The 72,089-nt window shown below is 46.4% G+C and overlaps 1 protein-coding gene across 1 annotated transcript; it reads left to right on the forward strand.

The window, feature by feature from the left end:
- The first annotated feature begins 8,203 nt into the window (after positions 1-8,203).
- On the forward strand, positions 8,204-55,921 carry ADRA1D (adrenoceptor alpha 1D). The gene is made up of 2 exons (XM_075709564.1): positions 8,204-9,170; positions 55,353-55,921. The coding sequence occupies exons 1-2, from the start codon at positions 8,204-8,206 to the stop codon at positions 55,919-55,921; spliced, it is 1,536 nt and encodes a 511-aa protein (XP_075565679.1).
- Positions 55,922-72,089: the final 16,168 nt, after the last annotated feature.

Genomic DNA, 72,089 nt, shown 5'->3' on the forward strand with positions numbered 1-72,089 from the left:
ACCTTTGAGCACTCCCAGGTAGCACACGAGTTCCTGAAACAGCCACGTTTGGAGCACAAGAACTGGGTAAGCAAGCAAAGCTTGGGCTGGCTGGTATTGCATGTCACCAGAACTGGCAAGACAAACCTCCTCCAGGAAGGATTTTGTTTGAGCTGGATGAAGAAGAAAGCCAGCTGGACAGCATCTTGGTATATTGGGCCAAATTTCTCAGATGTAAAATGGGAGGATGCATTATTTCTGTGGGGGAAAATGTGTCAGAATTTGTTCCCAGAGGGCTGGTAAATGCCCTTATTTGTACTGAGAGACTACAGGAACAAGCCTCCATTAGACATTGCCACTCGCTACTGGCATTAAAAGCAAGAAAAATGATGATGCATTGGGGCTTTTTTTTCCCCACAGCCCCTTTGCTTTTTCATGAAGACAAGACACTTATGTGCCTTTATGCAAGTACAAGCTCAACTCCCACTGTTTAAAATTTGGTTTCTCTAATATGCAAGGCACTAAATTGAAAAGGAAACAGAAAAAAACACCACCAGCAAATATGAGACAAATGAAGCTGGAGAAAATATCAGTGCAGGAGAGATTTTCTTCCAGGTGAGGTTTTCACAGTGAACCACCCTCAGGTCATGGCTGTACCTGTGCCGTATGTCCTGGCCCAGAGGTAGCCGGCTTCAAGCGCACATTTTATTAACTCTTACCTCAAGGTGGACATGTAGTGAGGAAGCCAGTCAGGGGTGAACTTGCTTAATGCCACAGAAATAAATGAGCCCAACATTTACTCCTCATCCTTTAATATTTTAGGTGGCTTATAAAAAAAACCCCAAAACCTCACACACATTGAACCCAGATCTTTTTAATCTGTCATGAGGTAGCTGCTAAAGTAACTCCAGTTATTTCTAACTGAAGGCAAAGTTGAGGGACAGCACCCAGTTTGCAGAGTTTAATTTTAGTCTGAGCTCTATGCCACTCATTTTCATGCCATGTATTTATATTTGTTTGTATTTACTTTTCCTAAATTAGAGGGTGGAAGCTTGGTCCCTGTGTTCACTTAAGAAAGCAAACAAGCTACTGGGAGAAATGGCAGTGTAACTTGAACTTATAGAACTAGTATGTATTTATTTATATTTATGCATCATGCAAAACTGAATTACCAAAAGGTTCTAGGCTGTTGGGCTTTACTGGACTCAAGATCATTAATTTGCTTCCAAAGCATGCTCCTGGCCTGCACTAACACACAGAAGTCAACTCACCCTTTTGCCCCAGCTCTGCCAAGAGAGCAACCCCATGGCCACCCAGTGTCACCCTCTCCCTGTGTGCTTCTCTCCTTGTGGCCACACCACTTGCCCTCTCCTCCTTCCCTGTCATCCTCTTTGCCCACATCCATACCCTTGTGTCCAGGATGATATATGGACAGGTCTATAGCAGTACCAAGCTCAGAGGTGCCTTCACATGCATGCACCATGATGGGCACAAGTGGTGTCCAAGCCCGAAGTGTCCCCTGCTCCTGATTGCCAAAGGGAAGTCCTCAAGCCAAACACCCAGGACCCTCTTTGCTAACCCTCCCCTCCTCCTAGTACTCCTGACATCTCCATTTCTCTATCCAATTCCTATATTCTCTGTTTATTTACACAGCAGCTTGGGACAACAACTTTCTCGAGTTTTATGGCTATCTTATGGTTGCTGGGATGGAACAACGTCATGACAACTTCTCTTTGTGGGCCAGAGCCAGGCTTGGTATCCTTTTCCAAAAGCTGCTTCTGAAGGATTTTTATTTATGAGCAAAAGAGTCAACCATGAGAGGCAGACTTTCACAAATCGGAGGGGCTTTGGTTCATGGCTCTAACGGTACCTGCCATTTGAGGCAGCTGATGATTTGAATTTCTAACTCATAGGAAAAAATACAGTAATGGCAAATAAATGCTGACATTTGAGGGAAGTGAAATTTCTCAAAGAAACAAAACTGCCAACAAAAATATTTTTCTGTGATAATGGAGAAACCCTTCATTGCAATTTTGACCTTTTGTAGCATTTTTATTTATATATTTAGTTCTGCTGTGATTTATCTTTTATGCTATTATTTATTTTATTCTATACGTCAGTGACTGCTCTTTTTGCATTATCATTAGCAATTGTTCTGCTAATTGCTAATTCTGTTAGTAATTTCTGAAGTAATTGGCCTTATGTTTTGCTCATGCCCCCCCCAAAAAAAAAGTGTTTTGAAATACGAATGTAAAATGTTCTGCTTGGTATTAAAGTATTTTATTGTAGGCTCCTAACAGAGCAAAAGACAAAAAAAAGAACATCTCTGAGGAATGCTTCATTTTGAACACATCAACATTCCCACTGAAATAACAAACATGTCCAACCGGCCCTTATAAACCACACTTATCTGCTTGTTCTATCTACCCATCCCACCTGCCTTGGCTGCCCAGATATCAGCATGGCACTCAGAGCTGTTGTCTTTGCACACAAAAAATCTGGCCTCTTTCCTTGGCTCCTGTCCACTGCATCAGGCTCCGTCTGACATTTGGGGTAGAGGCTTGCTCCTAGTGAAATGCCTGTAGCCCATTAATGTCAATAGGCACTGATTGCCGATGGCCTGAAAGATGCTTTGCCACCTTGCTTTATTCCACCCTTTGTTTTGAGCTTGGAGTGGCTCCTGTTAGCTTCTGCCTCTCTCCCCCACTTGCTGCGTTAGCTCTTGCACCCAGAAAGCCAAAATAATTTCTGCTCCTGAGAGTCTTCACTGTTAATCACAGCCAGGCTCTGTAAAAGCACCTTCATTGCAGTAAGACAGTCAGAAAGGAGTTAACGTACATGGTAACCCTTTTTCTTTCCTTTCTTTTTTTTCTTTTTCCCTTTATTTTGCCTTTTTTTATTCAGTTGCCCCAAAATTCAATTAAAACCTGTAAGAGGAAGGTAATACATTAATCTCTCCATCAGCTGGCAAGAAGCCATGAAATAACAGCAAAGAAAGTTTAGGCTAGACCAGAGAAGACTTTCTAACTAGGAGGACAGGAAGGCATTGGAGTCCACTGCAGGAGGAGAAAGCCACCATGAAGGGTGTGTTTGGAAGAGGCAACTCCATCTTCAGTAAAGGGGCTTGGGCCAGATCACCACTGTCCTTCCCATACGTAGTCTGGGAAGCATTGATAGCCACCAGAACTGCAGTAAGGTAGCAAACAGTTAAAAACCAAACCAAACCCAAAGCACATTCACACACGAAGGAGAAAACTGGCAAACGCAGTAAATGTAGTAAAGGTCTTGATATGATAGTGGCTGGGATGGTTCCGGGGACCAGGAAGGCAAGAAGAAAGGGAAGGTATAGTACACGTCTGGGTAATTTTAGGTAGGTGTGACAACAGAATTGTCTGATTTTCTTTTCCCCCATATTTATCAGTCAGCTAATACAAGCGATTTCCTCTCCTTATCTTCTCGCCTCATTAATTAAGACATAAACACTCAAATTGTAGCCTGATTTTTCCAAGACTTCAAATAAAGTTGCAACAATACAACAATATCATTAAAACATGCATTCATCACACGTCTTCACAAGCTTCACATGCATCGGCAAAAAAAGAATTCCTCACACCAACATCAAAATAACGTCATCACAACACCGACAAAGGTGGACAATTTACACACACTCCACCCTTCATCCCTTAATGACAATTAAAAAAAAAAATTCCCCACAATTGTAACGCTCTCTGGCGAGCTCCAGTCCATGTTTTCCCGTTACCTCTCCCAGTTACTGTCCTCATCCGGAATTTCTCACAAGCCCCATGTTGGGCACTGCAAAGGACAGGTTTGAATCATCCCTTGCCATCACTTCTAGCCCATTTTTAATATGTTTGAAGACCGGGGCTCAGCTGGACATAGGAGCCAGTGGACCTAACTGACCTCCAGCAGGATATGGCCTCAGAGGGACATGCAGCGAAGCCCGATCCCATCTTCCCAGACGACTGTTGAATCACCTGCCCATGGCAAGGCAAGCCCATCTTTACAATCACTTAAATATTATCATTTCAGCACTATTCTGCATTGAATGTGAGCAGGACCCATCTCTCCCGGCTCTGGACCTGGGAGATGCTGCAGGCAGCCGCACTGCAGCTTTGCAGAGCAAGGGTGCACCCAGGGCGCAACTCTCCTTGGCGTGCCTTGTATAAACCTGGAGTACAGGCAAATGTTGATCAAAATCCTTTACGCTGGTCTTTTGCACCGAAAAATTGCCTTCGCTTTTCAAGGCTCAGGCGTAACATGTAATTACAGTGTGACAAACACTGTTCCTCAAGTGTATGTGTCTTTTTATTTAAAAAGCCCCATTCACATCACTACATGGCTCCACCCGATTCCTAGGATAAACTCTGCCCCAAAAGGGTAAAAAAGGGTAAAAAAGAGGGAGGAAAGAGATGTAAATGTCAGGATGGTAAGGAGCTGTACCTCCTTCCAGCTCAAGCCCAACAGATTGGCAAGGTCCCAGGCGCTTACAGATCTCCGTGTGTGTTTACTTCAAGCCCTTCAGTTTCTCCATGCAGACCTACCCGAACGCTTTTATTTGGGCTTAAGTGCATTAGTATAAACCTGTTCCTCATTAATTTAAGTTAACCGTAATAGCCCTGGTTTAGACTGAAACAAGGAGACAGATGGAAAACAATGAGGTAACTGGATCTTAATGAGTTGATGTTCATTAGATGAGCTGCGGTGACGGCACGAGACGTGCTCTCTCCCTGCCCTGGTTGGGAGGGGAAAGGCATCAGTGCAACCCCAAAGGTTTTGTACGGGTTTGGAGCAGGTCCATCAGTCCTGAGCAGCACACGAGGTGGCAGCTCCAGCCTTACCCCGACCAAAAAGTGCCGCTTCAGCTCAGCTATCCCATCCCTGCCTCCCATTCAAACCCTGCGGTCCAAGTCAGCTCCAGCCTCTCAGCAACACGGGCAAGTTGCCTTTGGAGAGTCAGGAGAGGAGGAGCGCTCACCCAGGGAGGGCAAGATGCAGGGCAGATGCAATCTTCACCCTAACGACATTAGCTATCATGTCATTTGGGGGAAACCTTTCTTTTCTGTCCAAAAAGGTGGTTAAAATCCTGTCGTACATGAGAAGTTCAGTCCAGCCTTAACTTTGGAGAAAGGCACATGTTTTCTTTATCTCTGCATGTCACTGGATAGATTAGATGAGATATATTTATCTAGACAACAATCTGTGTAGCTGCAAAGATACAGCTACAAAATTCCATGGGCTGAGATCATCCCATGCTGAGTTTAGCATCCCAGTAAGAAACGATACTTCATTTTGGTGGTTGACATGTTTTCATCAAAACGTAAGGAAAATGAGTAATTTGACCTCATGTTCGGTGTCTGGGCTTTTTTTTTTTTTAATTCACATTAAAAAAAATGTAACAGTTTTGGTTTGTTTTTTTTTTTAAGCAAAACCATCCTTTTGAACAATTTCTTTGTACAGTATTTGTTCCTGTTTGCTTGTGTTTTCCAGTTGCTCTACTTTGCTTGTTCCCAGCGGGGTCAAAAACCTTAGGAAGGAGGGTGAAATCTTAAGGAAGGGAAAAGTGCATGAAAGAAATAAGGAAGATCAAAAACGTGTCATTTACTGCAATGATTGTCAAGAAAAAATAAGGGAATAAATATACCGCTATATTTTTGTGTCCACTCTCGTATCCAGTGAATCAGCAGATCTCCCGTGCTCTGACAGAGCAGCAGTTCAATCGCCTCGCTGTCCACTTGGACTGCCCCTTAAAGTAATTTTTTAAGAAAGAAAAGCTGAGCAATGATGGATAAATACACTCCAAGGAAATATTTCCTGTGTACAAAGGAGCTGAGGGAGAGCCCCTGTTCCACACTGGGGTCAGTCCCCATTGCAATGTATGGAGGCAGGAGAGTAGGGTCACTGGGAGGAAACCAGTGTAAACAGGATCTGCTTTTATCAGTGGGAAAAACAACACAACCCTCTTTAAATTAGCCAGAAATATGCGCCTATATGATTTAGTCACAAGCTGCTGGTTCCAAGTCTTGCAGCAGGGTCAAGTCACAGACGAGGAGCCGCCGATCACATGCTATCCCTGAATGCAAGATGCTGATTGCTCCTTCTGCTTTTGGAAGGAACCAGCGAGGGGCAGCCCATGCTTGCAGGATGCCTGGGCTGGAGTGGCAGGATGGGAGGACAGAAAGGAGACCTGCCAGCCTTGCAGGGCAACCGCCTCGTGGGCTGCTGGGGCTGGGGGGCACCTGCCAGCCTTGCAGAGTATCTGTCCTGGTGTGATGGTGGGGCTGGGGGGGACCTGCCAGCTTTGCAGAGCATCCCTTCTGGTGGGATCATGGGGCTGGGGATGGGGGACCCACCAGTCTTGACAGTATCCCTCCTGGTGGGCTGCTGGGGCTGGGGGGGACCTGCCAGCCTTGTAGAGAATCTCTCCTGGTGTGATGGTGGGGCTGGGGGGGACCTGCCTGACTTGTAGAGAATCTCTCCTGTTGTGATGGTGGGGCTGGGGGGGGACCTGCCTGCCTTGTAGAGCATCTCTTCTGGTGGGACCATGGGGCTGGGGGTGGGGGACCCACCAGTCTTGGAGAGCTTCCCTCCTGGTGGGCTGCTGGGACTGAGGGGGACCCACCAGCCTTGCAGAGCATCCCTCCTGGTGGGACGCAGGAGCTGGAGGAGACCTGCCAACCTTGCAGAGCATCCCTCCTGGTGGGGTCATGAAGGAAACCCGCCAGCCTTGCAGAGCATCCCTCCTGGTGGGTTCATGCAGATGGAAACTCAACAGCCTTGCAGAGTGTCCCTGCGGGTGGGGTCATGGGACTGGGGACCCACCAGCCTTGCAGGACACCCTCCCGGTGGGATGCAGGAGCTGGAGGAGACCTGCCAGCCTTGCAGAGCATCCCTCCTGGTGGGGTCATGGAGATGGAAACCCACCAGCCTTGCAGAGTGTCCCTCCTGGTGGGATGCAGGAGCTGGAGGAGACCTGCCAGCTTTGCAGAGCATCCCTCCTGGTGGGGTCATGGGGTTGGGGGTGGGGGGCCCACAAGCCTTGCAGAGTATCCCTGCGGGTGGGGTCGTGGGGCTGGGGGCTGGGGACCCACCAGCCTCGCAGGACATCCTCCCGGTGGGATGCAGGAGCTGGAGGAGCCCCGCCAGCCTCGCAGGACGTCCCCCTGGGGGGTGCTGGGCCCGGGGCCCACGGCCCGGGTGGTCTCCAGAGCGAAGGTGCAGCCCCCAGCAGCGCCAGGACCCCGCGGTTTTGGGGGGGGGCGCGAGGACGGGGCCACCCGCGCCGCCGGCCAAACCCTGCGCTCTGCTGCCCCCTGGCGGCGGCGGGCGGCGCGGCGGCTGCACCCCGGATACCTGCCCCCCCCGGGGTGTCTGCAACCCCTGCTGCGTGCTCCCCCCGCCACGAGTGGGTGCCTGCCCGTCCCTGGGGGTGCCTGCTCCCCCCGAGTGGGTGCCTGCACCCCCAAGTGCGTGCCTGCACCCTCCGTCGGTTCCTGGGCCCCGCAGTGGTGCCTGCCCCCCCCCCGAGTGGGTGCCTGCCCCCCCAAGTGCGTTCCTGCCCCCCCCCCCCAGTGGGTGCCTGCCCCCCCCATGGTCTCGGCCCCCCCCGCCGGGTCTGCAAGCGCCCGGCACTGCTGCCGGCTTCCCCCTGCCCCGGGCTCGCCTCGTCCCGCAAACAGGCGCTGCCGCCGCCGCCGCCTCCTCCTCCTCCTCACCCTCCTCTTCCTCCTCCTCCTCCGGCGGCACCTGACGCGCGGGGCTCCCGCCACCCCCGGCCCGGCCCCCCCCGCTCCCTCCCCCGGCCCCTCCCGGAGCTCTCCCGGGCGAGCGGGAAGGCGAGTGGAGCCGCCGAGCGCTGCCGGCCGCTGCCCCCCGCAGCCCCCCCCGGAGCATGCGAGGCCGGCGGGGGGGCCCCGAGCTCGCTGCCCCCCCGGGAGGGCCGGCGGCGGGGCTGAGCGGCGGCCGGAGCGGGCGGCGGGGAGGGGGGCAGCGCGGCCGGCTGGCGTGAAGCGGGGCTTTTGGGGGGGGGGGGGGGGCCGAGGGGCAGCGCCTGCCCGCCCTCCAGCCCGGCTGGGGGGGGGACCCAGCCTTGCCCCGGGGCGGGGAGCGAGGTGCGAGGCGAGGGGGCTGCGGGGATCATGCTGGGGGGGCTGCGCCTCGGCATCGCTTTCTCCTCGCCCTCCATGGAGCCCGGACTTTTTCTACAATGACTTTCCCTGAGCTGAGCAATGGCAGCTTGAGTGGGAACCGGACGGGACAGGGCAGCCAGAGCGGTGCCAACCGGTCCTGGGGGCTGCAAGGTGAGGAGACCCCCGAGGGCAACGGCACCACCCTGACTTTCGCCTTGGACGTGCAGGCGGTGGGCGTCGGGGTCTTCCTGGCCGTCTTCATCCTCTCAGCCATCGTGGGGAACATCCTCGTCATCCTCTCGGTGGCTTGCAACCGGCACCTGCAGACAGTCACCAACTACTTCATCGTCAACCTGGCCATCGCCGACCTGCTGCTCAGCACCACCGTGCTGCCCTTCTCGGCCACCTTGGAGGTGCTGGGCTTCTGGGTGTTCGGGCGCATCTTCTGCAACATCTGGGCAGCGGTGGACGTGTTGTGCTGCTCCGCCTCCATCATGAGCCTGTGCATCATCTCCGTGGACAGGTACATCGGTGTCAAGTACTCCCTCAAGTACCCCACAATCATGACCGAGAGGAAGGCGGGGGTCATCCTCGTGGTGGTCTGGCTCTCGTCCATGGTCATCTCCATTGGGCCACTGCTGGGATGGAAGGAGCCGCCACCGCCAGATGAGAGCATCTGTAGCATCACAGAGGAGCCGGGTTATGCCCTCTTCTCCTCCCTCTTCTCCTTCTACCTGCCCCTCATGGTCATCCTGGTGATGTACTTCAGGATCTACGTGGTGGCCAGGCGGACCACCCGGAGCTTGGAGGCAGGGGTCAAGAAGGAGAGGAATAAATCTATGGAAGTGGTACTGCGCATCCACTGCCGCAGCGTGCTGGAGGAGCCTCTCTCCAGTACCCGGAGCAAGGGGCACAACTTCAGGAGCTCCCTCTCCGTGCGGCTCCTCAAGTTCTCCCGTGAGAAAAAAGCAGCCAAGACTCTCGCCATCGTCGTGGGTGTTTTCATCCTCTGCTGGTTCCCCTTCTTCTTCGTCCTGCCTTTTGGTAAGTGACCCCGTCCCCCATCCCAGCCCCACCGCCTGTGGCTGAACCCCTGGGGACCTGCTCCTTGGGATAAACTTCCAGGACACAACTCACACAACTCTGAGAGATAGGTAACTGATAGGTGAATAAACCAGCAATGAATTAATTCAATTAATTAACACGTATTCAATATTTATTAATCAGAGTCATATAATCAATCAAAGTAAATAGCAAATTAAAAAAAATGCAGCATAATAATTGGTTTAATTAATTCACTCTGCATTCAGCACTTTAATTAATGAAGTTCAGGCAGAGGAGGAAGCTGCTCTGTTTCAAACAGGCTGTAATTATGGCACAGTGGTCTCCAAACAGTTTTGCCGTCCTTGCCCCCAACCTCCCTTCCTCCCAGTTTGGGGGAAGGCGCCTGGTTCTGTGTGCTCAGGGCTCCCACCCCTGCTGTGAACTGGTGATGACGCTGGAGATGAGTGAGGTTTGAGCCCTCCAAGGAACATGTCAGAGTCTGAAACGTAAGTCCCACTAACTTCCTGCGATGCCAGTGTTGTGCAGGGACCTGGAGGAGGACCAGGTCTTACCTAGAAGGGTGGTGGTCCCGGGTGATTTCCCAGGACTGATCCACCTCTCGCAGGAGTCGTGCCCTCAGCTCCTGGCCCTGCCATGGTGCCCGTGGCACTGCGTGCTCATTTGGGGTTGTCTGATGGGTTGTGCTCTAAAGTTTGGCAAGATGTTTGCCCGGGTGAAAAGGCTGCAGCCCCCTGCGTGCAGAGGAGGCTGAATGGGCACAGAGCCCACCGGGCAGGGGGCCATGGGATGTCCAAGGCAACGTTCCCTGCCAGCACCAGTGCTGCCCACGGCCCATAAAGTGCAGGAAAGCCGGAGCTCTCCATCTCCACCTCATCTAACAATAGGCACCCAGTTCAGGAGACCAGATTAACCCTCTGGAGCAGTGTAGATAAACCTAGGGGTGGGGGGGGGGGGGTGAAGATTAAAATAACTTCTGAATATTGATGATAGCCTTTGCACAGAGCTCAGCAAAGCAGAGGGGTCTGTCATTCCGTCTGCTGCCCCACAGCCCACTGGGGACGTGTGTCCAAGTAGCCTTGCAGCCAGGGAAACCCTATAGCTAGTTCTGCACTTTTTCTCAGGATGTTTCAAATCCTCTTGCTCGAGGCTGCCTCTCAAGTCAATGGAAACAGAGCATCGTGACCACAGGACTCATTTTGACCGGCGGAGGTTTTGATCTCCCTCCAGCATTGCAGCTCTCCCCGTGGGGACGGCTGGAGCCCAAGGCTGTTAGACACCTAACTGAGGCCGCTCAGTCCCCATCTGCCCTCCCGTGGGATTGTTCACCAGGACCAGCGGTGCCTTGGGAGCTGAGGTGTCCCGAGGGTGGTGGATCAGGGTGGTGGGTGTCTGGTCTCACCGTGCTGCTGTCTTGTAGCTCTTTGCTTCAGTTTCTCCCTCTGCGTGAGGGTGGTATTTGGTGAGTTTATCTCAGCTCTCCATAGGAGCAAAATTGCTGCTGTGAAGAGTTTTCACCTTATGTGAGCATGGGACTTCATGGTATAACTCAGGCAGGGAGCAGTAAGGGTGCAGTGAACTTCTCTCACTACAAGACCTGAGACTAATTATGCCGTCTGACCGTGCCTCAGTTTCCCTTTCATTTATCAGGAGCACTGGGGGATTTTTGTAGCCTGCAAATAAACAGTTTGGGAATTGTGGGGCTCAGGGAGATGCCAGTACCCGAAGGCTGAGCTCGCTGGGCAGCCCCCATCTCATACTCGCCTCCTTGGCCAATCAACAGGGCAGGAACCAGCTCCGAGCCCCGTTCACACCTTTACACCTTACAGCTAATGCAGCTGGTAATGGGGTTCCTGTTCCTCTGAGTTATTCCCAGTACTTGGAAATAGAGAACAAACATCAGGCAAATACTTTTCAGTAGAAAAAAATATTTTAGTTTAGTTTACCATATCTGTTCTCCCTTGAAACCCTTGAACCAGCTTCTCCACTGATGTAAATCACTACCCTTGCACTGAAGTCAAAGGAGGTACGCTGATTTACACCAGCTAAAAATCCAAACTTCATTCTTTAAGTACCTCCCGTGAACCCATTTGCTTCCTCCAAGCACACAACTTGCCAAGTTCTTTATAAACATGGCTTTGATCTTTACTTCCTGCTGTATTATACGTATAATATAAACATAGAAAAAGTTCATTTATTTTATGACTACAAAATATGCTGCCTTTGATTTCACCCCTGTTTTATTAATTCCAATTTCCTATTCAAATCTGAGAATCATTCACTGTTATCTAGAAGGAGAACAGAAACTTCTGCAAGGTCTAATCTCAGATTTTACAGCTCAGGAGACAGGTCTCAAACTCAAAGAAATCAGCAAAGTTCCCTGTAAATCCGCAAACTGAAACATGCTGAAACATGCTGAAACAATTCTCCTTGAAAAGAAGTTTGTAAATGGTTAAGTAGAATGGCTTTTTTATTTGCTTGTTAGACAAACTTACATGAAATAAGTTGGGGCCAACTGGAAATTATATTGATACACATTTTAATATGAAAATGAAACACTGGTGAGAAACAAAAATCACTTTCAATTGAAGTGAAACGTATTGTTTCAATTTCAGAAAAGACTGAATGGAAGTGTATTAAAAAATGAGTACTCAGATACATTTCGAAGTGAACCATCACATTAAAATGAAATGGGTATCTATTTTCTTCTGAAAATATGGAAATGTTTTGACTTTTTTTTCACGTGAATTTTCAAGAAGTTGTCATTGACTTACACTGTTGACTGTCTGTTGTCTGATTATACTTTTTAGGTATAAGTAAATTTGTCAACTGATAAAAGACTCCCAGCTCTACTTAGCATTGACTTAGCAATCAGAAACTTATGTACTGGCTCCGTCACCGGAGTCTGCACACATCTTTGCAACTCTCTGTAGAATAGTTTCCACGTTAGTTAGACAGGAATAGTATTTATCACATCAGTGTTGAGAAGCTGAAATAACCGATAATTTTAAATAACAGGACCTATGTGTGTGCCAAATGTTGTCAGCCATTTCTCCATGCTTGAATAGTCTACAAAGATTCTTCTTTAAATCAGCTCAAACTCCCCAATACCTACCTCTACAGTCTATTTATCAGCTGAGTAATTTAGCTCACTCTTGGATTTGTGATACATTTCCCCAAGCACAGGATGCCATCACCAGGAGTTTTAACACAATTAACAGTTTCTGTGGCTAATAAGACTCTTTAAGCAGCTGGTTGTTCAACAAGAGATGAAATCTTAATTACCCACATAACTCTTGTGTGGGTTGTATCTTTTGCTGGGTGTGCAGTAGAGCTCTACCAAGCTGCTTTGTCTGGGGTTCCTGGGAGGTGGTTGTGTGGTTTATGCTGGGGTGCCTCTTCCCTTAGCAAAGACCTGTCAAGAGAAAATAACTGGAGGCTTCTCAGAGATGTGGGCCAGGAGTTTAAGGGTGTTTTGTGGGATAGGATTCATCTCCCTTTGGTTGTCTCAGACATCTGTGCCTTCATCTCAGCTAGTCATACCATCATGGAGATGTTAGTTGGAAGGGACCTCCGAAGGTCCAACTTTCTCTAAGCAACACCATACCATACTCACCCAAAGCTCCCTTTATCTTTCCGAGGGGAGTGCCTCAAGGTGTGACTCGCCTGACCTATTTTGGACATCCTCCTTAGGATGAGACGAATTGTGGTGTCAATCTGCCTCTTCCTCTCCCTTGACTACAAAAGCAGCCAGGGGCAACTAACTAGCTGGTGGTGTCTGTGGTGCAGGTATTTGTAGAGAGGTGAGATGTATCATAGTCTGGATTTTTTTAAGTCTAATAGAAGCAAGATGCCCAGGTGAGAGAAAGATCAACCCTGTGACAGCTCAAGCCTTTATTAGAGGGAGAGAATAGACAGAGAAACTCTCTTTAAGTCACACAGCTATAGAGGCTTCACTGGCTCCTCTGCTAATGGAAAACCTTGCTAAAAGTTAGTTGCTGGATTTGGACTTGCAGGAGGGAATCTGTGCAATGGGTTAAGGAACCAGAACCCCCTATACAACACCTATAGGTAGGTAGTCACCTGCTTTCTCAAACCTGATGCAGGAGGAAGTAAGAATAGGAGGAGGGATGGACCCCTGCTCCCCATCCACTCTTCAGTGGCTGGGGAGCATGCAAAGACAATGTGGGACCCCAAATGGGACCACCTCGGGAGTGGAGGCAAAGACCTTCTCCATCACCACCCCAGAAGCATCTAAAAGGAAACACCCACCCCTTGGGATCAAGGATGCTCTAGCCAGTACCCAGGATGGCAATTTACACATCTCAATGGCCTTTGGTTTTTAAGAAGCATAGTCTCGTCTGGGTGGCGGGCTCCCATGTTTGTTATTCTTTGGATTTGTTTAGAAATCAAGACTGATGTGAGAAAGGCACAGCAGCACCCATAGCTAGTGCCACACAAGGGTGAAAGCCACAACCAAGGCTCCCTTCACGCTGTCCCTCCACAAGAAGCAGGTTACCCAGTCAAGGAATGACTTAAGAGATCCCTCAGCATGAGCAAAACACTCCATATTCATGGTCTTGTGTTTGCCTTGGGGTGGTGACTTGCCTGTGTTTGCAGTGGAAGCTGGTACTCGTTTCCAGCTATGATTCAGAAAAACAGTGTACTGTCTTTTTTACCTGTGTCCTGAAGGAAAGACAGCTGCCACACAAACCAGGCTTCAAAAGGTCTCCTTCAAGCCAAAACAAAAATATTTTTGTAGATGCTATTTTTCACAGGGCAGAATTGCTTTCACAGAACATTTTGCAGAAGACGGGCTAACAGAGGCATAGCAGTGCTCAAGCTTCAGTAACTGTCACTTGTGAAATAAATGATGGGGAAGACAATGTAGGTAGAAGCACATTTCAGATGAGACCAAGTCTGTTCTGGTAGAAGTGGAGAATCTAATTCTATTCTGGTAGAAGAGCATTTAGCATGGCTTCCTAAGAAAAAAAGGCTTATGTCATTGCTCTGTGCCTCTGTGCATGTAAGCCTTTCCCCACCACCTGATGGACTCTTTCATCGATCTTAATCACATTTGAGAAAGTGCTAAATGTCCTCAATATACCAAGTTCACATGAAAATGGGCAGATGGGTAAAGGAGTGGGAGCTTTTGTACTCTCCCTCACGGAAGGAAGGTTGCAGAGTGAGCTCAGCCCCTGGTTAGACATCAGAAAATACTCACTAAAAATCCACCACAAGACACGATTCCACAGAAAACCAAACTTCTTTAGTTTTGTTGTGCACAGGAAGACCTGATCAAAAGTGTGATTTAAAAGGAGGAGGATGAAAGATAGAGCATTCAATTACTTTGATTATCAGGGCAGTCTCTTGTATCTGCTGTAATTTTCTGAGCCATGGTGGCAGTGGCAGAGGTGGCAGTGACAGAACTGGCATGGAAAAAGGAATGGGCAACTGCTTTGGAATAATTAGCTATGGCCCAGACCATCAAATGAAACTGGAACAAGAGCAATTGCAATGAACTATTCCATCTGCCATACATCCCCCATTGATCCTGGTCCACAGGAACCATACATTCATTAAAAATGCCAGCAAAGACAGAGACACAGAGTCTCAAAAGCTGCTAGGTACCATGGTCCAGTTTGATTTATTAGACATCATCCAGGCAAGAGGCAAGATTCTTCTTGTCTGCTTTGCACCACAAGATGTTTCCATCAAATGGGCTCATGCCAAATTAGCATAAATTCATTAAATCATAGAGGATGGATGGGTCTTCCAGCCCATCTCCCTTTCTCAGGGAAAGACTACTTGAACCCAAACAATTCCTGACCTGTTTTTCAAGACTATTCTTAAAGCATTGCAGTGAGGGCAAATCCATTGCTTTCCCAGGCAAATTATACTGTTGCCTAAACAGGCCTCAAATGTGATTTCTGCTTCTTTTTTTCCCAGTTCAGAGTGTCTGCAATAACATTAGGGCCATGTTGCAGCCTACCAGAATGTCATTCCTAGGACATGATAGCAGGGATGCATGTGGTGGGCATGGCAGAGGGACACACACATGGGAGTGTGCAGCCCACTGGGATAGCACTGGAGGAATAGTCCAGGCTCAGGGGACCTGGCTGGGAGTCACCTGCATTGATTGTGTCTCTCTAGAGATAATACTGTGGGGAAGCAATCTGTGAGCTCGGTTTCTCTCCAGGGAGAACATGTTGACATCCTGCAGAAGGACACAGGAGTGAAGTAGGCACATGGATAACCAGCCTGTGAGTAAATTATGTAGCCAAAGCGTTTGACGGTGTTGATTCACTCCTTGTGCCCTAGTGCAGAAGCCACCAGAGTGCAGAACAACAGGGAAACAGTCTACATGTGTTTGGAAATAGCCAGCAAAACATCATTATTTGGAGCCCAAATGAGTGCATGTGGCTGCCTTCCTACCCATTACCCTGTGTAGAAGGCCAGAGACAGATGAAGGGATTTAGTACAGTTTTTGCTGTTACAAGAGATGCAGCATTCTGGACCTCAGATCATGATTTGGGCACCCAAGTTTGAACACATGCTTTGCCTCTGCCTGGCCAAAATAATGCAGTGATTCATTGAAGTGACTGGGAACAGGACCCAGATCTCCCATGACCTATGTATAGGATTACTCTGCTTCCAGTCCACCCACCACACCACCAAATAAAACTATTTAAAGCCAAATGTCTGTTTTTATATCACAGTGTCTTGACGCATCCGGAGGCAGTTGCTATAATGGATGCACCACAAACAGGAAGAAAATAGATCTTGAAAAAAATTAAAACTATTGCGATTCAGTGGGCAAGATATTATAAAATCTCTCAGCAGGAGTTTTGGAACCAATACCAAAATACACCATATAACATTAAATGCATCTATATTAAGTTGGGTCTGATGATTTTATTATATTTGCACACAGAAAACTTTGTCCCGGATATTCTGGGAAGGAGCTTTTAATTAGCTTGATCTATCTTCATTGATTCATATGTAGATAAATATTTGCTCATTAATTCTGATAGTCTGGTTAATGAGATGTAACGAAGACTGAGCGGAAGGGTGGGGATGCTCTTTGGTATGATCACACAGGGTGGTTGTTTAATCTCTTTCTACCAGCTTGTTTTTAATTGGGTTTGCCACAACAAACACCATGTACTAGGTACTAGCAACTGTGTCATGCTAGCCAGTAACAGCGTAAAAACTTCATGCTACCTGTAGGGTTTTAATTAGAAGTGTGCTCACTTTAGTGAGTATATACAGCACTTTTGCTCAAGGCTCTTCAGAAAATGAGTATTTTTCCTTGGGAAAGCAACCTGAATTATCTTCCCATCAATCAGTCAGGACTTTTACTTGATATGATTACTGTACCTATTAACATTACAGGACCCTTCTGGAATAAAGTCCCAGTTTCTGGTGCCAAACTTTATCTATTAGGTAAAGTTTTCCATTCCGTGTCTTTGTAACAGGCTGAACTTGTTCTGCCAAATGTGAGACAAAATGAGATAGCTGTATCTGAGAAAGATGACAGGAAAAAACACAGCATTCAGTTCCTATAAGAAGTGTTATGGGGACAGCCTTGACTTTAAAAAGCTCTGGCAGTACCATATGTCAGAGCAGAAACTGGACATTTTACTCCATTGGGGTTGGGGGATGCTTTATGTCAGGACAGGGCAGGAATTAGACAAAGCCGACCCAATATGGCCAACTTCTGTGAAGAAAGCACGTTCCCGAGGTGTTGGCAAGGACGGGCAGTTTGGCAAGACTGGAGCTTGCTGAGGAAGGACTTTTAAGACCAATGACCTGATGGTATCTGATGGGCATTACTGCTCCTCTGCAGTCCCCTGTACTGCTCATTTCCACACTGTTCCCATCTTCTCCAATGTCAAGACAGTCCCTGGCTTTGGATACTAACAGTGTAGAGTCTTCAGCTAATTGCTTTTCAGCTTTCTACATAACCAACAATGAAAAATAGGTATTTTGAGGCTGCAGGTCATCTCCTCCTAATATTGCTTATGTAAACCGGTCAGATGAGTCACACCCCAAAAACACCGGTGTCTCCTCAGTGCCCCTGAGGGAGGCCAAAGATCCGTAGGTCCACGGTGCATAGTGCACATCTAAGCTAGCTGAGATAAATCTCACTGTGAGGCAAATATGGGACCAGTTTTGCCGAAGTCTGACAGACTTTCAGCTGGAGCTGATAGGACTTATGCTTTAAGGATGTGAAGTGCTTCATAACACCAAGGGCTCAGGAATCCACACTCAAAATATAGATGTATTTTGGCATTGCTTTGTAGGTGAGATGGTAAAATGGCTCTAAAGCACCTTTTTCTCCTTGGAGAGCTGTGAAAAGAAAAAAAATATATGTTTGCAAAATGTTTGGCAATAACTTCAGATATCCATGAGGAAAGAAATAGTTCTGTCATCAGAGCAGAGCTGAGCAGGGTGAGTTTTTAAAGTATGGAGCCACATGCTGACCGGTGAGGAGATATGGAATAGCTCAACCAAGCTATTACTTAATTGAGCACCCACCTTTCCTTGCAACTGATGTGTCAGAACACTGCAGAGACAATAGAGCATGATCCTGAAATCACACTCTTTAAATGTAAGAAACCAAAGTTTTGCAAATGTGTTTTCACTTTGACCTTGTCAATCTTTTGAGTCCTTAACTTTGCAACTTCCTTAGTGTTCATTTAGCAATGTTACTATATAGGATACAGTACAACTTGTCTGGAAGCTATTGTTTTGTGTGTTCAGTAGAAACCAATGCTCAACGCAGTGGTAGAGTTAAACAAGACAATTTTTAACATATAACCCAATTACAAAGCAAAGAATGTGAAAATCTATTAAAATATTTGTTCTGTGTATGAGGAAATACATATTTACAACAGCTGAAGTCCAGAGTCAGGAGTTGCAAAGGCTGTGGTTTATGCATCCCATTTTCAGCAATTATCTTTCAACAGACACTGGTGGGATTTTGAGCAGTGCCTGCAGCAATGTCTACTTTTTAATGTAAACTCCCAAATTCAAATGGCTGATGAGGACAGGAGCTGCCTGAGAAAACAGGGATTTTCTTTGAAATGTCTCTTTCCATGTAAACTCAATTCAGGGAAATACAGTTCTACCCCTGGATATCTCTACATGATGCATGGCATCATTGGGTACATATTTTGTACATCTCTTACCCTTATTGCCCTTTACATGGTGATCCTCCTAATTGGTCTACACTTCCTGGTATACCCCACTGTCTCCCACTTAGCCAAGATACGAGTGCTAGCCTAGGTTGCATTGTGGGTTATACCATTCTCCAGACAAGTAGTAATAGGAAAGCAACTGAACCGCAACTCTCAGAAGAATGACTTTGTCATTGACAATAGAAAATATTTCAGGGTTTGTTGGCTTGGTGTTTGGGCAAAACAAGGCTGTAAAGAGCTTCTGGCATGAAATGTACTTAGTGAAAAATCCAGTTTTCCAATTAATAGATGTTTAGACTTTTTTGACCAACCCAAGATGTTCCATCTCCTTTCTCTTTTTACACACAAAATTTCAAAGTCCTCCTAAGGTATCTAGCTTTGAGGATACAAAGAGGGTTTTTCCATCCATCATTCCTTACAGGGTAACTTGACCCTTCTTGCTTTGAGTGGATTCTCTGGAGGTTGTGAATCAGCTTTTTTCTCTGAGCAGACCTTTTCCCAGGAAAGCCTGGTACTAACTGCACTTTGTAAATGTGGTTTTCTGCTCTACGTTGTGAACTAATTACCTCCTTTCCTTGTCATGTTAATGACAAGCGTGGTCTGATAACCCTGAGATTGTCATTCGCTTTCTCTTGGGTTGTCATCAAGGCACATACGTTGCATGCATCAACCCAAAAGAACTCTTCTGAGGAGAGCCAGTGTTTTATTCTTCTGTGCATCTGCTGTTAAATCGTGGTGAAGGCATTGGTGGCTTTTTCTGATGGGCCAGGCCCTAGAGGAGGATGGCTGCTGTAAAGTTCAGGGATTTTTTTTTTTGTTCTTCACAGCAGGTGTTACATCAGGGTTATCACTATGGCTATATCCACTAGATAAATCCACCTGTTCCAGGGAGCAAACCCTGCACTTTCTCCAGCAAAGCAGTGCAGAGTGACTCACATCCACGTAACTCAGGGCTAGTCCTTTCTGGAGGAGACTTGCATTTCCACATTAACACAGTGTCTTCCAAACATCACCAGGTGTCCCAGTGGCTTTAAGACTTAATTACTATTTTGAACTATTTTTAATGCAAAAGAGTCCACAATAACATACCAGTTGCTGGCACCCTGTCAGAGAAGGATTTAGGTAATCCAAATGCCCTATGCTTCAGGACAATCCTGCATATGGGGCCCAGCCAGTCCTCTGTCCCACCAGGTTACTGTGTAGGACCAACGGGTGGTAACACCCTGTGGGCAAGGTCTTCTCTATGGAGTTCATGACAGTACTCATCTCTCCCTCACAAGGGACCTCCTGAATGTGGCCAATGGGTTGGAGACAGCCAATCCCTTGTAGCTACGGTGGAACCCCTCATTCATTGTAGATTGTTTCTATGCAAGATTTGTGATGGAGGGCAAGGAAAGGAGTTGGAGAAGTGCAAGGCACAGCAGGAGATGAGGAGGAAGAGCAGGAGGCTTGGGATGTGGTGAGCCTAGCGAGGTGCCAGGAAGGCTGGAGCCCTTCTTGTGTCCAGCAGCCCTCAGGTGGCAGGGCTTCGAGGTTCCCTGAGGTGACCCCACAACAGAGGGTTTGCTGGGCCCCAAAACAGAACTGTCCCCTCTCTCTCCTAATGCTCAAACTCACAAGAGAGTTTCCAAGGGCCAGACATGTTTTATGGTCTTGTTTTTGTTTACCCACCTGCTCTTAATTTGATTGTGGCTGAAAGGGTTTGGGGATTTGGGAGCGAGGGTAGTTCATGAGGAATAGCTTCAGTATTAAAGTTCAGCAGCTGGCTGCTTTCACAGGAGAGCTGCCTTCTGATTTGGCAGTTAATTGCCATTCTTATTTGCTGTAAATATTTCCTTTAAAATGCCATTAGGAACACTGAGAGCTCTTCCTTCTGAAGGCTTTGTCTTTACGAGCACTTTCCATCCAGAGATCTCTCAGCCCTTTGCACCTGTACCTGAGCACACATCCCCAAATATCCTCATCCTCCTCCCTCCTCCAAAGCAAATTCCACCCACTGCAATGCAAAAATGAAGTCTCTGGTGGGTATTGATTTGTTGCATTGACTATCTGCTGTCCGGGCTGGTGAGCAAACCTGCCTGAGTGGCAGATGTAGCATTCACCTCTTCCCACACAACGTGCTGGGGACAACCTTATCGCAGTGGTGCCAGCTCCATAGCTCAAAGGACTAAATAAGAAGAAGGGGAACACACACAAATGTCATCAGGGAGGGAGACAACGCATCTGTTTCAACATTGTTCATCATCATTTTTGGCTAGGAAAACTGAGGAACTGCTTACATACCTGTACTCACTTGGTAGCTCTCCAGTATTGCTAACACACCAGCTACTTTTGCCTGTCCTGCTTTCTCTGTTTCGGTGGTGTATAAAACTGTCACATGGAAACAGAAGACTGTACTTCTCCCTGCACCATAATTTATGGGTGCGATTAGCCCAAGGATGGATTTACCGGAGTGGCTGGAACAGGATATGGCTTTTTAGCTACTCCTAATGAATACCCTTTCTCTAAGAGGGCTCCTTAGCTAATGCATTTGGAGCCGAGCCAGAGAACCACCAGGTCTGGTGGCAGAAAACCAACTGCCAGCTCGCTGAAGAGAAGGCATTTCTTCCTCCCAGGAAGTTTCCAGCCCGAGGCAATTCACAATTCAGTCATTAAGGCCCCTGAAATGCAACTTTTATTTTTGCCCCTTCCAGTAGCTGGAAAAAACCCCAAACTTTTGCAAGGGATTTCTGCTGGGAGAAATCCCTGCCCCAGACAAGTCCAAGCCACATTTCCTATTGCTCACAGTGGGTGCATTGATGGCATTTAGTAAAGAAAGACCGGCAGAAGATAACAAGTACTGGACTGGGCCCAGCCAGCTCTCTCTAACACAAGTCTGCCCAAGAAGTGGTCCTGGAGCAGTATGAACATGAGGTGGTTGGTGCCACTTGGGTTCAGGACCTGGAATCAGACCTGCCCCTCTTCCCTTCAGCAGTTTGCTTATTTGTCAGAGTTAACGGGTTCTGCACTTCCCTCGGTGAGATAAAGGCTAGAGCAAATCGCAGGGGTTATCTTGTCTGATGTCCTGAATTAAAGAACTCCTGGCTGCATTCCCCTGCAAGACTGTTGCAATGCAAGGTTGCAAGTGCTGAGAAACCGTAAGACAAGAGCCAGGCTGCAAATCCTCCAAAAGATGTCCATGACAGAGAAAAAAAATACATATGGAAGCCCTGCAAGAGATCTTCCATGCAAGGATCAGTTATGCAAACACTGAGCAGAGGACAGCCCCTGCTATGAAAGAAGGCTGCCCCAGCCTTTGCCGGGGGGGCTACACTGGAGCTGCATCTAGGTCTTCTGCCACGGACAAGACCTTTGTGATTTAGATGGAGGAAAGCTAACAAAGAAAGAAATTTTAGACAGAAATTCATATCCTAACTTAAACCAGATGATTTCCAGTATACAAACAGTGGGGATATCTTCACACCATGGTGCTCTTTTCTTGTGTCAATGAGCCAAGAGTAGGTTAGAGCAACATGACCAAGAAAGGGATGGGAACCCTCTCTGCAGCAGGAGGATGGTCCCGAGCCAGGCATTGCCCCCCTAGGACGGGCTGAGGGCAGGAGGTAACTAGCACAGTGGGCTCATGCTGCATCTCATCCCTGGCTGTTTTCCAGCTGCAGATTTCCTTGGACCAGCCTCATAGATCGCTGAGAAAGAGCCCACAGGTAACAATAGGGATCGTGGAGGGTACTGGCCCCAAAATCCAGGGACTCCCAGCCACTTTCAAGCCTTGAGGTCACCAGGTGAAGCTGGCAATGGTGCTACATCTTGCCCTAGGTGAGAGCCCTCTCACCAGTGTCCCAGATGGGGAACATGACAGGTATTTCCACCCTACAAGTGATTTCAGAAATGCAATTTGGAAGGGCGTGGGGCACACATACATGCGTAACACAACAGTGAAGATACCACCAACTGTTCACCGACTAGTTTGAGCACAGACAGCAGAGGCCTTGGGTTCAGAGCAGCTGCCAGCTCTTGAAGCTCTGCCTTTAAAGCCAAGTTTTTTAGGAGAGACTTGTCAAACTGTAGCAGAAAAGTTTTTCAGCCATGGGCTATTTCTGTTCCCAGGGTCCCTTCCACAGGAATTATCCGGAAAGCTGTGAGGATGCATTGTGAAGTTGAGCTGGCAGCCAGCCATGGGCTTGTCTGCCTCCCTCAATATTGCACTCATGCTGGGGATTTAGGGAAACAAAACAGAATGACTTCACATCACAGTATTTGCTTTCCCTGTATTCCTCTCTCAGAGTCGAGCATGCAGAGACAGAGGAAGAAGGAATAAAGTGCTGAGTTTTCCAAATATTACATCTCTCCCTTCCTTCCACCTCGCAAAAGCAGAGTTATTTGGGTTTAATCACATCACTTCCAGTGACACCATGGGGTTACAGCACTTCAGGGCTCTCTGCATGATGGTCTATCTGAGATCCTTAACAATGCACAAGCCCTTTTAGTCATAGGCTTCAGCCCTTCTTGTGTCAGGTACTGTACAAACAGTAATGCTATTTCTAGCCCAGAAGAGCTCAAAGTGGTGGATCCAGATGGATGTGGGAGGCAGGAGAGCACCCAGTGGTATCTGCGTGCAGGCAGACTGCAGTTTTCCTGGCATCCAGGCAAAGGAGTAGGAAATAGTGGTCTAAGTATTGGCAGGTAGCTTCTGCTAGCCTAGAAAAGGAACCAAGGAGAAGGGCCCCATTCCTATTGCATCTGATCACCTCCGTGGCCATTGCCCTGCCTCCCTGAGTCCCCTTCCCTGAATACCTCCTTACCACTGCTTCCCTTCTCATCCATGCCTCTCTGATAAATGAGGCATGTCAGTATTTCTGGTTTGCCAGTAGGCAAAGAAGTTAGGAGTAGGATGGGACTCACAGGTGAAGACTTCTATGTGTAGTTGTCTACGGGTAGGTGTCTGTGTGTGAGCTGGATGTCTCAGCTCCCATTATTGTCCATGTTTAGACAGCTAGATTGCTAACCAAATTTGGAGTGCAATTTACTTCCCTAAGAGATGCCCAGTGCTGTCCAAGATCCAAGACCCCCTACCTAAGGTAGCTGAGGCAATCATGTGGGGCTTTAGGTTGCAGGACAGTACCTAGAGAAGCCCTGTGCTCTTCTAGAGGGACATCCAGACACCAAGAGGGACATCCCAGGGTATTTATCTCCAGTGATACAAGACACATAGGCAACCTCTGTATCTACTGTAGGATGACCTGGATTGCACCTGGATTACTTTCCCAAGAAATTCAAAAGAAAACCAAACACACTCATGGAAAATACTTCTGGTAACCTGCCCACACGTTTATTTCTCTTTCCCATAAACTGGGGTGTAGGTTGTGCCCTGAAGCTTGGTATCTAGGTGTGTTGATACCTTCTCCTCAGATGCATCCTTCCACAGGCTAATTCTGAAGCTGTGTCCTGAAAATAAAAATAAAGGGGTCACTGCTGCTTTCTCAGATGGCCTATGAGGAGTCAATGTGGCTCACTTTACATTGCTGTCAAGCATTAAATACCACACCTAATGCTTCAATTCGGGAATAATAGGAAATACATAGAAAACTCTTTGAAGGAAAGGCTTAATCTTTGCTGACTGGCAGAGATAGAGAAGAAAAGACATCTAAGTGACTTTACTGGACTGACCTGTCTGTTTCTCCTGTAGGTTCCATCACTTGGCCCATTTATCTGGGCAAGTAGGACCCAGCTGGCCAAACAGATAGAAAACATGGAGTTACCTGCCAGTGGTGGGTTTGGCCTCTCCATTTAGGACATGCAGTGATAGTAAGGTAGTCGGATAGGGCGTTGGTGTGCACGAAGTTTGTCCCATCACAACTTTATGTCTTTGCCCACCTGCTAATGTCGAGATGTGAGAACCAGCTCAGAAACACACAGCAGGACACACGTGATGCACAGGCTCTTCCTGGGCTTCATTAGCATCCCCTGATGATCCCAGCAGGCAGCATGGTTACTGCTGTCCTAGAGGATGGATCCATGAACTTCCCCCAAAGGTCAGGGGAATCAGGATGTGGGCGGTTTTGTCCTCCTGCTGCAAAGACAGGACAAGGGAAAGTATTTGCATTCAAAACAGAACTTTCCCAGTGTCTGAGGCTGTTTGAGTCGAAGGCAGCAAGGATAGGGGGCTGAGTGGAGATTGTTTACATTGAATGTAGTCATCAGCCTGTCAGGTTTTATTCCACACGTTCGGCTGGAAAAGGTCTGTTCCTTCTCTCTGTGTACTCTCACTGCACACCCATCAGCATGCACTTAGAGAAACCGCAGGTGATTAAATTAGCAGCCTAATGTATGGAACAAAAAAAATTTGCTCTAAAAACAGGCATTTACAGCTCAGTGCAGAACTGGGTGACTCACAGCAGAATTCAGACAAGCCACTGGAGACCAGCATAGCCAGAAATGTGATCACGTCTGCCACCCCACCAAGTGCATTGGCAATCCCTCAAGTGCCTTCTTCCTTCATAGCTCTTCGTCTTCTTCTTCCTCTCCCTGTTTCTCCTCCTATCTGTACCCCTCTGGCTCTAGTGTGCCAGTCCCACAGGCAGCTGTCACCATTTCGAGAAAGGAGTGACTGCCACTGCAGATCACCATGTTGCATGATACCATTCAAAATCACTTGAGCTTCATGTGTGTCACAGTCCCTGATGTTCTGCTGCCTGTGCCTTTGGGGAGGCCATTCTGGATCTTATTGCATCCAACTGTTAGAAGCTTTGCTTGCAGCGGGAACATATCCGTGCCTCATTTGCAATCATTTAGTTTTGTATCCACATCATCTTCTTCCTTAAGGAGTTATATTCTCTCTCTGGCTTTCAGTCTTCTGGCAGACAGATGGTCAGATGTCTTCTTCCCCTGTAGCCTCTTTTTGCTGCATTGAACAAGTGAAAATTCACCCCTCCTAATGAATTCCCTTTTGCCTTTATCATCCATATTCCTCCACTGGTCCATCTGGATTTACTTTAGAAGATCACTGATGGTCTGGATGCTTTGGGAGACCAACCTTGTACTTTACAGTCAAACTCCTGAAGGTGCACCAGACAAATGGGTGTCTAGATAAGCAGTCCTTTGTGGTAATCCTGATGTCCCTGTTAGCAACAGTAGTGCCAGATAACAGCTCCCACCTAGAGAAGAGACAGACAAGGCAATGACCTGCACTGTGTTGGTGGATGTCCCCTGTGATTACCACTGTGCAACCTATGCAGCTTGGTGCTCTGGCTGTTAAGTCAGCACTGGGTTTGAACTCTTCTAAGTCATGCCACAGACATCTCCAAGGAATAGTGTCTAAAAACATAAACGGATGCCACCTGCCATGTCCAAATGTGTGCTTAGGATTGTACCAGAGGGTTTATTACATGAGCCGGTCTTGTCTGCTGCCGTTTTGCTCCATAAGGGACTCTCCAAAGGACCCTCCTTCCAAACGTAGCTGGAAACGGCTCCCCAGGTCACTGGAGGGGGCACACCTCGAAGCCACGAGGTCCCCATCAGCCAGTGTTGAAATGTGGATTAAGAAATGCTGCTCCACTGCCAGATATGAGTCATCCTGCCTCTGGAACACTTGCTTATGGTCACCATGGTGACTGGGTCAAGCACCTCAGAAAAACGATCTTGGAAAGTCCATTTTTCTTTCTCCCTATTTATTTCTTGTCACTTCCAAATGCCCTCCTCTCACCCTTCTCCTCTAGCCCAGGAGTGACCTGCATTTCAAGGACAAAGCATCTTGCAGGGGTCCAGGGAGTGTTTATTTTGTACCAAACTGCGATCATCAAGAAGGCTATTCTACCACATGCATTTGAAAAAGGTGTCACAATCCATGAGAAAACACTTTGCTTGTAAAGTCCCCACAGAGGGACTGGGCCAGCCATAGGTGGCATCAGGACCTGGTTTCATAGAATCATAGAATGCTTTTGGGTTGGAAGGGACCTTGAGAGATCATCAAGCCCAACCCCCCTGGAGTAAGCAGGGATTGAACCTGTGAACTTGGCGTTATTAGCACCATGCTCTAACCAACACTCTTTTCCCATCAAATACTCCATCTGTAAGGTTCTCAGGTGGACAGGCACTGGAAGTTAGCCTGGACTGCAATAAAACAGGCTCTCTTAAATACAGGTGGTGATGCATCACACCTCCACCAACACTCAGCACCCAGCACCCAAGCAAAAGGAAACACCTTTACACCAGTCACAGGAGCAAAGGACCTCAAGGCTAAAAGCCCCCCTTGAATGAAAACTTTAGGAAACTCTTTCCTTAGCTAGCCCTTTGTTTATGCTTAGCCATGCTGTCCCATCCTCTCCCATCTACACTGCCCAAAATGTCCCCTGGGACCCACCTTTCTCTGTAAGCGCGTCCCAGCCCCTTGGGCAGAGGACTTTGCTTTTCTCCCTCCTCCCCTCCTCATAGCAAAGGTCACCTCTGCCTCTTGGTGTTAGAAAAGATGCTGTTCAGGGGTTTGGCAGGCACCCAGGCAATGGTGAGGGCATTTTTAATGGCCCTGCAAACTAAGACGCTGAATTTGGGTGTCTGCCTTGAGGTCACCACTGGAGTCACCACTGTTGTCACCCTCATACCTGCACAGATTCTTGTACCCAGAGTGTACCCAGAGCTTGTTTCCTTCCTTCACAAGGTTGAAACCTTCCTCATTTAGTGGCTGTTGGTCTCCATCCCACTCTGAATGCCTCTTTCAACTGACTCTGCTGGTGCTAGCCTGGTCACCCAGAAAAGATTTAGCACTAGCAAGTTCTCATTCGATTTCATCTTCTCCTAGGTTATCATTATTGCATGTTGCTCTGTTTCATTCCCTACACAAACCAGAAACACTATGGCAGGTTTTGACAGGTAAACTGGAGTTTGGTTCCTGCAGATTTTGGCAGAAACCACGAAGGCTGATATCGGTGCTAAGTGGTAGCTGTGCCTCTATTACCCCTGATACTGGTAAGGAGAAATGCATCCCAGTAGACAGACGTTTCTATTAAATTTGGGAATGCCTGCAAAACCACACAGAAAAGGCCTACAAATGAAAAGCAAACTGAGCTGTTTATTGCCATTAGCAAATAGAAAGAAAAAAAAAACAACAAAACAACAGAGAATGCAAGAATGTGATCATTTGGGAGCAATTCATTATTTGTTATTCCTACTAATAAAATCTATTTGTACTGCAGTTACATCCAGGAGCATGAATGTAGGAGCTGGAAGTCCCATAGCAAAATGGTAATTCTTCACTCTGAAGACCTTATTGCCTTGGTTTTGTGAGCTTAACTGTGCAAATTATTGACCTCTGGCCACCATTAGGTTGTGGGACTATCACAAGTAGTCCACAGCAGATGCACAGAAGAATATCAAGCAATATAATGTGTATGTTTTCAGTAAAAAGTTGGATAATGAGGTTGTTGAATTAGCCAAGGGAGATCCAGAAGGCTGATAATGGTCTTTTATCAGCAGATTTAGGCTCTAGTGAAGGAATAGAGAGAACTGTTGGGTCAACAAAAGAAAATTAAATTCTGTTTTTCAAATTGACCCATAATGCCCTATTTCCCTGTGCGCTTTAATTGGTCTGGTTTGGTTTGTAAACTTAAATGTAAGCAAATTTCAGTACAAAGTACTTTGGCATGCTTGTTCCTCCCTACCCCAAAAGAAAAGTTTTGTTCAGAAAAGTTTCAAGATTGAAACTTTGAATTTGTTTTTCAAATACTCTCTTCCTCTCTCATCTGCTTTGGCCAAAACAATTTGACAAGTTTGCCCTACATGAAAATTTGTGTTTGTCTCTTCCAATCTGCATGCTTTGCAGTGAATGAAATAGCCATCCAAAATATTTTTGACCTGATATCATCAGATGTCTTTTTTTCTGGCAGGCTGCATGAGAGCGGTGTCAGGAGAGATATCATGGTAGAGCCTGAAAAAGCTCTTGGGAATCTCTGTGTATAAAATGATTAAGAAGGTTGGATCATAAAGCACGTGTTATTACTGTGAACAACCATGACATTTCTTGGTTGTATCCATTTTTTGGTTTCCCTTTACAGAACAAGTCCCTGACTGAAATGCACTTTTGTTGCTCTGTATATCCCAAAAGCCATTTTAGGGGACCAAGTGGCCTCTTTCAAAGGAGAGTCATGGACAGTTAGTAGTGGAAGAGAGTGACAAAGGATGTCACCCTGCCCTTTGTCGTGGTTTAGCCCCAGCCAGCAGCTCAGCACCACGCAGCCGCTCGCTCACTGCCCCTGCCCCGATGGGATGGGGGAGAGAATCAGAGGAGTAAGAGTGAGAAACACTCCTGGGGTGAGATAAGAACAGTTTAATAATTGAAAGAAAGTAAAATAGTAATGATAATAGTAACAATAAAATAATAATAATAATAATAATATACAAAGCAAGTGATGCACAATGCAATTGCTCACCACCCGCTGACCGATACCCAGACAGTTCCCGAGCAGCGATCACTGCTCCCCAGCCAACCCCCCCCTCCCCCCCAGTTTCTATACTGAGCATGACGTTACGTGGTATGGAATAGCCCTTTGGTCAGTTTGGGTCAGCTGTGCTGGTTGTGCCCCCTCCCAGTTTCTTGTGCCCCTGGCAGAGCATGGGAAGCTGAAAAGTCCTTGACTGGCATAAGCAGTACTGAGCAACAACTAAACCATCAGTGTGTTATCAACGTTCTTCTCCTACTAAATCCAAACCACAGCACTATGCCTGCTACTAGGAAGAAAATTAACTCTATCCCAGCTGAAACCAGGACACCTTAGAAAAATGAGCTATCCCAAAATCCAGGCAGGAGGGGTCAGTTTGACATTCTTTGCCTGCAACTTGTCAGTGCACTTGGCTGTGGCAGCAGCATCAAGGGCCAGGCACCACGTCAGGCTCAGCCATGGAGCCAAATTCTTCCCCATGTTCCCTCAAAATCCTTCTTGGGGGCTCTGGGAATAGATGGTATTGCCCACACCTCTTCATATTGGCCATGGTTGGGGACACCTGTGCCACAGGAGATGAGGAACAAGGGCAGATTCATGACCATGGAGATTCCCAGGCTAAGTACCAAGCAAGGCCTGACAGTCTGCGAAACCCACCCATAAACTGGATTTTCCTCTCTCTCAAAGGGAGCATCCAGGGATTTCTGCATGCTAGGACATCAAAGAGGAGATTATAACCAGCTGTCTCATGTGCTAAGTGATACCAGGCCTCTTTATTCCCCAGGGAGGTCTCAGAGGGAACCAAGCCAGGGGAGGTCAAACGGAATGAACAAAGGAGCATAGATGTCCCAAGGCATGAGGAGGGCAGAGACCACCTTCACCCTGGGGTCTCCTCAAGGGTGAGAGGAGAGCAATCTCACAGCCAGTCCAAGGCCCATCCCCTTCCCCGAGGACAGAGTCCATCAGTGGAATCTGGACCGATTTGTCACCCAGCATCCAGGGGAATATCTCATGTCACCCAACTTCTTCCTCTTCTTGTTTGCTCGGGGCCCTCAGCACAAGGACATGGAGCTGCTGGAGCGGGTCCAGAGGAGGGACACGAAAATGATCCGAGGGCTGGAGCAGCTCTGCTGTGAGGAAAGGCTGAGAGAGTTGGGGTTGTTCAGCCTGGAGAAGAGAAGGCTCTGGGGACACTTTATGGCTGCCTTTCAATGCTTAAAGGGGGCTTATAAGAAAGATGGGGACAAACTTTTTAGTAGGGCCTTTAGGGATAGGACAAGGGGTAATGGTTTTAAACTAAAAGAGCATAGGTTGAGATTGGACATAAGGACAAAGCTTTTTACAGTGAGGATGGTGAGACACTGGAACAGGTCTGGATGCCCCCTCCCTGAAAGTGTTCAAGGCCAGGCTGGACGGGGCTTTGAGACACCTGATCTAGTGAAAGATGTCCCTGCCCATGGCAGGGGGGTTGGACGAGACGATCTTTGAAGGTCCCTTCCAACCCAAACCATGCTATGATTCTGTGATGCTATGTCACCCCAGTGACTGGAGTCATCTGGAAACTGGCTTAGAGGTGCAGCCATGCTCCCTTCCCTGTCTCCTCCACAGGGTCAGTGTAGGATATTCTGTAACTCAGCAGAAAACCTCTGTGCTTTGATGTGGCAGAGAAGCAAAAGTTGCCTTTTTAGAGAGCTCAAATGGGAAATCTACCCTGGGAAAATCTGAAAGTCAGCATCCATTTGTCAAGGCATGTTTTGATCTTCTCCAATAACTGGAAAGACTTTCTTCAAACAGAAACTGAAATTGTGTGAGCAGAAGTATTTTGTCCTCCCTTCTCATCAGCGATCAAAAGAATAAGAGACCTCTGTTTCCCATTGCTTGCATCACTTCTGTACTTCCAAATCAGCAGCTTAACTTTGTGTCCAATCCAGCATGGCTGGGAATGGAAGTGTTGGCTTTTACAGCGGTTAGTGGTGCAGGGCTGAAATGTCCGATGGCATCCATGCTGCTGCAAATCACAAGCATTGTCACGCAGACCTATATGTATTTGCATTTGCAAACCTGAAAATGGCTTTTGCAGATACAAAATTGATAGTTTAACTGCCTGCAGGTGATTGATTGGCATCTTTTGCATTAAATTGTTGGGAAATGGTGTGTTACATAAATGAAGAAGGAGGAGTGAGAAACAAGAAAAGAAAACCATTAGGCAGAGGTTAAAAGAGGGATTGAGAAAAGAGCCATCTGTGCAACCTCTCCCCTTCTCCTTCATTTATGCAGTCATGCCAGAAGGCCCTGTGCTCTCCAGTGTCAATCCAGAGTCAGCAGCAAATGCAAACCAGTCACGTGTGACCTTCTTATTGTAATATTTGGGGCATGGATCCAGCCTCCTGCACATCTGCAAAGCTCTTGCCATTCTTCTGGGTGCAGTGGCCCAAAGCAAATGAAGCATTTAAGTAGACGCTGAACACTCACAAGATTCCCAAGTAGCAGGTCTGGATGCTGGCCAGCAAAGGAGAATTTCATTGGAAAATGCCAGTTGGAAAACCAAACGGAAATGTCCCAGGTTTAACAACCTCTACTTCAACCACTACTCATAGTTCCAGGGCAGCCCATTGATGCCAAGTTTCCATGGGTTTCTTACCATGCAACCAGCAGAGTGAAAACCTTGGCAGCTGTGCGCTAACCCGAGGTTGACGCCTGGATCCAACGCAAGTAACCTGGAAACTCTGAGCACCCTGGCTCCCGAAAGGGTTTTCTCATGCTTCAAGGCTTCCCACTACAAGTATGTTAATTTGGGGGACTTTAAGACACTCCAAATTCCCAGATTCATAAGTTCCAAGGACCGCAGGACTTCCATTGCGTGATCTACTATGTTGCTCAGCCCAGGGAAAGCCCAGGGAACGTAGCTGGCCAAGGACTTTGCATCTTCTGTACCCTGTAGCTGGGGAGGCTTGAGAAGGCAGAGACAGGGAGACTGCCCCACGGTGCAGATCCGTCTAATGGTGTTTGACTCTTGGCATGGTTATCTCTATGGATTAACAAGTCTTTCCACGTCAGCTGGTAGTTGTCATGTTTCCAGGGATACATCCCTTTTAGACAACATTGTGCACTGGAGTTTCTTAGAATTCATTTTTTTTAAATTTATAGTTCCTTGGAAATTTTCATTATTTTTTATTGCATTCTGGTTTTTTGAAAGAAAACAAATATCAAACACTGAAATTTCCCACAAACCAGGTATCTGGATTTCCAGATAGCTCTGTTCCCGAGCATGGTTTGACACACTCTGAGTCTTAACAATTCCATCTTTTCCCATTAAAATCATGGGCATTTGTGCCACTGGCTTTGTAGAAATATAGATGATTTTTATAGAAATAGAAAAAAAGATATATATAGAAATATAGGCTGGAAATTGTCTTAAGAAATTGTCTAGTCCCTCCCTGGGACAGGGTCAAGGAAAATGGATCTGGCCTATATAATGAGTATGTAGTAGAGTACTTCCATTACATGGGAATTTCTGCTTGCCCTGGGGCTATGAAACTGGTTCCAGTGTGCAGGTCTGCTTTTGCTGCTTCGTGTAATTCAGGCAGTATCTGCATCACTACAAGTCTGTTCTGTATGGGTTATCATTGAAGAAAAAGCTCTACCATCCAACAGCAGTGCAAGTATAAACTGTGACACAAATTGACCCTAAGTCCAACTCCTGATTAATAGCTTCAGCCTTTGCAAAACTTGCCTCCTCTTTCCCAATAGCTCCATTGCCCCAGTCTTGTAACTGGCTTTCTTTATCCTAGGACTCCCCTACACACAACATACGCATCAGCACCCTTTCCCTGAAGTTGAGCTGATTGCCTTATGGTGTGACTTGGCTGAGAGTATGGTTCACCAGCAGATGTTTCCAAGCAGCATAACTTTCAAAGGAGTATCTCATGTGTAGGTTAAATGCATGAAACCATGGTATCTGTTATTCAGAAGTAATTATTTATCTCTAAAAAAGATTAAATACGAAGCTTGATTTGATTCTATTTTTTTGGTACAGCTGGTGAATATTGTCACTTGTTAAAAAAATAGCATCATTCATGTGATGCTGGAATTTTGCCACCCTCAAGCATGGCATGCTTTGTCGTGCCTTGCTTGATTTAGTGGCTTGGAAAAATCTCCGAATTTCTGACCAGACACTTGAAACCCAATGGGAGAGATGGGCACCAATGCCATGCTCTTTGCTGTTTTGCACAGAAAATCTGTTTGGCTATGTTTTTAGTAGTGGTTGGACCAGATACCTCCAGAGATCCCTTCCAAGCTCACTTGTTCTGTGCCTCTAAAATCAGATTCAACTGGAAAGCCATATAAGTAAGTAAAATTATAATTGACCTAGTTTGTTATACTTCAATTATTCCACTCTCAGCCTTTTGTTCCAGGATGTTAGGCCCATATCATTAGATAGTTGATGCCCACCTATGTCACGAAATTTCAGAGAAGTAAGCTGTACCAGTAAACTAAATGCCTAGGAAGTTCCCAGATGCTGAAACCAGCTGGCAGGTGACAGCCTTTATCTCGGCTAGTGAACACTCTTAGTCTTCAAAAGGGTGGCTGCATGCAAGCCGCCTGTTGGGAATGGACCTTGGGGCGTTCCTCTCCCACACTATGCCTTGTGCTGGTTGCAAGGGCCAAAGTCGTTCCTTTTTGCTTTCATGGAAGTGTCTGTTCCAGGGGTGGGGATGTTCATGGACAAGCTTCAGAATGACAATGAATATGCAACCAGGGAAAACTGGCTGGCATAGTAATGCTCCAGAAGTGCATGCCTCCAGGCATTTACATGGAGGGTAGGTACCTAAACTCTCATTACCATGCAGGATGGTGTGGGGCGTCAAACTGTTTCCATTAAGGATGTACTAGGATGTCCCAGCTAGCCTCCAATTTCTACTTCAGAAAGCAGCAGATCTCCTGCAGGTCCTGTGTCACAGTTGCCAGTCCTGTGTGAAAGTTTTGAATGTCCTATGTCATGCCAAACAGCACAAGGCACCTCTGTATGGACATCGGAATTGAGCCTTTCACTCACATGCAGATAACTGAATTTAGGTGTCAATTTGAGAGATGAATCCTACCCTTGAAGACCCCTGATAATCTCAGTCCCAGCTGTTCTGGCTCATTGAAATAATCTCTTTTATGCTTCCTGTCATTCAGTGGATCTCCTTTTTAAACAGTTTCTTTCAGTCCAACCATGAAGATTAACAAAGTCTAGTTATGGGCAAATATCTTGTCCACTCCCTCCATATCATTGCTTCTATTTATTCCAACAACTCCACCTTCAAATGAGCATTGACTTCATGTGCATAACTAGGTGAACATTGTGCAGGTCTCTTGGTTCTCCTGCTCTTTGCTATAGCATCCACTGTCTCCAGAGGCAACCGGGATCCACAGATCCTATCCTTGTTTTAAATGCATGTGCCACTATCAAGGAAGGACTCTGAGCTGACATTCACATTTCTTTACTGAAACAGGACTCAGATGTGTCAGTCTTTTCATTTGTCCATGTTTTTCCCTAAGCATGGAGTAAGGGCACATCTGCTGAATGGCTTGCTGCTTTGCTTTCCAGAAGAGTTGAATACAGCACCTCCCCATGCATTTCCAACTGGGGAATTACATAGAATTCATGGGGCTGTGAAAAGTAGGTTGCAGAGGAGTGGTGCAAATTCTGATCTTTGGCTCTTCCATGTTTGCTTTGCTGGCACAAAGCTGAAGTCAGGAGTTGTCCACCCCCGTCTCCTTCCCTGTTAGCAAAGAGCTGGGGGAATGACCTGACTGCTCTAATGGGACAACCTTCCTGGTGAGCCTGCAATAAAACTTGTCATTGCTGTAAGCTGCCATTCAGGTCTATGAGAGAACTTCATAGGAGAAGTAGTTTGGAGAAACAACAAAGTTTTGGGCACTGCACTTTTTTGGAAACAACTTGAGCACCGTAACAGCTTGAAATGTCTATTACAAGCTGACCTTTTCTCTTCAAGAGAGTTATGGAGGTACAGGGGAACCTCTAACTCACTTTCTGCAATCTAATTGTCTTTGCTGTTGCTATTGTCTCTTCTACTACCGATGCACCTCAGCCCAGTCCTGGATATCTATTTCTGCATTGATATGGCATCTGTCACAAGATGTTGTGTGCCGAGACCTGTCAGCAAATCTGAAATGGGTTTGCTTGGATCTAGGATCAGTCGAGGCTCAACTCCATGCCTGGCAAGGAGCTGCTTTTCTGCTCAGACATGGACTTAATAGTATTAGTACTGGCAGTGTATTGATGTTTTGTAGTTACTTCTGAGAGGTATTAAAGAGGTTATCAAACCAGGGCAAGCACAGCTGAGCTAAACTGAGTTTTCAAGCTTGGAGGACAGTAGAAAAAAAAATACACCTGAAAATGCTCAACCCTAGAAATTAGGCATTGGGCAGCCACACGGTTCTGTGCAGTTTTGGAACTAAATAAGCCCTACTTTCATGGAAAATTCATCTGTGGAGTGATTTGAGCTTTCCAAGTGTAATGGGAGGATCCAAAAATGCTCAGGGGTGCTAGGGAAGGCCTCACCTCCAGATATCCAAGGTTGAAGGCAGAAGTGCCAAGCCTCATACTGTCTGTGTTTTGGGCCCCATATACAGGAACAGCAGCCCAAACACCTTTTTCTTCATGCGCACACCCCAACACACACGTACATAAAGATTTTAAGTAAGAGCTTGGTTCAGTTAGAAAAGCAAATTTTTTTTAAACAGCAAAGGAGTTGTCTGGCTGCAAACAGTAATTACTGCCCAGTTCCCTGCTGTCTTGGGTCATGCACTCTGGAAGTCGGATGCATATGCTGAAAAGACCAGGGGATCCGAATGATGCTATGTGGCCTGATGCATAATTGGGAGATAGCATCCATCGGCATATACAGTGTTGGAATAGATGGGATCAGGGAATTTATCTGCTTTCCTCTAGAGACAAATGCCAGGAGGTCACTCTGTGTGTCATCAGGCTTAGCCCAAGAGAGAGTTCAGCATCCAAGGTACACTTGGAATAAAATTTATTTATTAAGGCACTCAGCAGCAGTGATTGCTTGGCAGGCAGTAGAGACACAAGACCAGGCCAGGCTCTGGTGTAATTCTGCAACGCCTCTTAGAGCTGCAGCTGGCTCCTCATTGTAACAGTCTGCTCCTCTCAAAAAAGGGGCACAGCGGTGAGAGAGAGATCCAAAGCGCTGGGTGGGCCTGTAGATCTAACTCCTAGAAAGGAAGACTGTTGAGACACAGGTGTGATTTTTCATAGCCTCATGTACTCCCCTTTCCAGCCATGTGGGACAAGTCCAGCACTGCAGCTCCAGCTGGAGATCTAGCACCAAGGAAAATGTGTTTGCTGGTCTGCAATGCTTTTGAAGATACTTGCTGAAAAAGAACCATCCCCTTCCCTCATAGTCTTATGCTGACATGCTTCCATGGGACATAAGAGTCTCAGGTCCCAGCCACTACTCTTCCACATTCACATTCAGGCTTTCAGCCTGTCTATTCTATACCCCAAAAAGCATCCTGGCTAATTCATCAGAGATATTATTATTATTATTATTATTATTATTATTATTATTATTATTATTATTATTATTATTATTATTATTTTCTTAATATTATTTTTGTTTTGCAAAGTGGACCAGCTCTGGCTGCCCAGTCTGAGCCAGAAGAGCAGTCAGGTTTTGAAAGTACCAGCTCTCAGGGATTTCCCTCAGCATCTTTCAGCGAGAGGTCCAGGTGACTTTCACCCCAACTGAGTCACTGAGGAGAGCAGCCCCATCTCTCTGGGCCAGCAGGAGGTAAAGGGACCTCTCAAAGACAGAAGCAAGGTGGTGTTTACTGAAGACTCAGACCTCATGACTGCAGGGAGGAAAAAATAATATCCCAGATATTTCTGCGCTACAGTCATGGGATTTGAGATCTTTTTACGGGAAAGCCTGAATCTCTTACAAGGTATCTGATGCCTGGAGCCAAACAACTCGGCTAAGGTGAAAAAAGCCACAGTAACAACCTCCTTTTGCATGGATGTACATGGCCAGGCATGAAAGGGACAGATGCACTCACCCTGAGAGATATTTGAGGACAGCTTCCTTGTTTTCTCACTGACCTACCTTCATGGGGCTGAGATATCCTCATTGAGGGAAACTGGTATATTCCTGGAAAAATATGAAAGCAGCTGTGATGTCATCCCATCACTTACTTTTGTCCCTGTGGCTTACCTTGAAGACTTAGGCTGGTTTCTGGCATGGATAACTCCATTTCTGAGGTTCTTAGCAGATTTCTACGTCACTTCTAATGGGTGGCAGGAGCATGGCAAAGGAAAAGGCCACAGGCAGCCAGCATTGAACAGGAAAGCCAAGGAAACAGGGTGGAAACCTTAGCAAAAAGCCAAGGAAATAGGGTGTTCCTGCACGTTAGGGAGAGGAATCAGGTAGAGGGAATGGAGAAACAAGGTAGTCACCTACCCACCACCAAGAGGAGAAGCAATGCAGGGTGATGGGAGCACTGGGATGCAAAGCCTCCCAGCTCCTAGCGTTGATGCTGCGCAGGACTCCAGCGCCACTGAGCAACTGGCAGAGTCTGCCAAGTGCTTGCAGGCAGGGCTGCCCTGGGTTTGATTTTCCTCATTTGGGCATGGTCAGGAACGAGCATGTGTCCTTTGGCACCTGTCCCTGTGAGAGTGAGACGCAACCGCGGAGAGGAAGGCACAGGAGAGAGTCACTGGCAGAGGCCATTTGTTTGCCCTGACAGGCAATAGAGGATATTTTGGTGGGGGCCTTAGGACAGTCTCCACAGAGAAAACACAAGGTTTAGGAAGGAGAAGGGAGATTTTTTTTTTTTAATAAGCCATTTTGGTTGGTTGAGGGTTTTTTGTTCTCTTAGTCTTGGTTATACATTTTCTGCTGGACTGAGAGGGGAAAGCTCACAGGTCAGGAGAAAGGGGTGTTATTAGAAAAGCTCTTTTTCATGGAGTTTTACATCAATACATCTGCTCTTCCAGCTCCGTTGGGAGTCCTTAGAAGCACTCCCAGGTGGGCTGTGGCAAGGCAAGGCAGGCAGTCAGGCACCAAACACCACAGCACAAGGACACCCAAGGCTTCTCCCACCAGCTGTCCCCAGAGCTGCAAAGCAGTATTAGCATGTCACATATTGATTTCTTTGGCAGCACAAAAAATGAAGCTTTAATGATGCTTGGACCTGAACGACTCTTCAAAGCTGGCTCAGGTCTCTGCTCATGGCATCTACAGCTTGCTTTGAGAGGAAGGACCCAGAAAGTGCTCTGTAGTGCTTATTTCTTCCCAGCTTTGTTTGCTCTGGATAATTTCTAGCACACCAAAGGATATTAGCTCTGGATGTGAGAGTGTGGAGAGACCAACTGGTCTCAAATACCAACACTGTAGCATATTGTAATTAATTAAATGTTGACACGGTCCCCAACAAGCAAAACCTTCATTATACTCTATTAAACCCCTTGACACAGATACTTGACTCATTGTCAGTCCCTCTAATTAAGATCAAATGCATAGAAATGTAGGCATCACAGCATACGTGTGTCAAACGCAGGGAAAGATCTCGCAGCGGGGAATAAAGGTCCACTGCTATTCCCAATTAAAGCAGTTTCTGGAACAGACCAACTGTTTCCCAAACAGTTCTTGCACTTATCATGTCTGAAGACCCTCTGTGACATGACGATTTTTACAATTCTTCTATATTCAAGACCTACCACATTTTGGAATGGAGTTTGCTAATCGTAGTCATAGTTTGCAAGGCTAGAAGGGACTGCTCTGGTGATCTACTGTGATTTACAGGTGACTGCAACCCTAAGCGCCTCATTCAATAATTTTGTCAACTCCCCCATAACTCAAAAACAGTTTTCTCTTTAGAAAGACACCCAGCATTAACTCAGGACTGCGAATAATGGAGAACCCCTGTCTTTAGTTATGCTTTTTCCAGTTGCTTTATATCCTTGCTATTAAAAATGCTTTCTTTCCAGGGTTAAATTGATCTAGCTATAACTTCAAGCCATTAAATTTTTCTACCATTCTTGCCTAGATTAAAGATACATTTGCTATCAGAAACAACTTCCCCTGTATTTCACTGCAATGCATGAGCAAGTTGCTTCAATTTCTCCTCGATAATGCCAATAGATCAAGATCCTTTAATGTCATGCTCTAAGTCAAGTATTCCAGACCTTTACATTGTCTCGTAGAGGTCCTCAGAGCAATTTCTGTCTCCTTGGCTTCTTTTCTGCACTGTGGGCACTGAAATGGGACATGATTTTCCATATGAGCAACCTCCATTTTTCAGTCTTCCTTGGTCTGGTTCATCTGTTCCTGTTCTTGGCTTTTTTATGATCTGAGCCTGTGTTGTTGTTATTAACGCTCCATGAAACACTGCTCCTAGGTGGATCACACATGCCTTTTTGCCAACAGCCTTGACAGCCTTTCTGTGAGGTAGACAGCTGTAAGAGCAAGTCATTAACTGTTACGGAACAGAAAGGTATTCTTCTAACAAACCATTTCACCAAAACATTCCCATGTGCTACTCCTCCGGGCGGGCATGAATACTGGTCCAGAACTGACAGTATTGCTAATGTATGCAATACTGGGATTGATATTGGGAACCCTCATGTTCAGAAGATATTTTCATGCTTAATGGCCCTCAGTTTAATGAGAGTTCAATGTATAACTACCTTTAAAATCTGTGCCGTGACATTTATGTTAGGGATCATCAGATGGCTTAGCTTCACCCAGTATTACAAGATATTTTTCTCTAGGTACAAGCAAGTTGATAGCCTTGAAGAATCATATCACTGGTGTTGTCTGAGACAGAAGGTTTCAGTTGCCAGGGAAATTGCTCTTTTCAGTGTTTTGAATATCTGGAGGCAATTTGTAGGCGATCTGCATTGTAGGGAAGTTGGGTCCTGTCTCACAGCAAATGTAGAGTCACTTTACCCAGCCATAGATTCATTGCACAAGACAAGAGTGAACACCTCTGCTTGAAGACCTACTGACCAAGACATCCTGGGGACCCACTGGGAGCCCCTTGTTGGACCCCAGACTCCCTGCCTCTAAACAACTCTGCTGGTGGAAGTGCACAAGCAAAGCAAGTTATATGTGGCATGTTTTTTTGTTCCATTGACATGAGGACACATCAAAGTCTCCTAAGAGGGAGGTGGCAAGCCAGAAACTAGTTGGTGATGATGGAAGAAGAGGAGATAATAATTACCTGGGATAATACCTGTCTTGACAGGGGCTGTCCACAAAGGCAGCACTTTCCTAAGGAGGGGTGGAAAGTCCACTTAGGGTCACTTCCCTGGAATGAGAAATGAATATGCAAAATTAGTATATCCAAAAGTTAATTAGGAGTCAAGGCCACATCAAGACAGGGAGTGCACCCCACATCCCATGTCTATTACTTCTGAGCAGTGAGTGAAGAGCACAGGAGGCAAAAAGGCTTGTTTATCTAACAAAAAGGCAAGAGAGGGGCAGACAAATCTCTCATGGGAGGTACTCAAATTGCCATGAAAATTGAATGCAAATTTCCATCCTTTCCCTTCAGGATCAGAGATTAAAAAAGAAATAGAGATAGGGCAGAGATGGAGCAGGAAGCATGTCAGTGTAGAGTGAGCCTCATCACCATAATGAGGTGCTTTGAGACACTCATGTCTTCTCAGCAGAGATCCCATTGCCCTGAGCAGGCATTTAAACCAGGCAATGCAGCAAGTTTCTTGCATTCTCTCTCCTGAAATGTCTCCCTAAAACTCCATGTGGCTGTAAAGCTTAAACAAAACCACCATGATATGATGGTTGGTCTGCTGCTATGTTTCTTGGTCCTTCCCAGCATTGTTTTTGTACTTATCCCAGGCTCAGCTCTATGGCTAAGACAATGAGGCAACCAGTTTTTGCCTCTTGTGTCGTTTTACTTTCTGTTCAGCCATGACATCCAGGTGGATTGCTCAGGTAACAAAAAATATGAATAGTCTGGGTTTTCTGGTCTTGCCACCCCTTCCCACTGAGAGGTCCTGACACCATTGCGCATGGTTTTATCATGCCACCTGCTCTGCTGGAGACTGCTCTACTCCAGGCATCACAAGCTCTCTCCTCTCCTAAGTGGTGCAACCCATGCAGTTTATCCCATCCATGCTGCCAGATGTATTGCTGTGGATCACAAATCCTGGGATAAAATCTTGTGTGTGCTGCAGTCATGCAGGAAACCCCTGCTGGGCATTAGGTAGCAAACACCCGCTTTGGGGACGGGTTTTCCCACCACTCTGTGTTTGTACAGCACCAAGCATAAAGATTGGTCCCCCCATCACATCAATGCTAGCAAATAAAAGGGATCAGCGTCAATTTGTTAGCCATGTGCCTGGCATTGCCACAGCTAAACCCTCCCAAACAGGGATCTGCATGCAGGTACCTCCCTTGGCTCTGCTACCCACTGCACCATGACCAGTCCAAAGTCATGCCAGGGTCCATGCTAACAGCCTGGGTGCCCCTCGGTCGAAATCTGGTCCCTTATCCTGTCCCTGTTCACTGTACTCACAGAGATACGGCTTAAGTGCATCACTGCCAAATAACCGGATAAGAGATGTACAGCTGGTCAGATCAGATGGATGACATGACACTCCCCATGGAGATGGGGGAAAGCACCAAGTAAAAGGGATCCTTCACAGGCAACTGATGCGGCATTAAACAGGAGACTTTATCCCTTCAAGATAACGGCTTCAGGAACTGTCGGGAATGATGACGATGTTGTTATCTGTTATATTTTTGGAGCCCCATTACACTGACCCATTGTTTTCTGAGCGGGGGAAAACATCTCTTTTTCAAGTGAAACATTTTTAGAGCTTGGTATCAGCTGAAAGCTGGCTTTCAGGGCTGGGGAGAGACAGACTAACTCTTTCCTATCTCCCCTGAATAATTCCAGGTTGGGGGAGAAGAAAGAGATTTTTTTTTTTTTTTGTTACCCTTCTTGTCACACAAAAAAAAAACAGAAAGAAAGAGAAGGTGAGCGATGAGAAACTCTGCAGGTTTTTCTATGCAGTCTAACACAAGAAGGGCTGTGCCTTGGAGCTGGGTGAGGAAACAGGGCAGGCGTTGGAGGATTTTCCCCTCCAAGCCTGAAAAGAAACAAGAAGTTGGCTGGCTGGTCTTGAATAACCCCTCCTGAGCCTTCAAAGCCAGTCCTGATTTTTCATCAGAGCTGAAAATATCAACCTCCCCCAGCCTTTCTTCCCCACCCTTTCCTCCGCAACGTCACAGCGCCGGGGTCCAGCGGTGCGGCTCTCTGGAGGATGCTGTTCAGCATCCTTCACAGCCAGCGACATGGGGAGGGGGGCACGGGCTGAGTGCAAGTGCTGCGGTGCCAGGCTCCACGGCCGGTGACGTGCTGTCTGCCCAATTCTGATATAAACAGAACGTCCTTGGGACCGGCACGGTGGAAACGTGCTGAGGAAGCTCCCACACCTCCCCTGATAGCGTGTTTTCCAAACACTGGCGTCCCGCCACTAGCAAGTTCTCCAGACTCGGGGCCACCAGCTTTGCCAGCAATCAGCTTAAGTAAACCTTCCACTGTAGCATCCTTCTAGATCAATGGTCTTATCTCTGGGTCCTGGTGATGTTCACCTACCCAAGGTGAGTTCTTGCTCACCCCAGGCTGTAAAGTCAGGTCTCATGCATTTTGCCCTGGGGGGAGAATTTTTCCCTGGGTTGGGTTGGGCCCAGTGAAAAATTGCCTTTTTCCTTTGTGCAGCTTGGATCTGGCTTCGGTGTACATAAAATGCCATGTGTTCCCAGCAGGATTCAGCCCTTCCAAGGCCTACCCCACAGCCAAATCTGATCTACATATTTAGGAGCTTGTAAACAGGACAGGGCGGGTGAGTTCACATTCTTAGAAAACCAAGTGCAGAGAAAAGAACTTCTGAGTTGGAAAAACAAAGAGTAGTCTTGGGTCCGACCCAGCAAACACAGTGGTTTTTCCAAGACTTGGATGACTTGCTTGAGAATCATTCCCCTCCACTCCTTTTCTACAGGATTTCCCAAGCTTGCTCTTTAGTTGGAAAAAATAGACGTTTTCAATGATTCTGACCAGAGTGGAGGAGACAGCTTGATAGAAAGGGATGTTTTATCTTGGAGGTGAGTTGAAGCCAGGCTTCTGTTTGCAGTAGCCACAGAGGAACAGCAGTTACTTGCCTTTAAAGGGAAGCTTAAGGAAGCTATTAAAAGGAGTTGCACAGAAGCAGTCAGTTGGAGTGCTCAGCACAAAGTGCCGTTGTGTTTGCCAATAAATGCAAGAACCAGTAGTCTAGAACAGTAGTTCCCAAATTGTGGTCTCCAGACCTTGATGGTCCATGAAGGCTTGGTAAACGGTTCATGGAAAACCAGTTTGTAAGGGAGCCAGCCAGTCTGCAAAAAATGATGAGGATTAACAGGTTTGGGTTCAGAAAAGCTGGAGAACCACTGGTCAAAAACTCTGTACTATGTCCATACACTATTTATAGATATAGAAGCAGATCTTTATGGCAAGGGCTCAAGAAACATTTTTGCAATTTTCTTGCAAAAGAAGTTTTGATCACATTCTGTGAAATAATGTGTCAAAGGAGTTATCAGAGGGCTAAGTCACAGCAGTGCCTCTACTAACTTGCCCATCTTGCTGCGAAGTTTGTTATTGCTTCTCTTGTCATAATACCTAGGGTTTCCTCAAGTAGATTATTGTGGTGACTCTTCAGCTGACTCCACAGAGTCCTTTTTGGTGCCTCTCTTCCTTGGTTATTGGTGATTATTCTTAGTTCAGTATGTATTTCATCAAGTTCTCTGCCCTCTCTATACAATATTTTCATTTCTCTAAATAACAAAGCTGATGCTCATGAAGTTATTGTTGATTTTTTTATAGTCTGTGAAAGGAACATTGTCTTGAAAAGGGAGGTCATGTAATATTTCCTAATATTGATTAGATGTTACATTTGTGGGAGGTCTATCAGGAACCTCTCCCAACGCTTCCACAGTCTGCAACCTCCACCCAGCTGAGAGCATCAATTCTTCCCTCTGTTTATCTCAGGCTTTGAAAGCTAAACCCTGTAAGATGGTTTCAGGTTATATCAGGATAGTGTCTCAGCTGGTTGGTCAGCCACTGAGGTGCCTGGGAAAAGGACTGAAAAACAGATTCACTGGATTGCCAATGGAAGCTGGTTGGGATCCCAAAAGAAGTAGAAATTCCCCAATAACCCACACACATCCTTTTACAGGAGCTTTTGGACAGACAGGAATGGGAAGGCTACATTCCTAACCAACCCCACGTTGATCTTTGCCTCCATTCCTGATAAATCCCATGGAAGAATTTATGTTCCTGACTAATTCTGCAGCCCATCATGAAGGGAACAGAAACCCGCAGCAGGCACTGATGATAGCGACGTCCTGTGCTGCTGGGTAGCTTCTGCTTGTGTCTCCTAAAAAAGGATCACTTGAGGCAATTCTTCTTGTCACAGAGTGAGGAGAGGAAGACTTTTGGGTTGTGGTGGGGGTGACATACTGCACTCCCAAACCACCTGCCATAAGACTCCAAAGCAAGGAGTTAATGGTAGCCAACCTCCTTTGCTTCTCCACACATAAAAGTACTGGATTAAAGGTCTTTGGCCCTGACACTGACTTGGCATAGCACAGGTTTGCTTGGGAGATGGAGAGGTCAAAGCCCAAGGCAGTTTGTCATTAGTCATATGACATACATTTTGCTGAGCTGGATTTGGTGCCAGATTAAAAGTCAGACATCCAGGGCTCAATTCAGTAGCCTAAACACCAGTCTCTAGTGTCACCTGAATCACCCCGGTGTCCCTGAGGCACTTGCACAGGTCTGGCTGATCTGATACAATTTCCAGAGGACCCACACCCTTTTGAAACATTAGCAGTAGACGAAGATAGGTTGGGGTGTCTAGAATGACGCTAGCCTCCTGTGTTTAACGAACCGAGTCACACCAGTGAGACAGCAATGCAAGCATCAGGAAGATAAGGACATAGCTTCCTACTGCGAAGTTACAGTCTACCAAAAGAGACCATTACGCAAGCCATTAGTTAAGGACAAAGTTAGCCATGGCTGAGAACTTACGCAGTTTGCCATCATAGTCTTTGTGCCACAGGGCTTGAATAAGCAGCGCCTCTGCTTATTGTTATTTGCAACCTATGCCTATGCTTGGATATTTGCCCATGACACATCCTACCCACGGTTTACTCCTGCTGCAGATGGCAGCCAGTCAGCTTCTCTGTAAAGGCTTCCCTTCCCTGAGGGCTGGTTGTACTGGCTGTGTTACCCAGAAGTGTGCCCGAGATGCCATCATGCAGAGAAGAGACTCCCAGGCACAGATGCAGCAAGACCTTCACGCTCAGGATGTCCCCGCGTTTGCTTAATGGATAGCCACAGGAGTGCTCCTCTCGTGAATGACACGCTGATTTTTTGCATTGCCCTGGAGGGAACCTAGCAACCCTGCACGGCCATTGTGTTCATTCAGATCCTGAGCCAGATGGAAATTTTCTTTCCAAAGGCCGCCCCATGTGTGTTTCCTCTGTTTAACCATCCAGGCAGGAATCACACTGCAGTCTCTGCTGTGCTCGCTCTAACATCATCACGCAGATTCCAGTCTTCTTCCTGCTCAGACAGCAAGACAAGAGCTCTTGACATGCAACTCAGTTATCCTGACTTTTTCCTTCTCCCAGGAGACATTTTTTCTTTCTTCATTTGTATCTGGCAAATAAGAACCTTCCTGATATCTGCCTTTGGATTTGCCAGATTGGCCAATCTTCCAGATTTTTTTTTCCTATTTTTATTTTTGTCCTTTTGCTGAGTCTCATGATCTTAAGATTTGTTTTAAAGTCCTCTTTGTGGCTGGAGCCAGGCTATTATCTGTGAATTATTAAGGAATAGGCAGGTAGATACACATATATCATTCCCAAGCGTAAGAAACACTGCAAAAATATTACCTTTAAGGGAGTCTGTACTAGAAGTCAGATGAAAAAAGCCTACATCTTTACCTTCTTTTTAATTTTGTGACTCATTTTCAAAGCCCATCTTCCTACTGACCCTGCTGTGTTCAGCATTGTCTGTGGCCCTGAATCTGCTGCCCAGCCCTTCTTCTTGGAGGATGAACCAAGCAGATGAAAAGGCTATTCCTAGGCTGGGCAGTATTGAGATGAGTTAATGGACAGCTTCATTTGAGGGCATGGAGAGGGCAATGTCTAATACCAAGCTTGGGGCTACTAAACCCTCTGTACAGTCCCCTTTCAACACTGAACCAGCCATGCTCTTCATAGAGCAAGCAAAGAACTCATGATGATGAGCTCATCAGGTGGCCCAGGATTAATGGTCAACAGCAGTCCTCAGACAGAGCCCAACTCCTGGCTTCATCACAGGAGCTGATGAGCCAACATCACCTTCCACAACGTGCAAAGGAGATATTTGGTCCAGCTCTTCATTCCTTTGTGAAAGCGTTGCCTTAACCATTTTAAAAGCATTGTTATGCAGTGAGCTTGATTTGCAGTATCCAAGCTCAGGTGTGGTTTCAAAATCTCTCTCCCTTTCTTCTGCCTGGTCCTGTCAGAGTAGGGTCCACAGAGCTCCCATTAAAAATCAAGAAGCAGGGAAAAGCTCTCAGTCCTCATCCTGCAGACATATATACTTCAAAAGGATGGTTTTGTCATCACACCACAAGGCTACAGAGTTGGAAAACAAGGGAATCCCTTCTTGGCCCTTCTACAGACCCAAGGCTCTATATATCTGTCCATCAACCCCTGTGCAGTGGCAGACAACAATCTCTTAATTATTCCTTTATTATCTTGAGCACAACTTTCTTCTTTATAGATCCCTAATGAAAGATGGAATTATTCCTTTATTATCTTGAGCACAACTTTCTTCTTTATAGATCCCTAATGAAAGATGGAAGGCAGTATATTCACTTCAGGGCAATGAAAGTTTGTACACGGTGCTGGCATGGCACATCCAGGTCCTTGGAAGGAGGATGCAATGAATGTGATGACTTTCTGGATATTTTCTGCTGCTGCATTCAGCTGTGTGTCCCCAGATGAAGGATCAGTGCCCTCCCAAGAAACTTGGCATATCGAACATTCTTCGGGCCCCCTCGCCTGTCTATAGTATAGCATAAGCACATTCCCAATGGCATCTAGCAAATGACAAGTTTAGCTACTTTCTTTCTCAGGAACCAAGCTAACTAAGGGTCATCTATGTTGCTAAAAAAAATAAATAAATAAAATAAAAAAAAATAAAAAAAGCCCCCCAAGCAAGGGCTGTAGACCAGACTAGAGCAGACTAAGTACTTTATAGCACCCAGCCCAAAGCGTCTCTTGGGCCCCATGCAGTGCCCCAGTGGTCCTACAATATAATTACCCTCTTGTGGGAGTTGTGAATCTCTGGAAGAGCAGGGGTTGCTGTGTGGCAGCCCACCAGAGTGGATCTTCAATCTGAAACAGATGCTTTGCATTGCATGCCCTGTGATGTGGCATGAGGGCCTATGGAGTTAATTAAGGGTGCAGAGACTGCTGGGACAATGTTAGAGGACTGCATAGTCAAGTCTTTATGGCGTTTTGGGAATGGTGTCTGGAGCAAACTGTTCCCTGGACAAAATTTATCTGGAGAGGTCTAGCTAGACTACGCTAAGCAAATTAGCACTGTGAATAGTCTAAGACTTGAAATTATTCATTAGCTTTCTGTTAGGTAACAGGGTAGATGTACCTGTGTGGGTCTTCACTTTGCCACCCTTCACCACTATGGAATGCTCACTGGTAAAATTTTTCCAGTGATGAAAGTTCTATCCTGCACTTGAAAGAAACTAATGCATGGGAGGTTTTGGAGACTCCTCCTGAGAGGAGAAGACCACCAGATGCCAACGACATTAAGGGTGAAATCCATCAGAAGCAACCCTGTATGCCCATGATGTGGATGCCCATGAGCCAGGAGTCTGGGTCCATATCCGAGACCTTGTGTGATCTGAGCTTTAGGATGAGCTGTATCATTGCCTCCTCTCCACAGAGTTGACTGACTAAACCATTGACTATAAGAGAAGCCCAGGGACATGCTCAGATACCTAAATTCGGTTAGGTAACTCACAGAAGTTACCCACAGTTTTCAGGAAATTCGATGCCTCAGAAACATCCTCATGGCAATGACTCCCATTAGTGGTCCAGATTGATGGGATTTCTTTGAGAAAAGCTCCACCGTGGGCTTTGAGGGGAATGAAGGGCAATTTCAGCCAAAGTCCTACTGATGTGCTGCAACTTAGAGGAAAGCTTTGGAGACATCAGTAGGACCATACTGCCTACGAGATTAGGGGACAGTTTGGGGCACTGTGAATTAGACCAGTAAATTATCAAAACAAGGCTCTGCTGCATTATCCTTCTCTTGCTGACAGGCAGATCGCAGTCAGTCCTCAAGTTTGAGATCCTGCTTGAGATTGTCAGCGTTTTCCAGAGCCCTCAACACCCCCCAGGCTGGCCTCTCCTGCCTTTACAACCTCCCCAGTGCCCCCCGCCTAAACCATGTTTCCCTGAGACCCATCACACCACAGGCTGCCCTCCTGCTCCATGGGGACCCCGCACACCAGGTATGCACACCCTACCATGGGCTTTGGCATTGCCAGGGGCTCCCCAAGAGGGCGTCTCCAACCATCGACTTGGGACAACGCAACACTGCCGAGAAGGTCAGCAACGGGCAGGGGAGGGGTGGCTTCTCCCTGCTTTTCTTCCTGCTCAGATCAGGGTGCAGAAGTTGGAGCAAGCAGTCATGCCTACACGCAGAGAGGCACGCAGGCAGCTCATCGGGGCTTTCACTGGCGTGACGGAAGCTGTCGCTTATCTGTGACATTGTTTATGGGGTCAGCTGGAAGGCTCACAGGCCTGAGGAATTCCGCCCGATATCCCAACGCCATCGTCCTCCAGGGAAAATGCCGGAGTCACTGCAAACATGCTGTCCTCCTCCCTACGCCAAACAGCTCTTGGATCCGTCCTAGGAGGGCAGTGAACTCTCCCATCACTCCAAGACACGCCACCAGCTGCAAGGAGGTGTTAACCCTCTAGGGACCCTGAAAAGCCCACAGCTGCCCAGTGGAAGTGGTCAATAGTGGATGGAGGAGAAGTTTAAGAAAGACTGGTCAGAAGCTGAGACTCCCAGTCCCATACATAGGCAGAAATCCTTACTGATATCCAGCCCGCTCTCCCATAGCTTGGCAGATGCATTAGGGAGGTTGTCCATCATGGGAGCCCGGGAAGGAGCTGGCAAGGAGGGATGTAAGCTGGGTAATGAGCAGAAAGTGGCAGCTTATTATTACTTTGGACCAGATTTAATTAATTTACCTTGTGAGAGCCAGAAAAAAAGAAGGAAGAGACTGACTCTTTCTTTGGCCAGGAGAGCACACGGTGAGCTTCGGCAGCTATGGTACCTCCTACATCAGGGTTTTTCCTATACCAGCTGCAATTCTCTGGACTTGCTGCTCTGACAGATCCGGAGGGAGTCCTCAGCCCCTTCCTAACCTGTGAGGCCGCATTCAGGAGAAGCTCAGGTGATGGGGCACATGTCCCCCCATGGGCCTAATCATATATGCAGATTTCTGGAGCTTCCTAACTCAGGAACAGAGTAGTTTGTGCCTTGGTAGATTATTTCTTTTCCATGAGTTTGGCCAATCATTTTTAGCATTCACAGCCTCCTGCTGCAGGGACATCCACAGCTGAGCAACGTGCTGTGAGATGAGCCATCTTCTCTTCTTTGTTTTTAACCTACCACCTGCTAGTTTCCATCTCCTGTGAAGCCCCTTGTAGTGGAAAAGGCAGTGAGTAATAGCTACTTGTTTATCTTCTTCATGGCATTCCACCAACACCTGCAAGGTCCAACTCCTCATAAGCTATTTTTGTCCAGGGCCATTCCTCATACAAAGCCCACACCGAGCAACAGCAAGGCCCCTTGTCAGCGTGAACAATCCTGCTGGTCCTTACATTTCCCATTCATGGTGGGACGGCACTGGGGCGTGACTTTGTCACTTTGTTTCTCCCACCTACTATCACGTCTGCAGCATTTTTGTGCCATGGACGATTCAGGACATGCTGTAAAGCGGGGACCTTTTAAAACAAAGATGCCCCTGCCAACTGCAGCAGAAAGTAAGCCTGCTCACAGATTCTGGCTGCATACTGGGAGCCAGGGCCAGAATTTAGATTGGACTGGGTCCATTTTCATTTGTGCATTTGTCTTTTTTCTTGTTTTGCTTTATTTTTTTGAGCACTGAAAACTGGGACCAGCAACTCTCCAAACAAACCAGTGATATCACCTTTGAGTGAGTCATGGGGAGGGCAGGGTGGAGAAGTGCAGACAAGGAAAGGTCATGAGATTGTGCTCACTGAAACAACTTAAAAAAATGGGGTATGTGTTTGGATGTGTGGAGGGGAGATTGCATCCACTGGCCATCCAACACGGAGTGTCACAGCTTTGGGGAGCATGTCCATGGCTTCAGAGATCTGTAGCTGGCTGGGGTTTTTTTTCCCAGATATGAGCAAGGTAATTTTACCTAGGGGGAAAAAGAAATGCATAGGCACTCACACAGTGTACAAACATGTATGCACATCCTGCACACACACAAGCACTGTAAGAACACCGAATAAATTACTTCTTTGCTTTCACTTCAGAGCACATACCTTATTGGCTCAACTTTGGCACCACCAAACAAAAAATATGAAATTCAATCTTCAGATCATGTTTAGAATGAGTCCAGTCACTTTGCATGATGGGGGGAGCTTTCTACAGCTCACCTACGGCTTGCTTAATTTCTTAATGATCTTGAAGATAATTATGTAGGGTTACATATGCAGTCCTTGCTCAGACCCAGCTCTATCGCTAGGATTCAGACTCTGCAAGATGTGGACCGACCTTTTATAAAATGCTGAAAGGAATAAAGCCCCAAAAGGACTTTCAAGCCCCCAGCAGTATTATTATAAAATTTTTATTTATTAGGAGAAGAAAAAGTCCTCAGCAAGATCTCCATAAGCCAACATGGAGCCTTCTCAACAAGGCAGTGGGAAATACAAAGGACGAGGCTCTGCATCCCACCCTACCTGGGCACATCCTACACTGAGATACAACCAGGATCGTCCCTCCACCAGGAGATGAGCATCACTGGGTAGGCAGTCAGGGTGGAGAAGGGGCACCTCAGAGGTCCATCCCTACTGCCCAGGCTGTCTCTGAGTTTCACGTGTGGATTTGGTTAGGTTGGATGAACATTTCCCTGCTGAGAGCACTACCCCCAAAAGCAGCAGTCCCGTTCAAGCAGAGCAAGGGCAAGCCAAGCGTCTGTTGTCCTCTCCCTGTGAGGGCTCTGGGGTCCCAGCTGCTTCAGCATGACAGGGGGTTGCTGGATCCCAGCACACGTTGCATGCAGTGTCACTGCTCACCACATCAAGACCACCCCACAGGTGGGTGTCCCCAAGGTGGGGGTCAGCACCTCCTCTTTTGGAAAGTACACCAAGCTGTGCCATGAAGTGTTGAGCTGGGTGCCCAAGAGGGGTGTCCAGAGGGCTGATTTTGGGTGAGTAGGAAGAGCTCCTCTTTGAAGCAAGACCAGGTTTCACACACTTGTACTGTGACACAGGTCCTACAATATTTCAGCTTCCTGTTCTTTGATATTGCCCTGTTCTGGCTTTGCTGCTTTTGGGGCCAGATCATCAAAAAGGGCTCTTACACTGACATATCAGGCTAAAGTGCTGGTGCATCACTCTGTGTTGCTATACCTGATGTTTTACTCCCATTTTCTATTTCTGGACCTTGGAAGCATCCAACTGTGTTTCCTGAGCTCTTCAAGTGTCCATTACTCAGAACTGTCTTCCACATACCCTAACATCCATGTTTCTATATAGTAACCACTACAAAGCCCAGTTCAAAACCCCCCACTCTCAAAATGTTGTTGCATACTTGTGTGCATGAAAGCAAGAGCTAATTTCTTCCATACTTTACTCATTCCCTAAATAAGACCCCGCAACTCTTCCTTACGTGCAGCCTCCCAGTGCCTATCAAGAGTCTGATGCTCCAGCATGTACAAAGTTGCCAGCCAAGGACCTGTTCTGGGGACTCCCTGCCTAGTTCTGTTCATCCCAGTGGATCAAATGAGGAAACTATGGATGCACTCAGCACACGTCTCTTCCAAGGGGCACGCTTATTTGCATGGTAATGAGGATGGTAATGAGTCTGTTGTCTTCAGATGTACACAAGGTTCTAGCGGGTGAAAAACAGCCAAAGTTGAAAATCAGGGAATTCATACCCTTTTTACCTTTTTTTTTTTTTCTTTTCAATTTGCATTTTTTATCTGGATGCAAAAGACAAAGCATGTAGTACAGAAACTGTATTGTGCAATCAACCACAAAACACTAGATATAAGTTATTATTTTAACAGCCTGATGGCTGTTAAAGCAAGCACCAATCTCTTAAGTAGCCTGGCTCAAGTAGTAATTACTAGTCTCGTTTCTAAAGAGACCCTTCTTTTATTTGGTTTGTTACCATAGCTTTTTGTTTTCTTTTCCTCTCTCTTAAAGTTAAAAAATGCTACATAAAGCTGCAGCTCCTCTGAGAACCCAGTGCGCACTGCAAACAGGGTTCAGAACAACACTGTGAAAGAGATTATGGTAATTAGCCCCGTTCTGCAGTGGGGAAACTGAGGCACATAACTTTTCCCCAACAAAAGTATGAGCAGGATTACATACTTAATGAAGTCTTTCACCTGTCTTGGCCCCAAACGTTCACACTGAGCCATGTCAGGATCAAGGTAGGACAACACAGTTTCTTAGGGCTGAGAGCCAGGGATGCCCTTGCAGAGAGAACAGGGTTCTGGGTAGAGGCTGATCCCTGGACAGGCTGGCGAGAGGGTGAGTCCCAGCAGGAAAACAGACCATCTGCTACTGTCAAGACTTGAGATTGAGGACAGGAATATCAGCTGGGCTTGGAAACCCACAGCTGGTCCACATTGCCCAAAGCATCAGATGGTGCCTGTAGGTCCAGGGTGGTGGGTTGGGGGCAGTGCAAGAAAGGGAGAAGGCTCAAAGCTGTGGTCGGATGGAGAATGGAGGAGATGCTGCATGCAGTGCAAAGCGGGGTTGTCCCCAGCACCACTGGGGTGTTTAAAATTTCTTGGCTAAGCACTCAGGGGTGGCTTTTCTGCTGTGGTTAGAACTGGATGTGAAGCAGCCTAGCACCAACCTCTAAAGCTCACCACTGTCCCAGAAAGAGTAAACCTCTTTAATCAAAAACAACCAAGGTGGGGGCACTGCCTCTGAAAACCCCTAACCCTGGTGCTATTGCCTTGTTCAAAACCACAGGCTATGACACCGGTGGCTGCTCATTAAACTGCAAATGCCATTCATTTCCATGAAGGCCCCAGGTCTTTCCAGCACAGAGAAAGTGTGCTGCTTACTGTCCTTATTCAATGCCTTCTTCAGCACATATTGACAAACAGCAGGTGCTCCAGCCCTACAACTGGATTGGCCTTCAGCAGATATTTCAGCTGCATGGCTGCATCTCTGCTTTCCCTGCCTAACCATCAGAAAATGCTGAGATCTGTCTTTCTTCTCCCACGTCCCCATGATGGAACAGCCCACGTACCTAATGCTGAGTCTGGCTGTAATTTCTTCACTTTTTAGGGATGGCTGTAAGAAGGCTTTGCTGCAACCAGAGCTTTGAGTTTCTTGGATGATGGTTTTTCTCCAGCTAACAGCTTGGGGAGCTTTTATGTAGTGCCAGTCCTGAATTTCTGGCTGCTGGCACCTGTTTTACTGTTTTGACACCAGGCTTTTGAGCATAGGGAAAATAATAATGATATCCAGAGCTAATGTTATTTACTAAAATACAAATTAACGCTCAGTCACATGGCGGCACAATTTGTCATCCAGAGCTAAAATTAAAAGAAATTAAGGCTGAGTCAGAAAGTTATTTCAGATCTGACTGGGGAATGCTAAGTGATGGGACCATGTGGGAGCAACACTGACATCTTCTGGCTGCAAAAAAAATCTCCAGCTTTCTCACCAAGAAAACAGCGGGAACTTCCAGCCCAAAAGCGTAAATAGGGGTTGGGGTGGACAAAAGAAATTTTTCAAGTAGCCAGTACAAGCTTGAGGTGATGGGTATTATCTGAGCTCATGTTAAGTGTCCACCTTAGCATCACTGCAGAATTTGAACTGAGGGTGTTTGGCACTGATGATCCAAAATATGTGAGTGTAGTGTGTAAAGGGCTATTGTTCTTCCAGCAGTGCAGGTGACAGGGCTGTATCCATCCATTTAGATTGGATATTAGGAAAAATTTCTTCACAGAAAGGGTAGTCAAGCATTGGCACAGGCTGCCCAGAGAGCTGGTGGAGTCACCATCCCTGGAATTGTTCAAAAAATGGGCAGATGTGGCACTTGGGGACATTGTTTAGTGGGCATGGGGGTGTTGGGTTGATGGTTGGACTGATGATCTTAGAGATCCTTTCCAACCTTAATGATTCCTAGTTTTACTTTCAATAAAAATAATCCAGCCACCAAGCCAGGAGGCGTGGGGTTGCTACTCTGCCCTTAATTGGTTTAGTGGTGGAGTTGGCAGTGTTAGGTTAATGGTTGGACTGGATGATCTTAAAGGTCTTTTCCAACCTAAACAATTCTATGATTCTTTTACGTTGCAGTGGTGAGCTGTGCAGTGCAATGTGTAGGAAGAGGCAGGCACCAAGAACCAATCCATGCAAACCATTTTCTCTTGTCTGATCTGGAATGGGACAGGGCCTGGCTGCCTTGTGCTAATAAACCAGGAAGGCATGGGGGCCACTGAACCAGTTCACCAAAATGATACCCTCACCCCTGTTATAGGGTCTCAGAAAGCATCCCGGCCCCCAGGTATGGAGGACACCTCTTGGGTGCAAGTCTCCCGTGTCAATTCAGAGCAGCATGCCTGAACCCACAGTCAGGTAAACAGCTTTGGCCATGGGGCTGTTGGGTTCCTGCACCAGGACTTTCTCCTCGGGACTGGATCCCCTTCAAAACACAGTGCATGCTGGATTCAGAGGGCAGGGTTAGCTGGATGGTTATCTGGAGAGAGGTGTGAGAAGAATCCTCCATCCTCACCACCCTTCATACTTGTGTAGCTCCTGCAACAATTAACCGCCTCCCTCCAAGCTGTATGGGCTTGCCACGATGGCTCACAGCTGCATTTGAGGGTGCTGGGTCCATTGCTAGGAGCCCTTTCGCAGTGGGGCTAGGAGGCTCCCACCAAAGACATAGTATTAGCCATCATTATCACTTTAGGGTCGATGCCTTACAGTCCTGCAGTGGCCAGATCTTCACTGTGGTGGCAATGGCATTGCTAGCCAAGGACCTAATAGCAGAATCACACCTTCAGCCTTTTCTGCAGGTCTCACCTCTTCCAGACTGCACTGCCCACCACCCTTGCTACCCTGCGCTGCCATACCCTTCCCCTTCCTTTAACCATATTTCTTTTAATCTCTTCCAAGGTTCTTTTTTCCCATCTCTGAAGCCCTCCGAAATGGTCTTCAAGGTCATTTTCTGGCTGGGGTACTTCAACAGCTGTGTGAACCCCATCATCTACCCGTGCTCCAGCAAAGAGTTCAAGCGAGCTTTCATCAGGCTGCTCAAGTGCCAATGCCACCGGAGAAGACGGCCCATCTGGCGCGTCTACGACCACCACTGGCGAGGGGCCTCCATGAACAGCTCGGTGCAAGACTCTGAGACGGACCTGAGGCCCAGGATTAACACCCTGAACAGCTCGTTCATATTTAACTCCTCGTTTCAGGAGAGAGCCAGTAAGAGGCGAACACTCAGCTTCAAGGGCTGGAAAATGCTCACTCCTTTCCAGAAACCAGCATCCACCCAGCTGAAGGAGAAGATGAATAGCCTTTCTAATAAAATCCGGGGTGGTTCCAGCAAAGGGGGGGTGACAGCCATGTACAAAACAGAAGTGGAATCTGTCTCTATCGGGATCCCTCATGACTTCACGGAAACCATCGATTATCAAACCTATGACTTAACAGACTGCTGCGGGCTGCGAGAAACAGATATTTGAAGCCACCAGGACGCTGTCGATGGTTTCTGTCGAGGTATCTAGCAGAAGCGTGAAGGGATACCATCTGTGTGTCTGTCAGGCAGACTGGAAGCAGCAATCAGGTATAAAATGCAGTTGCCCAAAGGTTATACAAGCATCCCCCACATGGAGGTCAGCCCCTTCTCTGGCATTCTGGGATTACGGGTTCCTCAAATAAGATCCAGTGGCATATCCCATTTTATTGAGCCACGGCAGGAGAGGAAGATGTGGGGTAGAAATGGCCTTAGGACAAGAGCTGTTTCCTCCATTGGATGGTTATCTTTGAGTTTAGAAGAAGCTGTGTAATTAAGGGAAACCAGAATGTCTCCTTTGCCTTAAAAACACCACCACAAAATCTAATGGAAAGATCAAACCCCAGAAGATGCCAACCCTGCCTTAGTACATGTGATCATGTTTCCATCCAGAGGCAGCACCCAGAAAGGATGCTGCCAAGCAGTAGCTGGCAGCTGATCCTTTAGAGAATGGGTTGGGAGCTTGCAGGTCTACAGGGCTGGGCAGAACCTCTAGCCTTTGCTTTGGAGGGTGAGCAGGCTGCGGTATTCCCAAGCAGGGTGGGGGGATCCTGGCTCTCAGCCATCATGTCTGCAGTGGCTACAGCTTTGACCTTTCCACATAACCTGGTTTTAGGCCAGAGGAGCACTCCAGATGTGTACACTGATGCCAGTGGTTGTGCGGGTCTCTCTTCTCAAAGTCCAACCTGTGATGCGTTTCTCATTTCACTTTCCAGTGAAACACTTTCAACCCAGATTGCTTTAGTGCACATACCTCTGTGATACAGAGAGAAAGCAACTCCTTTTGGCGTCAGCCATCCCCGGCCTTTTTCTCTCCCCTTCATGCTCTTACTTGCTGTCTCTCTCAAACAACACGGAACAAAGATGTATCCTAGGGGCTTCGCTCACGTCCATACTCAACCTGGCTCAGGAAAGGTGGGATGGCTGAATTTGGAGCCTGTTTCTACTACCCATAGAGTCAAAGCTAAAACGGAGCTGACATGCAGTTGGAGCTCCCTCGTGTAGATGCATCCTCTCCCCAGTCAGGGTCACGCTCATGACTCTTCTCCCAGGTGGCTTCCCACATGCCTGATACATCAAAGCCTTTGGTGGCTATCAACAATTGCCCTTGGTTATGTCTGCTAGCATGGTAAAGCAATGTCGATAAGGGGGGTTTTTTTGCTCTTCTCACAGCCCCAGAGTGTGAGCTCCCCTCAGGAGTGCACCATGGCCTCCTCCGGGGACTGCAGGGAGGTTGGAAGCATGACAGGCCCACCTCAGCCAGGCTCACACACCCTGTGCTTTGCAACTCAGAAAAATGGTCACCCAAGCTCTGCTTGGCCATGTATTTCAGGCACTGGTTTTATCTAATTTCAGACAGGCAATGAGCCACAGACATCATTAGATTAAGCTGTGGGCAGAGGCACCAGACACATAGACTATGGAGGCAAAGTCTGGATCTGAGGTGCAGTGTCTCAAGCCAGGTGAGTAAAGAACAGGAACATGAAGTTGAGAGGTGGAGATGTGACACTGAACGTGTCCTGGATGGAAACTCATCCACACCAGCACTGTCCCCCAAACCCATTAGGAGTCCTTCATGAATATGCCTACAACACACCTAGTTAATCCTCTTAAGGGTGGCTTTCAAAGGAGATGAAAGGCTCCTAGGCACAGCAAAGAGAATGTCACCTTTCTTTCCGCTCTTCATTTGCTTTAAAGGAAATTGAAACAGAGGAAAAGTTGGACTTCTTTTATTTTTTACTTTTTTGTACAGTGCCTCCTTAGACATGATACCCAGAGTTGGCCCCTCTCAACATCCTTCTGCCCTTTACTCAATGCAAGACTCCAAACTGGATGAATTACTGCACAAAGACCTGCAGATTTTGTCCAAATATTTTCCTCCCAACAGCAAATCCCCCCAAGGCACACGGGCAGCATTGCACTTACACTGAATCCAGACTCATTTCTGCCTGCATGTCTGCCAGTGCCTGTAAAATCAGCCAGAGGTTGCCAGCTTGAGAGCTTCAACCCTACCAAAGCAAGGGCCCAATAGCCCATGGGAACCTCTGCGGGGAAATGCATCTTTTTTTCCCCCGTTTCTTTGGCCTTCAAGGGAAGTGAGACCCTACAGTGAAGATGGGGTGACACAGAAAGTCATTTTGCAGTGCAAGGACTGCAGCTGCCACTGGGTTCCTGGGTGTTTTAGGGATCCTGACAGGAGAGCACACTGCTGGCACTGGGGACGTAGCAGAGAAGGCATCAGGGAGAGGGCAGTCGCTGAAGAGCAGAGATGCCTGGAAGGTCCTCCTGGAAGGTTACTCCTCCTGCCTTCCGCCCACCTCTTGGGATGCATGTGCACACGTGCCACTGTTGGAGGGAGTAAACACACCCAGACCTGCATTTTTGGCCCCTGGTGATGCTGCTTTGCAGGTCTAACAGGCGCAAGCGCATAATGTAAGCAATTTGGGGGCACGGTTTAGGGCGAGCTGATACACATATCAGAAGTGAAAGTCTAGTCAGGGGGAAGATGGACATTTGCCATTAAATGCTCTCTGATGCTAAGGAGCAGATCTTTTTTGGTGTGTCTGCAGAGCCAGACATTCACAGCACATGGTAACGTGTGCATCCATGACCACAGAGATACACATACACACTGTACTACATTTATATATATAAATGTCAATTCCAAAATGGCAGACATTCTCCTATAAATGGAGGCTTTGCAGGGGCTTTTACCAATTGCTGGCAAGCAGTTCATTCCCAAGAATGAGTTGAAATTATTGCTTACACTTCTCCCTGATCTTTTAAATATACTTTTTTTTTTTTTCAATTTTGAAATATTTACATTTATAGCCTCCAGCCTCTTGAAAGCATCCAGAAGGGAAATAAAGATTAGTCTGAGGGTTTACTCCATGCCAATTCTTTACAAACCTATGAGGGAGAAAATGAGGATAAAGTCTGTTTAAGCACACATATGCATACACACATAAATGCCCAAACTTTGGCTCATTTTACTTTCCTCCATTGCAGCTGCACCTGTGTTTGATCAGGCCATGAGAGATACCCTAGAAGGTGCTGTAGGAAAGTCTTGAGCTCTGCTGTGTTGCATTCAAGGCAAAATATTTGTCTCTCACCTGAGCCAGGCATCAGAAGAGGCAATGCCAGGACTGGACTCTGAGGCTCTACATGTAGAACTTCATTTAGAGTAGACAGGGCTGCCTTTGCTGGCAGGGGAGGAAGGACAATGCTGTATGAAAAATGACCTGAGTGTCTAAAATTGTGCATTTCTCTTTGATTCCTTTAATCTCCAAGCTCTCCCAAGTTTGGAAAAATGGGCTCAGACCTTCAGGAGGTAAATTCGGTTTGATCCTACTGACTTCTCTGGTCCCACAAGAGTGCGACCAGCTGAGGGTATGGTCCCGTTTCTCCAAATTTGCCAAGCAGGCCATTTCCCAAAGTACCCGTACCTTGGTTATCCAGCAGCTCTCACCTCATTGCGCTGGCTTCATGTCACTATTGCATCGTCAGACCTTGCTGCTTCAACAAACCGAGCGTGCAGGATGGTAAACAGCAGCTTTTACGTCAGTAGACTCTCACGAGTCCTATTTAAGGGGGAAGGAAGGTCCCTGTCAGCCTGAGCTGGACTGCAGTTGGGTTGCATTACTATTGTTTACAGTGTGTATATAAGTGTACATTTTCTTTAGCAGACATTGGAATTTTTTATGTATAGATTTTTATTTTTCATCCCCAGATGTATTTATTAGCCAGAGTATTTCTGTTTCGTGATTCAAGTTCTGTCAGATTGATGTAAGCTCTATGAAACAGAATGCACATATTTTTGTTTGTTTGTACCAAATACATGCACAAACCTGTCTAAAACATTGCTGTGAATTGTTGCTGTGTCTGATTTTTAAAACAGGGGTTGTAGGGGATGAGGGAGGGGGGAAGAAACACCTGCAAATTATCCACCGTTGGTTTTTTCTCAAAGACTTTTTCATAATTTCCCAAGGGTAATTGCTCCCACATGCAAGAATTTATGATTAAAACAACTTAGAATAGGAATCTCGTAGCTTTGTGCCATGCAGGGATGAAGGGGTCGCACCAGCCATGTCTTCTCCGAGGTGCTCCCTGGAGCAGGAGTCTGGATGCAGCCATGACCCATGGAAGTGGAGGAGGGCAGGAGGAGGGATGGCTTTTATGTAGTTGTTGGTCAGGAACAAGCTCTGGTGAAAGGATTTCCATCAGAGTAAGGGTTTTTAAAATGAAAACTGAAATTTCAGCTCACTGAAGATTTCTCTGGAAAATTTTAATTTTTCTTCTAAAGTTAAAATTCCAGCATCACTCACAAAACCACTACTCGTGGTGAAATGGCAACAGCATTTCTTATGCTCTCATCTCACTCCAGGTACTCCATTTCACAAAATGCAGCCTGATGGCACCTCTAGACACTGGGCAGTGGTGTCTCAGGGCTGGGTATCATGGGAAGGACTCTGAGCTGGAAAGCCCAAAGGGGAGAACGGCAAAAGAAGACAAAACACCTGCCTCACCTCTAGGACGCTAGAGCAATATCATATAGCAGAGTCTGAAATGCACTGAAACAGAGCTCTGAAAGCATCCAACAACAAGTATCCCAGAAATATTTCTTTGCAAAACAGATGACCAAACACGGCCCAAGGCTGGCTGTCCTTCAGGGATGGCTCCAGGCAGAGGCAAAGGGAGCAGCCACCAATTGCAGCTCACAGCTCCAGGGAAATATTGTCATGACTTCGCCGGGCATTTTGCTAGTGCTCGTGTGTGCTTGAGTCAGACTGATGCTGGGGAAGGGGAATGGATGATGTGTTCCCTGGTGAGCCCGCAGCAAAGAATGCTCTTGACTGATGCTGCTCACATTTTTAAAGGGATTTCTTTCCCTTCTGTATGACTGTCAAGCCAGGCTGCTGCCCTGTTTGGATGCCAGGAAAAAAAGCATTAGGTGCTTTGCAGTTGATTTCTCCAAGGGAAAGATAAGAAAGACCCGTGCCATGGCCACGAGGACTGAATGAGCCTTCAGAGCCACAAGGCTGGGCTGGGCATGTTGCTTTTGGCATCCTTCCTCACCCCAAGTTTAATTCATTGGGAACTTTGTGTGGCCTGAGCTACGCAGACAGGGTCAGGGGCCAGGGCTATGCAGCCCTGGTGTCTGTCAGAGCCCGGGCTGGTGCTCATCTGGCTCATCTCACAGCAGCCTGTAAAAGACCGTGCATCTATTAATGCAGCCTCACGGGGATCGTATGTGACTTGTGCAATTCCCAGTGCCTCCTTCTCTTCCTTGCCCCATGCATCCCCAAATCTGTTCTTCATGCCCACCAAAATCCACGCTATGACTCCTCACAGTTTCCATGTGCTGGCTGGACATTGCCTGGGTGGAGGAGAAGATCCACTCAGAGGGGCAAGAGTGCTGGGGCATCTTGATCCTGGGAGGAGTTCGGTTCCCTTGTCTCACCCGAGGCCTTGGTGTCCCTTCTCCATGGCGCAGCCCTTATAGGCAACCTCCAGCTGCAGAAGAGGCTTTCTTCTGCTCTGGCAGATGATTTGCAAAGCACCTTCCTACTGTTGGCCATGACCCAAAGTGTGGTCAGTTATGAGGGCCATGTGCTCTTTGATTGCCAGTGAGATAAGGTGCACCCCTAAAAGCCTGGTGATAGCTGTCCAACTAAGTTCGTTACTATTTTTATTTTCTTTTTTTCATTTTTATTCAGGTTTGAGGGAAGCCACCACTTGGTATTTTGGTTGCTCTCAGCTCCGTGATGGACTTGTCAGCATTTGAGACTCAGCAGTTGCTGAGCTGCTGTATTTGGGTCCCAGCGCACTGGAGCTAAACCTGGGCAGAGCCTGGACACTGCCTTGGAGGTGGGAGCACCAGCATACTTTTGGGGATGTCTCCTTCATTTAGCACCCTTTCTGAGGCCAGAGAGAGCAATCAAGCATACTAGGCCCTGTGATCTGTGCCTGACCACCCAGGTTCCCCAAAAAGTTAAGGATACTTTCTTCCGCATCCCACTCCAGCCAAATGAATAGCCTGGGTATTGCCTTACCAGTGACACATGGTAGCTAAAGAAGGTAGCCCAGAGACACTGCAAAAAAACAATCACTCCTTTAGAAAGCAAAGGACATTGGTAGCACCTGGATGTATTTGGCTATTCTGCTTCTACATCCACATTTTGGGGGATATCTGGACACCCCTAGGCAAAGCTTCCGTTTTTTCGTCTCATCCCATCTTATTGTCTCTTTGCTTCCTCCAGCTTCCTCCAAAGACAACTCTCTTTGGACCTGCCTAGCCTCACAGCCAACATGTCATCTCACCCTACAAAGTCTGTGCTTTCTTTCCTCTATCCTGCCCAGCTGTTTTGCCTATTTAAGTCCCACAGATGTGTTCCCCTGACCCCATCTAGGAAGCCTTCACCCCAGGGTTGCCACACTGCTGGTCAAAGCCAGGTGGTCCTGCCCCAACACCCTCCTACGGGGTTTTCTGCACACCCTGAGGCTGGCACATCACAAGATGGGAACCTCACCAGGAAAACCTGCCATGGACAGCACAGCACTTGCAAGAGCTTACCGAAAATGCTACTGAGGCTTTGTGGAGGATCACCTGTTGGGATATATGAGACACATATATAAATACATAAATATATGTATGTTGTATATCTGAGACAGGAAATGGAAGGGCAAAAGGGAAAATCAAAAGGGTATATAATAGGAAAACATTGGATCAATATTTGAGAGCAGTCGCAAGGGGAAAACTGCATGTTAGGGAATTTTGGGAAAGAGACAGAGAACAGAAGAGAGGGAGAATAACCTTGAAAATATCTTTGCACCTCTGAATAAATCTATGATGTACCTGTAATTTGCCTACCATTTGCTTTTCTGAATACCCCAGCTCAAAAAAGATAGAATGAATTTAGAAAGGGTTCAGAAAAGGCTGGCAAAGACTAAAGATATGGGATATTTTCCATCCAAAAAACAATTAAATCAAAGAGCACTTTCCTGGAAAACAAAAATGACTGAGAAGGAACACAGTGGAGGTCTATAAAATCAGGAGTGTCAGGGAGAAGATGAATAGTGGATGATTGTTCACTGTTTCTCATAATACAATAACTAAATGACATCAAACTCAATTATCAAAATGAACAAAGCGAGGTAATTCTTCACATGGTGCACACTTAAATGGTGGAACTCATCACCACGAGATATTGCATCTGCCAAAAAGTCTACAGGGGTTAGAACAGCAATTAGGTGCCTTCATGACAGAAAAGTCCATCAAGGGCTGTTGGAAACATATATATAATCTCTGAACTGACACGTCCCTGAGGCAGCGATTGTTGTCAGCTGGGAGAATATTTCAAGGGATATTTCACTCAGCGAGAAGGACCCAGGCTCCAAACCAGTACAGGCGTTTGCATGTCCGCTTCATCTGGATGTTGGGTAGCCCATCAGTGCCACAATTACATCATTCATTTCTCTGCTCATAGGCTAAATTGAGAATATACATTTATATACATAAAACTCAAGGTTAGTCTCCAATGCACATTAGATGAACAAGGTCATACCATTTTGCCATTGCCGTGTGCCAGTTCCCACAGGGAAATTTCTGCAACTGAACACCACTCAGAAATTGAAAACCATCTCCTGAATAGACTGACTTAAGATCTTTCCACAGAGAAAGACAGGCTTGTAGCTGTGGCTGGGAGTTGCCCAGAGATTTCCCAAGAAACTTCAGCCATCTTGTGGAAAGGTTTCAATTTCTTTTCCACGTTCAGACCTCTAAATATCCCTCCATGGAGACACAGATCATGCATGGTGACATTAAGGCCACTGACAAGTAAGTTTGCTTTTCCTAGGTACCTTCAGTGGGATTCAGCTGACAGATTAAGACATCTCCACTCCAACAAGGTGCCCACATATAAGCCAGATGTTTAAACACCATTATGGAGATATAGGCCGAAAAAAATGTTGCCTGAATATAGGTGGGTCATGCCATTTGAGCCATCTTAGACTATCCAAGACATCTGCACATGGCCAGGAAATAGGACATAAAGCCTGTTGTGCAAAATTGACTCAGGAAGATGGCAGAAGGACCTGATTTGTAAGCTGGAAGGAGAAGTAAATGTTGGGCAAAGAACAGGCAGAAATTGAAGTTCTGATCCCCGCTTTTTCCCAAGCAGAACAGAATATTTACTGCGGTTTAACTTATCATGAAAAGTCAGATCAACACTTGATTTGCAGGATGGACCACACCACCCAGTCCCTGCGGCACCCTGGGAGACAGAGTCCTGCCAAAAGGGTGGGTAGGACAAGTCAGAGACAGTAACCTATCTTGAAGACCCATGAGGCCAGAAAAAAAGGGTTTAGAGCAAAATGTTCAGTTCTGTTCAGTTCAATAAACCAAACTTATGTAATTTAAAGATTTCCTGTGTGCAATGCTGGTGGTTAATAGATGTCTTGGGGTTTGGAGGGTAGGGTGTAGACATCAAAAATATTTTTTATGCATTTTCTGGAAGCATTATCTTCCATTTATTATGCCCAGCTCTCCAATTTCATTTTCACAACACAGTCTCAAGCAGGACATTTCACACACTTTGGAAGTTCTGTACTTCTTTCCCTTACCTTCAAAAAGACTGAAGCAAGGCAGGGATTCTGCCCATGATAGGTCCAGATGACCAATCCTAAAAAAATCTCACTAAGACCTTAAATAAAGCATTTGGGTATTTTTTAAAAAAACAAGGCCCAATCCAGCTCCAGGGATGAATATTTACTATTCCTTCCTCCACAGCTGCTACCTTCGGGGTGGAAAAAAAAAATCCCTAAGAGCTATAGTTGATTCTGAAACCTCATTGAAATCTGACCATAATTAAGTAGCAGCATCTCTGCTCAGAGATACAGCGTTGCCTGTTCAGACCCCACTGCTGCCTTCTAGAAGATCTGTAGTTGCTGTAAAGCCTGATAGAATAACACACGGATCAGAAATTTGAGTTCTTTTGTGGCAGGAGGGTGTTTTTGGAAAGAGAAGGTCCTAAAGCCTAGCCCTTGTCCATAGCCAGGAGGCTTCAGGTGGCACGGTCAGAAGCGGAATACCATTGCAAGAGCCTTTCTCCCTGCAAAATGGAGGGTTTCCGTTTCCAGAGTTTCACAGACAGTGTTTGAAATACAGAAACCTGACAGGAACACAAGCAAAGACCCCAAAAATCCCAAAGCCCAGCATGCACCAATTAGAACATGCAAGGCAAAACTATACTTACATTGAATTATCTCAAAAGCTCTTTGTCATTTACAAGTTGCCTTGACACAGATTGGAATTTCTCAACAAATTATTGGATAAAGGGAATGCCCTTGGGTAACCCTGTTTTTGTGACAGCAAGGTAGTTTTATGGGTTTAAAAGGCTTGCTGCGGTGACAGCATTAATGTTAATCTGTGAGTAAATTGCCATTGGTTTATGCATGTTTATTAGTACAGTCTTCAACAGATGACTCACAGTACTCATCCAATTTAACTTTGACTGCTGTGGCACTTTCATTCCTAACCTGTTTCAGTCTTGCAAGTTTAACTGTTACTTCTCAAACCTTTAGGGTATGGGGGTTTTGACAATGTATAAATATGTTTTTATATAGGTCTACAGAATCATAGAACCGTCGAATCATTTAGGTTGGAAAAGACCTTTAAGATCATCCAGTCCAACCATTAACCTAACACTACCAAGTCCACCACTAAACCAATTAAGGATAGAGTAATAATTAATTTCATGTTTCCTGGCTTGGTGGCTGGATTATTTAATGAAAGTAAAACTAGGAATCATTAAGGTTGGAAAAGAAGCGCCCTGTAGTTGGCAGGATATATATATTCATATGTGTGTATAAATAGATATGTCTACATAGATATACAGAGGTACACATATAAATATGTATAGATTTTATCCTTCAAATACTTTTTTGTGCTTTCTTGGCAAAAGTGCTCTGTGCTAACTTCATACCCAGGCTGTCCCCCACGTCCTCCTGAGCCAGAAGCTACTACCCAGAAGTCAGCCTGTTGAGCGCAGCTGCTGAACCACCATGTGGGTGACACAGAAATGAATAACAAGTTTTCTAATATTCCATTACTGAAATCAGTTGCCCAGAAAGGATGTGGGTTCTCCACCACTGGAGTTCAGGCAAATATTTGTCTTAGGTACCATTTTAGATAGGATGGATCCTGCCGCAGGCAGTGGGGCAATTTAAGCCTTCTGAGGTTTCTATGAGCCATATCATTCCATATTCTATACTGTTCCATATGTTCTCCTCCCTACCCTACCCCATCCCTGAGAAATCAGAAAAAGTTTTTTTTAAGCTTTGTGAATTGGCCACCTATTGCTGACCACACTATGGGTATTACCCCCATGTCCAGCTTTTAAAACTGAGCAAGGATGAACAACTGTGCTGAGAAACTGCCTGTAAAAAGGAATAAACATTCCCCCACTGATTAATTTACTAGTAGACATGGTTTAGCTTTTCTTTCCAGTCTCCACTTTCTCCTATTAGCCTCTAAATGGTCATCCTTCCTCTGCCACAGCCCTATCCCTGAGAGTCATACATGCTTCAGCCGAGCTCCTCTCTCTGCCAACCACATCTACAGCAGTGACCTCCTGGGATCTGGGTAAGCAGGACACTTTCATTCCACAGGCAAAGGACTAGTAAATCCACTGGCAGGCAGCTGAGGTTAGGCAAATTAAAATTAAAAACAAAGTGATCATGGGGAGTAATTAACAACTGGAACATATTTTCGCAAAAATGTGAGAGGTTCTTGAAATGCAAAATTTAGGAGAGAAGAAAAGAGAGATTTTTTTTATAATGCCTCCTCTGGCTCAGGGAGAAGTAATGGGCTTGATGTAAAAATTTGCTCTTCTGCCCTGCTTATACAGGAGGGCAGGCTAAATTTTCAAAATATGCTGTCTGGCCTTAAAAATAAATGTTTTTCCACCTGACTTGGCAAGTCCTGCTGAGCTCAAAATATTTCCCAAAGATTGCACCTGTTTTGTTGAAAGGAGAAAATACACTGCGCTGAGGCATCTGCCACTGACCCGAAGGAACCTGGATGGAAAGGTCTCCTCTCCTCTCCTCTCCTCTCCTCTCCTCTCCTCTCCTCTCCTCTCCTCTCCTCTCCTCTCCTCTCCCTGAATAATTTGTTTATTTCTTACTTTATTTTTAGCGTACATTTTCTTTGCATTACATTTTTCTATCAAGGGCCCCTGCAGCTATTTTTAGCTGGTGGAAGTTGGCCAGACAAGTTATTTTTCTACTCTTTTCATTTAGGTATTTATTTTGGAGAGATTTATTAGCAGAGAAAAGAACCTGACTGACAGCTTGAGAGGTGTCTCTCTCTATTTGTCCTCTCTTTAAGCCAAGGAATTGGATTTTGACACTCAGGGCATGTAAAGAATTGGTCACCAATGGGCCTCAGATCAGTGAATTTTTCTAATCCCTTTTTTACCCCACCTCTACATTCAGTGTCCAAGTTACCCTGTGGCAATAACTTCTGTCCGTTGTAGACGGGCTGCCCGGTGCTTCCCCATTTTGAACTCTGACATGAGATGAATAGCTGTTCCCAGTCCGCTATCTGTAGATGGCTGTAATTAATTCATGGTCTGTAGAACATCATATCCATCCTCACCATCTCTTTTCCAATGGAGGAGTCTTACCCTATTTAACATATCTGAATATGAAGTTTTTCCAGACCGCTTAATTCTCTCTTTCCCTTGACCTTTTCTAGCTCTATTATATCCTTTTTCAGAGTGTGGCCAAAGTTAACCTGACTATTTCAGTTGTACTTCCACCAGGGATATGATTAGGTTCATAACATCATCATGCACATGGCATAATGATATTTTTCTTTACTCTCAATTCTTTTCCTAGTAATTCCTAACATTTTATTGGCCTTTTTGACCACAGCTGAGCACAGAGCTGATGTTCCCATTTCAGCTATTCACAAAGATTCAGCATCTCCTTCCTGAATGTTAATGAGTACTTTTGACTGCATGGCCACCTATGCATAGATTTTTCCTCATCTACATTACTTTGCATTCATCAGTATTAAATTCACCACCTGCTAATCCAATATCATGACATCTCTTCCACAAATATTCACATTTAGCATTAGCTTTGACTGCCCTGAATAATGAAGGATTGTCAGCAAACTGTCACCAACCTATTTACCCCTTTTCCCAGATCTTTTTGGAATACAGTGACTATTGTGGCACCCAGCACTACCTTAAGAAAATTTCTAATAGCCTTCCTCCACTGTGAGAAATGACTGTTTAATCATACTTTTTTTTTTTCTTCTTCTCTGTTTATTCCACCAGGTATTAAACCGAAGACCTTTTTACCTTATCCCATGACAGCTTAGAAAGATAGGAAGTTTTTCAGGATAGACTGCTGAATATTAGACGTGAAACTGTAAAAGCTATGAAACCTTCATAAAAGAAGGCAGTATTGACTATATGGAAAAGAGAAGAGGAAGAGTAATGGATGATATCACTGGAGAGGAATTGGCAAAGGCCATTAGCGTATGGATACCGTGTACAGTATGCGTCACACACCAACCTCACTAGATCAAATGCTTTTTTCCATGGGAGCAATGGACAGCCCAATAGCAAAAGTCAATGTGACAGGCAACTGCAAAGTAAAAGGGTCATGTATTTACTTTAAACAAGAAAATGGTGCTCATGCCAATGTATTCCTAAAAATACTGTTAGCAGCACAGAAAAAAGAAGTCATGGGCAGTGAACAGATACAACTCGGGCTTTGCATGAATTAGCTTATTCCTATTAATAATTTAGGTAAATATGAAAAACCAAAATCCATAATTGCACTAGGTTAGAAATACCTAATGTAGCTTAAAAATATTCCAACCTTTAGGTCTGTTCAAGAGGCAATATCTAACGGAGGGATCAGGTACCAAAATAACTGAAAAGGGATTTGGAAATATCTTCAAATGAAATTGGAATCTCTCAGCTGAGTGCAGAACAAAGGAGAAAAAAGCTTCCTGCTCTGCAGCTCACTATGAGAGGGGTTGAAAGAGGAGCTGGATGAACCTCTTGCTTTGAGAGTCTTAGATCAAACAGAGCAGCCAGAATATCATCACTAGTTGAAAAGGAAATAAAAAGCAAAAAGAAAAAAAAATAAAAAATGACCTTCACATTTGCATAGGTCATAAATAATTAATCAAGGAAAAGAAAAGCTAAAGAAGTATTCTGCTTCCCCATCCAGGGGAGACATCTGGGCATTGACCCTGATGCATTTGCAGATCTCTAGGACATGTCCCTGGGATCCACCAGCTTGGGGAGGGTTGTCGATTTGCTGGAAGGCTGGGCTGCCGGGCAAAGGGACCTGGACAAGTGAGTCCAGAGAAGGCCATGGTAGTGGTCAGGAGTTTGGAGCATGCACACAAGGAGGTGCCGAGGGAGCTGGGTTCATCCAGCCTAGAGAAAAGAAGGTTTTAGGTGGGCATCTGTTTGTACTGCTCTAATGGGGTCACAGAGAAGACAGAGCTAGGCTCCCCTCGGAGCTGGTGGGTTCAACATTCAACAAGGGAAATTCCCATTAGATACAAAGGAAAAAAATATTTTCTCTGAGAACAGGGCAGCCCTGGCCCAGGGGTCCAGAAAGGCTGTGCAGCCTCCAGCCTTGGCGATACTTGAAACTAGACTGAACAAGACCCTGAACAACCTTGAGGTTGGCCCAATGTTGAGCAAGGGGCTGAAATAGAGACCTCCAACCTTGTTTGTTCCTCAAACTTACGATCCTGTGGAAAATAGATCACATGTGTAAGGCTTCCAGCTCTCCCCTTTAGGAGATGCTTTTTTCATAGGCTACCATTTGTGTTGGGCTAAATTCCTCTGAGGCTCCAGTGATAAATGCCGTCCTTTTTCCATGACATGCAGAGTGCAGAGGTTTATAGCGGTCATTTTGTTCTGGAGAGAAGCAACAGGAGGGCATAATTAGAGGCTCTGAATAGCCTTAGAAGAAACAGCACTTATCAGGCTGCAGAGCAGCCATTCGTACACCCCTCAAACAGCCTCAGAGTTGGCTGGGCACATTTTTTAAAGACACTTCATTGGGAAACGCTGGCCACTGTCCAGAATATTAAAAACATAATGAAAAAGTAAAAATGCTCTTCTTCCCTGCTGGTTTCGATTTGTTCATATCAAGGGGAAAACACTGTCCCTGTTATTTCATTTCAGATGTGCTCTTAAGGTCGGCACACCCTGCACCTTGACATTGCCCATAAATCATTAATGACCTAAGTTGTCATCACCCGACTTTGTTCTGACTGGTTATAGCTCTTCATTACATCTGTCCTGTCATCAGAAGGGCCAGCAACAAAAAGGGCACCGAGGTCAAATGATCTACTTCCAAGGGAAAGACCTTCCCACTGCCTGAGTCTCTTCAAGGTGGGTACCAGGGGACAGGAGAGGAGTCAGCGGTGGACAGCAGGAGCTGGCTGTGACCCACTGCTCCAGGACACCCCACACGGGTGACAGCCAACATCTCCCAGAGCTCGGGTTTCCGAGCTTAGCAGGGTCTGGGAGTCATTTGGGGGCACAAACAGCATTTGCCCAGAGAATGGAGAAAGTTAACAAAAAATGCCAGTCTCGTTTGGATTTGTCTCCACTCACTCCAAAACAAAAGGTGTGTAAATATCATCAGCTAGAAAAAAATTGCTGACAACTGAAAGTGAAATTTGTCATTAAAAGTGGGAAATAAATGGGGTGTACTCAGAATAATCCAGACGTAAAGAGACTGAGTCACTTTTGTGCTAATACATCTTCACCAGACCTCCCTAGTGAATACATGAAATGGTCTTATTTATTGTAATTGAAGTTTATGGTAAAAGTGCTTTCATATTCTCTATGTACGTACACATCTATTAAAAAAAACCTTATTTTTCTCTCCCTTTTTTGTCTCCATAACTTCTCCCCATTCTTTTCTCCTTGGAAAGTGTTGCTTTCAAGCAAAGCAAGCAGAGATATCTGCTCAGCTGTATAAAGGCAGAGGTTGGCTCACATGGGTACCGCACCTCCATCTTCTTTGTCCCTGTCACTTGTGACTGGTGTGACACTGATTGCCTCTCACTGCTGAAGTGCACAACTTCACTGCTCATGGCCTTCTCCTTCTCTTTATCCTCCTCCTTAATGACTCTGAGCTAAGAAGAAGAAAATTGTTGCAATTACTGAAAGGCTGTTGCTCTGATCTAAAATAGTTGTAGTTCAATAAAGGCTCAAAATGCAGCACTTAACTGTAAAGCGCCCTGATCTAGGGTGGTAAAATCAACTCCAGAGGAAATAAATATAAACCTTACAGTTGTTCTGGTCTGCTGGGAGGGTTGCCTGTAAGCATTCCCGTATTAAAGTCCACTGATCCTGCAGCTGATCTCTCCTGATGCTTTGCATCTCAGTCGTGTCTGGCTCAGATCTCTTTCTAACCAGGAGTGTTATGACAACATCAGCATCTCTCCTCCTCTCTCTACCCCCTTAAAAAATCTTGATCGTGGTCAGAATACCGTTCCTTCATGCAGGGACTGGGAAAACCTCCCCACTCCCAAAATCCCTTCCCCAGCATGCAGTTTAACCCTCACCTCCACAGTAGCAAGGACATCTGCTCCAGGCCACCATCCTTCCACCACACCCACACTAATGCCCTGGAATTCATTAACCTTTGCAAGGTTTAGAGTCTCCTTGCACTGTAGCCTGAGCAACCCACAGGCAGCTAGGGTGAGCAAGCATGGAGACAACCACCCTACCAAATCCCAAGAAGGGTGTGTGACCCCCTGACAGGGGTGATCACACTGGGACTAGTGGGGTCAGTGAGCCCCTCTGCCTAATCGGGGCCTTTCATAACATGGGCATTGCCCTTGCTGATGCACTCTCCAGCCCTTGCTCCCCAGCATCTCCCATGCTATGTATTTCCCCAGCTCACGAGCAAAGGTGACAAAGCACCTCTGGTCTTGCCCTGGCATGGAGATGGGATGAGGCCAGAGGACGCAGCAGTGCCAGGATCTGGAAAGCTGTCTTGTGTCTATACTGGACAGACATGGCATGCAAGGACATGCTGAAGACCTAATGTGACATGGACAT

The sequence above is a fragment of the Pelecanus crispus genome, chromosome 4, assembly GCF_030463565.1.
Source record: "Pelecanus crispus isolate bPelCri1 chromosome 4, bPelCri1.pri, whole genome shotgun sequence".
NCBI lineage: Eukaryota > Metazoa > Chordata > Aves > Pelecaniformes > Pelecanidae > Pelecanus > Pelecanus crispus.

Coding starts and splice junctions, on each gene's coding strand:
- ADRA1D (XM_075709564.1), top strand. CDS start 8,204: ATGACTTTCCCTGAGCTGAGCAATGGCAGCTTGAGTGGGAACCGGACG. Junction 9,171..55,352: donor CTTCTTCGTCCTGCCTTTTG/GTAAGTGACCCC, acceptor ATCTCTTCCAAG/GTTCTTTTTTCCCATCTCTG.